This window comes from Ochotona princeps, chromosome 1 (assembly GCF_030435755.1).
Source record: "Ochotona princeps isolate mOchPri1 chromosome 1, mOchPri1.hap1, whole genome shotgun sequence".
Taxonomy (NCBI): Eukaryota; Metazoa; Chordata; class Mammalia; order Lagomorpha; family Ochotonidae; genus Ochotona; species Ochotona princeps.
Window position 1 is genome coordinate 70488544 of NC_080832.1, and position 72089 is coordinate 70560632.

The window sequence follows — 72089 nt, forward strand, 5'->3', positions numbered from 1 at the left end:
TATTCAGTTTTTGTAGCAACTAACAAAATTTCATGATTGCTATTAATATGAGTTGTTTATCATTCAAGAAAATTAGCTCCCTTTGTTATAAAGTAATTTAGTTTAGGAAAAGTTGAAGTATGGCGGAGACACTGGATTCTGTATTTTTACAATTTTCAGGCACATGTGTGGCCAGTTTTTGAAAATCGAGAATGTCACTTCTTTTATTTCATAAAAACAAATACTTTACTCACTGTGTAATGCATATCAAATGGCAGCAACTGATGCTGTCATTGGTTTTCTTGTCTAAAATTAGTTTATAATCTTACCCCGGTGTTGTTGCTGCCCAGCGGTCAATTTTTTTCTCTGGGAACACTCGACTACACAGAGGTCTCCAGCCATGAGGACATGTAATACAGATCTCTCATGTTGCTTTGAAAGCTATGTCCAGGTTTGACCATAACATTCAATGGCTGGCTTTGACACAAGACAGGCAACTGTGGAGCAGTGTACACCCTGGAGTCAACATCAACTACAATCACATTTCAAGTGGGAACCAAAGTTATACTGTTAAATGAGACAGACTTCATGCCCCAAAACTTAATTTTAGTGTTCTAGAAAAACTACTGTGAGAAACAAAGAGTTCCACGAATATGAAGCAGACAAGAAAAGAGATGGAGAGTAAGGAAACAGTAAGTACTGTGCGACTGTGCGATTTTAATTTGGCTGTGGTCTGGTCTAAGATTTGCTTTAAGATTCAAGTCACCAACAAATATTAATAAAACACTCAAAAATAGCAAATGCATGGTGACATAGCATCCTGACCTTCCACCTGCAGTGCTGGCATCCCATATGGGTTCTGATTCAAGTCCCAGCTGCTCCATTTCCAATCCAGTTGCCTGCTAAAGACCTGGAAAAGCAGCAGAAGATGGCCTCAGGCTTGAGTTCCTTTACCCATGTGGGAGACCCAGAAGCAGCTCCTGGCCCAGCTCTGGCTATTGCAGCCATTTGGGGAGTAAATCAACAGATGGAAGATTTCTCTCTCTCCCTTTCTGCAACTCTTTCAAGCAAAATAAATAAATACCTTTTAAAAGCAAGCTAATCATGGGTCTTGAGCAGTAACCTAGTGACGAAATCCTTGCCTTGTAGGCACTGGGATCCCATATGGGTGCCAGTTCATGTCCCGGCTGCTCCACTTCCCTTTTAGTTCCCTGTTTGTAGCCATGGAGGGTGGTAGAGGAAGGCCCAAGGCCGTAGGCCCCTGTACCCGCATAGGAGACCCAAGGGAAGCTCCTGGCTCTTGCTTTTGAATGACTCAGCTCTGGCCATTGTGGCCACCTGAAGAGTGAAGCAGTCGATGGGGGATCTTTCTGTCTGTCTCTCCTTCTCTCCGTAAATCTTTCTAGTGAAGAAATGAACAAATTTAAAAAAGAGAAGAAGAAGAAAAAGAAAAGCAAGCTAAGCAAATAAATATAAAGGCCAAGGTTGCTAACTCATTACCAGCCATTTGTCTATTTTAAGCTAATCCCTACAAACATGTTATGAAAGGTCTTACTAACCTGAGCTTTCACATTACACAACAGAATTGTTCATAGCAGCTTTGAATCCAAGAAAATTTGATCTTCATATACCTGGGACTGTGGAAAAAAAAATAATTCCACATACTTGAAACTTGATTCCAGTTCCAAACTCCAGAATTCATTCTGTGAAATGTTTCTTATGTTTCTTTTGGACTTCTGCATCACAATATTTTTATTAGCTTCACTGTCTATTTTACTCAGTGCAGAAATTCAATATGTGCTTATTTCTTAACTTTGATTATCTTGGTACACAAAAGAGCAATTATTACTAAAGCTTCAGCAGGATTGAGACCAGTGTACGCAAGTAAATTGCTTTGCTTTTGGAAAACCAGCTTAACCAATGCTTGATAATGACAGAACAGCAAGTCTGTTGGCGATGAAAAGCTGTAAATGCTGGCAGAACCATCTGGAGAGGCCATCTCATGTAAAGCAGCCACTGCTCTGAGGTGACAATACCACAGTGCAGACTCCACCTGGGCCTCAGCTATGCCCAGAAACCGCCTGACATTCCTTTGCTGCATTTCCAAGGTTTTTTTTTTTTCTTCTTTCCTCCTAGAATTGACAAAGTACAGAGTTGATCAAAAGATAAAGCCAGCTATTCTGCTGGTTAGATGGAACTAAGCTTCAATACCCATCGACAAGTACGAGAGCCAAATGGGATGTGGGACAGACTGGACTAGTCTGCTACACATACTGGCAAACCAGGGCAGGGGGCGGGCCTGGTGGGGGTTATTGTGGGTCGCTCTGACTAGGCTGCAGCTCCCACTGGTTTGCGTGAGAACCGAGTGTGTGCTGTGCAGAACCAGGCTGGACTGCAATACCCATTGGTTCCAGTGGAAGACAGCGCTGGAAACAGAACCAACCCAGCAGTTGCAACCACCAGCTGATCAGGGGGATGGACTGTGCCGGGCCCTGTACTTGCTAGTACATACAAGAATCTGGTCTGGGAACACTTCAGACAAAGTCTCTTTGGGGATCCCCCCAATCGAACTGCTGGACTCAGAACCCTAACCATGAAAAGACAGAGGACAGAACAAGTCAATCAACCATCTCAGCTACATATTGGCAGTGAAATACTGGGCAAATGTAGACTCTGTGATGGACTGAGTCAATCAGTGGATTCTTCAGTGACCTCATCATGCTTGGAGTGGCGAGATTGGCAGTGAATCATAACTGTTGAACTATCAAAACCACTTGAGCAAGTATCTCAGAGCATACCCCACATCCAGGACCTGGGGTGGGTGGGAAACTGGGTGGGACTTCTCTCTTAATATCCCCCTTTACCTCAGATACATGAAGGAAACAATATGGAAATAATAGTCTTACCCACTTTCCTATAGCCCTTGAACCTTTTTACCCCAATTAACTATGTAAAGATTGTCAAAAATATAATAAAAAATTTTAAAAAGATAAAGCTATTTTGAGAAAATTTAGAAAATTAAGTAGTAACAGGAAAAATTGTGGAATTATTCCAAACAAAAGTGCAACCGCAGACAGGGTGAAATAAAAATACAGGAATTCAGTCTTTGAATTACCAAATGCAAAGTGGTAACATCTCATAGTGCACAGCTTTCCTCTAATTCAAGCCAAATCATATGTTTTCAGGCTGCTGTTACAAACCACTATGTCATGCTATGCTTTGAGACTAAGTGATTGACTTCTCCTTTTGCTTTAATTCTTTTTTTTTTTTTTTATTGGCGCCCAAATGGGATCCTGGCACATGCAAGGCGAGGACTTTAGCTGCTAGGCTACCATGTTGGGCCCTTTGCTTTAATTCGTATCTGGACTTCCTTTACAGGTAGCCAGAACAAGGCAACCCAGTATAAGGCAGGGTCATCTCTCCACCAGCAGTCCTTCTGAAGGACTGGGCAGCGACGCCATGGCAAGCTGTGTGCCTGGCTGACAGGTTTTGGTCTTTGTTGCAGCTACATCAGAGGCCTGCTGCTCCTCCTGCAGTTTCCGTGAAAACAGTTGTCCTCTGCAGCTTCAGTAAAAATCCCAGAGCATCCTCACTGAGCTCCCCTCACCTACCGACAGATCAGACTTCCTATTTCCCTTACGTCCAAGCCTTGGCCCAATATTTTGAGTTGACACCAGGAACAGGGATTGAGCTTTCAGTAACTGAAGTATGTAAAACACCTGTCCAGAAATTTTATAAAATATTGAAGTATAAATGTTCAAAAGTGCCTTGTGTGTTTTAGTATTTTAGAAATAAATTGCACTGAATTAGCAGAAGGAAGTGAACCTGTCTCAGTTGGGAAGGATGTGTTTGGTCGTTAAGATCCTTAGAATCACAAGTCTAACAAAGAGAATAAGATTTCACAGTTTAACACTAGAGAGGCTATAGGTATTTTGGCATCTAAGGGGAGGTTGAACTGGGCATGCTTCTGATTTGGGTCTGGTGGAATGTAATTACATTATTGCAGTCACTTTCGTGATGGCAATTTACCTGGCACCCTAACAGGAAAAGGTACAGGGCCAGAAGTTATATTGCATCCTTATCCCACAACAAATAGCACTAAGTATGTGGAAAAGGACTAAGTTCTAAATTGAGTAGAAGTAGATAAAAGTCAGCTTACTGTAAATTCTTCTAATCACCAGATATCAAATTGTCAAGAACAGAATCTGGGGCCAGTATTGCGGCACACTGGTTGAGTCGCTGTTTGCAATGCCAGCATCCCACAATGTGGGCCAGGTCAGCTTCTAGCAGCTCTACTTCCAGTCTATCTCCTTACTAATGTACCTAAAAAAACAGCAGAAATACTTGGGCTGCTGCTATGCACATGTTGGTACAGATGTGCTCTTGGCTCCTGGATTTGGTCTGTGATAGCCCCTGCTTCTGCAACCTTTGGGGAAGTGAAATAGCTAGCTGATGGAAGATCTGCCTGTCTCTCTGCATTTCAAACGCATTTCAAATATAGAAGTAAATCTTTGTTGTTGATTTTCTTTAAAAGCAAGGACATTTGTGTTTTAAAAAAAAAAGATTTATTTGTTTTTATTGGAAAGGCAGATTTACAGAGGGAAGCAGAAAAAGAGAGATCTTCCATCTACTGGTTTACTCCCCAGATAGCCGCAATGGCCAGAGCTGAGCCTATCCAAAGTCAGGAGCCAGGAGCTTCTTCTGGGGCTCCCATGTGGAGCTGCTTTTGGGTCTCCTATATGGGTACAGGGTCCCAAAGCTTACAGCCATCCTCCACTGCTTTCCTAGGCCATAAGCAGGGAGCTGGATTGGAAGTGGGGCTGCTAGGACACAAACCAGTACCCATATGGGATCCCAGCACATGCAAAGTGAGGATTTAGCCTTTAAAAAAGTAAGTTTATTTTCGCCTTCTTTGGTGAAAAAGAATACTCTATCCTGTCATGAATGTGCTCAGTAATGGAGTGTAGTCAACTGAGATTGTTTCACAGCTTTCGCACTTCTTTTAGTGTGAACTGTACAAAGAGAATTAATCCAAATTACTGGACGAATAGCAGTGTTACACAATGTGAAGTCATATGTTACTTTATGCCTTGCTATACAATGGACTGTGCCTGAGCCTGTGAGATCGATCTGGTCTTGATGAACGTGATAATATGCCATTCATAGAAAGAACACATCAATTTGTTAATAAAAGTAATCAAAAAGCCATTATATACCGCTTGGATAGGATATAGTGAACAAACTCACTAATAAACATGGCCAATTCTGATAGAACTGAACATTCATTACTGCTAATGAATTATGAAGTTAAAAGGAACTTTAGGAACTTTTCTAAATTACCAATAATATAAACATTTCAATCAACATGCTATATTAAATTATCTTTCTATGGTATCTATAAAAAACTGTACTATAAACTATTGTCATATGAAAAGATGATCAAAGATTATGCATCCCCACTCTTCCCTTCCCCACCCCCCCAAAAAAAACAACAGAGAGGGGTTAGCATTTGGTAAGTGGTTAAGATGTGACCTGGATAGTCCACATCCCATATCAGAGTATCCAGGTTCAAGTCCCACCCCTCCTCTGATCTAGCAGCCCGCTAATGGCTCAAGTACTTGGATCTCTGCCACCCCTGTGGGAGACACAGGTGGAATTCCAGTCTCCTGGCTTTAGTCCGACTCAACGCCTGGCTATTATGAGCATTTGAGGAGTGATCCACCAGCTGGAAGATCTCTCCCTTCTGTATCTCTCTCTCTCTCACTCTGCCACTCAAATGAATGTAATAAAGCTTAGAATAAATCAATTTGCTTGCACAAGAGTCCCCATCTCAGGCTCTGCTTCTAGGGAGCTCCACCCAAGATTTAATTTTAAATAATCGTAATGTTGTAGGAGCAGGCTTAGGTTGATATTTTGGCAATTGCTGTGACTACCCTATCTTTCTTTTGTCACCATCAAAGACAGACCAGGCTGAAGGGGTGAGCTAAGCAATGAATTAGCTAACATTAGACTTAACATAGTTTCCTCCCAAACCCTAAATATTACATAGCTTACAAGAGAGTTTTATTTGCCTTTCACATATATGAAAGATGCATGACTTTTGTCCAGGTACAACTTTATGGCTACCAGGGACCCATGGCCACAGTTCTACCCTGATTTCCTCCTTTGTCTCTATCTTCCTCAAGGTTTCCTCTTACATCCAAGATCACTGGGGGCACTCAGCTGTCACGTCCACATTCCAGGCAGTAAAACAAGGGGAAGAGAAGGGCAATAGCGTGCATTCCTCCTCTGACTAAAACCCTTTTATAGGGCCATTCCAGATATCTTTTACCATGTTTCCCTTTATGTGTCTTTGCTCAGGATATGGTATTATTATTTTTTAAAATATTGATTTATTTTTATTGGAGAGGAAGATTTACAGAGAGAAGGAGAGACAGAAAGATCTTCCCACTGATTCATTCCCCAAGTAGCCGTAATAGCTGGAGCTGAGCTGATCTGAAGTTAGGAGCCAGGAGCCTCTTCTGAGTCTCCCACATGGGTGCAGGGTCCCAAAACTTTGACCCGTCCTCTACTGCTTTCCTAGGCCACAAGCAGGGAGCTGGATAGGAAGTGGAGCATTCAGGATACAAACCAGCACCCATATGGGATCCCGACCTGTACAAGGGCTTTAGTCACTATGCTACTGCGCCCGGTCCCAGCAGCATGTTTTAAAATGTTGGGGCTGGTGCTATGGTACACTAGGGAAAGCCACTGCCTATGGTGCTAGTTTGAGTCCCAGTTCCTGTACTTCCCATCCAGCTCCCTGCAAATAACTTGGGAAAGCAGTAAAGATGGCCCAAAGCCTTGGGACCCTAAACCCTGCATGGAGAACCTGGAGGAATCTATGGCCATACCACCCTGAACGCACCTGATCTCATCTGATCTTGGAAGCTAAGCAGGGTCAGGCCTGGTTAGTACTTGGATGGGAGAGAACCTGGAAGTGGCTCCTAGATCCTGATTTTGAACACTCTGTTCTAGCAATTGCAGTCATTTGGGGAGTAAATCAGTGGATGGAAGATCTTTGTCTGTTTTTAAAGTAATAGTTACAATGAATGTCCAGTGTGAAATTATACCACAGGGAAGCTCAGATGGCCAGTGAGTAGAGTTCTGTTTTTTCTTAAAGTATTCCAGTCAGTAAAATTAAATAAGAATTATTGCATTAGAACAGTACAGTGTTTTAACCCCTGGTGGTAAATGGCAGCTGAATGGATGAGAGAAATCACCACATATTGTGTGCCCTCCTAAGAAAGTTCCCACCAGTGCCTGGCCTGGGAGATAGTTATTTTAAAAGCTTTCTGTCTAGCCTGCAGCTCCACTTTGGCTAGTAGAACTTCCTGTGATGATGGAAAACTTTGTTTCTGTACTGCTCAATAGTGTAGGCAGACATTCTACCCAGAAGGAAAGAAAACCAGTATTGGGGCCAACATGCATCCCACATGCTTTGACTGGTTATTGAAGAGTAATGAAAATAATCTTTTTCAAAAATCTGTTTGAGGAGAGAGACCTCACACACCTGTCTGCTGGTTCACTTCTCAAGTGCCTGGATTGAGGCCAGAGGCCAGGAACTGAATTCACATCTCCGACACTGGAGGCAGGAACTCAAACACTTGAGCCAGCACCACTGCCTCCCAGTGTTTACCTTAGAAGGAAGCTGGACCCAGCAGCCAGAGACAGATAGTAAACCCAGGTACTATAATGTGGTATGCAGGTCTTAGCTACTGGGGTAAACACCTGCCTTGGGAATGAAAATCTGAATCTATCCTTTCTCCCAGCCAGCTCCATTGGTGGGCTCTTTAGGTTGCCAGTATGGGATGGTTGCAGGTGTAACTGGAGAGTTCTCTGAAGTTTCTTGTGGGTCAGTAGAAGTGTGGTTTCTCAGCAGAATTTTTCTTCTTTTTAAGGTTTACTCATGTATTTGAAACGCAGAGTTACACACAGAAGGAGAAAGAGAGTGTGAGCCCTTCCATCTCCTGCTTACTACCCAAATGCCAGAATGGCCAGAATTGAGCTGATCCCAAGCCAGTAGCTTCTTCCAGGTCTCCCATGTGGGTGCAGGAGCTCAAAGACATGAGCCATCCTCTACTGCTTTCCTAGGCATAAGCATGGAGCTGGATCGGCAGTAGAGCAGCTGGGACTCCAACCGGCAGGATATGGGATGCCAGTCCCACAGCCTGAGAATTAATTAGTCTACTATACCCCAGAGCTGGGCCAACAGTTTTCTTTTAAATGAAAGTGAGCTAGTTCAAAGTAAGTGTGTTGTTATAAATAGGTACATGGTTATGCCCAAAATTTCATAAAGTGACTTAAGTCTAGACAACCTTTGGCTAGGTCCTTTGAGAATTAGGGAATTTAACTTCCATTTTCGAGCCCAGCAGTGTGGTTTGATGGGTGAAGTTAACACTTGCTGGGCCAGCATCCCACATGGGCATCAGTTCAAGTTGCAGCTGCCCCACTTCTGATCAAGCTTCCCGTTAATGTGTCTGGGAAAGCAAGAGAGGACAGCTCAAGTTCTTGGACTCTTGGTACTCACGTGGGAGACCAGGAAGAAGCTCCTGGCTCCTGGCTTCAGCCTGGCCCCACTTCACTTTGCAGCCATCTGGGGAGTGAACCACCAAATGGAAGATCTCAATCTCTCTCTGGAACTCTACCTTTCAAGTAAATAGGTAAATCCTTTCCAACAACTTATATTTTCATTCCCAGCTTCAGTACTATACATAACATATAGTAAACCAACATTAAACATTTGATAAATTAGCAATGATAAAACATGTTCCTCCAACATTTTTAAAATTCAACGTCATTTAAGCCTTCTCTAAACTAACTTTTCTGTAAGTATTGCTTTGACTTATTTCTTTCCTGTTACTTTATCAGACAAATGACCTTATATGTGATTTCAGAAGAAAAATTAAACACGTAAGAACAGATTCTCCAACTACATCTTATGAAATGGTGATTTATAAGCCAAAGTGCAGGAGGAACCAGTATAATGTCCATGTGCATTCTATAACATCCCCATATAACTCTTCATCTTTAATGTCCTGTTTTTTTTTTTTAAGATTTATTTACTTTTACTGGAAAGGCAGATTTATGGAGAGAAGGAGAGAAGGAGAGAAGGAGAGAGAGAGAGAGAGAGAGAGAGAGAGAGAGAAAGAAAGAAAGAGAAGGTCTTCCATGCACTGGTTTACTCCTCAAATGGCTACAAATGGCCAGAGCTCAGCCAACCCAAAGCCAAGCGCCAGGAGCCTCTTCTGGGTCTCCCACATGGGTACAGGGTCCTGAGAACACAAGCCATCCTCTTCTGCTTTCCCAGGCCATAAACAGAGCTGGATCAGCAGTGGAACCATTAGGATATGAACGGGAACCCAAAAGGAATCCCAGTGTATGCAAGCAGATAAAAATAAACATTTTTAAAAAACTTAATATACTAGTTTTTTATGAGTTGACTCCTTGATGACAGACTTGATATTTAGCACATTTTTATCCACTGACAAAATTGAAAGAAATCAGTTTTGCAGCACATCATGCTAAGCTGCTGTTTGTGATGCTAGCATCTGGTGTTGGACTGTCAGTTTGAGTCCTAGCTGCTTCACTTTTTTTAAAAGATTTATTTATTTTTATTGGAAAGTCAAATTTACAGAGTGAAAGAAGAGAGAGAAAGATCTTCTTCAACTGGTTCACTCCCCAAGTAGCTGCAAAAACTGGAGCTGAGCGAATCCGAAGCCAGGAGCCAGAAGCCTCGTTCAGGTTTCCATGCAGGTGCAGGGTCCCAAGGCTTTGGGCTGTACTCTACTGCCTTCCCATTCCACACACAGGGAGCTGGATGGAAGTGGAGCAGCAGGGACACAAACCAGTGCCCATAGGGGATCCTGGCAGTTGCAAGGCGAGGATTTAGCCAGTAGGCTACCACACAGGGCCCACTGCTCCACTTTCGATCCAGCTTTCTGCTGATGGGCCCGGGAATGCATTGCCTGATGGCCCAAATATTTGAGCCCTTAGTGCCCATTTGGCAGATCTGGATGGAGTTTGTGGATCCTGGCTTTGGTATGGCCCAGATCTGGCTATTGAAGCCATTTGGGGAGTTAACTAAAAAATGGATGGTATTTTTCTTTCTCTCTTTCTCCAGTTCAAATAAATCTTGAGAGAGAGAGAGAGAGAAGGAAAGAGAGGGAGAGAATGAGAGGAAAGAAAGAGGAACAGAGGAAGAAAGGAAGGAAGGAAAGTGGGAAGGCAGGCTGGCATTATTGCACAGTGAGAAAAGTAACTGTCTATGATGCCAGTATCCGATATGAGCACAACTTCATGTCCCAGATGCTCCACTTTCAATTCAACTCCCTACTAACAGCCTAGAAAAAGCAGCAGAAAATGGCTCAAGAACTTGGGTCACTGCTGCTCATGTGGGAGACAGGAAGGACCTCTAGGCCTCAGCCTGGCCCATGGATGGAAGATCAATCTTTCTCCCTCTCACTCTCACTCTGTGTGTGTATGTGTGTGTTTCCCCCTCTTTCTGTAACTCTTTCAAATAAACAAATGGCTTAAAATACTTATCTGCTAAGACAAGTTTTAAGAAGTTGGAAAAAGGATCCTGTATTTTTCTTCCCATACTCGGCTTTGGAAGTATGACTTCCATGAAGAGTTAAGATGTATTTACTTTTGAAGAATGATACAGGGTGATGGTAGTATCTAAATTGAGAAGTGATGCCAGGTTTCCGAAAATATTTCCAAATCAAAGTCGATCTCTCTTAGGAGAAAATCAAGAGGCATTAAGTAGTCTGTAATTTTTAAAATGTATTAAGTGGAAAGAATGTAATAATCATGGCAAAGAATAATACGATACCATCTGCTGTAAAGATGATTCAGAGTTATTAAACAATTGTCATGTTTGCCAGTGGTATGCTTCTTGGGATTCCTTTCAACAATTTAGGAAAAACATTAATTCTTCTAAGCCTGCAGGGCACCATTTGGTGCATTAGCACAATGTTCAATAAAGCAATACTTTTGCTAAGTGACGTCTAACTAACTGCTGGGACTCAGATAGATATGAATATGTTTATGAAACCAGGGATTGGCAGGGTGCTTAGCTTTGACTTCTCTTCTACAATGTGTACTTTTTGTCTACTGGAAAGGCAGAAAGTGATTCAGGAATACAGAAGAGACGGAGAGATAAGGCAGAGACAGAGGGAGAGGTAGTGACAGAAATTTCCATCTGCTGGTTCACAATACAAAGGTTCACATCAAGCAGGTCTAGGTCCGGTTGAAACCAACAGCCAGGCACTCCAACTGGGTCCCCCAGGAGGGTGGTGGGAGCCCAAGCATTTCAGCCAGCACTGGATGGATTCTGAGACAAAGTCATTCTAGATCAGGGCTGGGGTGTTGTAAATAAAGCTGCAGTCTATAGTGCCAGCATCCCCACTCCACGTTGGATCAGATCCCCAGTAATGCACCCGGGAGGAAGCAGTGGAAGAGGGTCCAAGTGCTTAGGCCCTGAACCCATGTGGGAGATTCCTGGATCTTGGCTTTGGAATGGCCCAGCTTTGGCTGATGTGGCCATTTGTTGAATGAAGCAACAAATGCAAGATCTCTCTCTCTCTCTCTCTCTCTCTCTCTCTCTCCCTCCCTCCCTCCCTGCCTCCCTGCCTCCTTCTCTATAACTCTACTTTTCAAGTAAATATTAAAAAAGAAAAAAATAATAACTACAGTTTAATCAGGGGGACCCTAAATCCAGTGACATATATCCTTATAATAGAGGGAGGCAAAGTCAGAGAGAAGGGAGAAGCAGAAATAGGAACCAAGCAGGCAGCAAGATGGACCAGAGGCCGTGGGATCTTGCAAGCAGCCAGGAGTGATCTTCCCTTCCGCCTTCAGCAACGGGAGCTTGGCCCTGTAGACACCCTAACTCCGGAGTTCTTTAGGAACGTCTGCTTTAAACCATCCCATGTGGTTCATTTGTTCAAGCATCCCTAGCAAACTAACATACACATAGCACTCTGAACTGTGTCAACATTCTTACGTATTTTTATTTCCTTGACAGAGATGTATGTAGGAGAGAGATGAGAGATCCTTCATTCGCTGAACTGAGTCAGGTCAAATCCAGGAGCCTGCCAAAGTAAGTGGTTCCCAGAGTGCACACCAGGAGGAATCTAGAAACAGCAGGATAACCAAGACTGAATCCTGGCACTCCAACAGAGGAGGTGGGCATCCCAAAAGACCCACTAACCACTGACCCAACAGCTGCCCCATTCTGAGCCTCTCCTCATAAACCTGTTCCCACCCTTCACCATACATCCCTGTCTCTAGCTTTAAGCTGTTTGCTACCTTTCATTTCCTGTATTGCCTCTAGATCTTCACACATGCTGGTCCAGGTCACCATTCTTCAGCCATGTCTTCAAGATGCTGCAAAAGCGACCCTCCAGCCCTGCTCACCAGCGCACAAGCAGCCCCTCTCGGCAGCATGTACTTCTATTATAGCCATGTGATCAGTAGCTCTTCTTGTCCAGGGTGCTGGGGCTACAGCAGTCCTGTTCCTATGAGTGACAAGCCCTTGTGAGCCTCTGCAGCTTCTCTTAGTTTCTGGGAGGGATGCACGCTACTTGGGGGGACAATATCATTTACACCACAAAGCAGATTACTTGTGAGAGTAAGACAGGATGCAAGAAAGAGCTCTGAGCATTCAGCACCCGGGGCCCGAGGAACAGGCTATGTTGACCTAAGAGCTAGTGTGAAGGCAACAGGATCACTAAATGGGTGGGCAGCAACACTTTGGAGAATAGAGAAAGGACCATACGAAACTCCCCAACTGCTTTCTCTGACAATACGTGTTTGTTTATTCACTTGTCATCTGCCCACCCCCTCCCACCATCCCATCCCCGTAATGGAGACTTGGAAGCCGGGGCCTTCCCCTGTCCACCGCTACATCCCAGACCTGCCACACTGCCTGACACAAGGCAGGTGCCCAATCAACACGTGAACGCACGGGGCTCCATGGCTGGAAAGCACACCCTAAGCGAATGACGGATGAAAAATCCGCAGGAAATCTAGACAACCACGACGGAACCTGCCTTCACAGTCAAGACCATAGGGCCAGCAGGTCCTAACCGCCGCCAAGGTGCGGGGCTGAGGAAGACGCTGCCGTGGAGGCCCGGGCGGCTTGCCCCTCGCCCACCGTGCGCCCAGGACTCCCTCTCCGCGCCCGCTAACCCCGGGCTCACCTGTCTCGCGCGGCCCCCGGCCCCCGGCACCTGGGGCCCGGGACCCCCGCCCCGCAGGCCGCGCGAACGCCTCGCGCCGCACAGCGCCCCCCCCGCGCCGGCCTCTGCGGCTGCGCGCTGGCCGGGCCGAGGCCGAGGGGAGGGGGTCGCGCCGGGGGCCGGCGGAGCTGCGGCGGCGGCGGCGGCGAGGGAGCGAGCGAGCCCAGTGCCGCGGGCAGAGCCGGAGGGCACGGACGACGCGGTCATGTCTCGCTACACGAGGCCCCCCAACACCTCCCTGTTCGTCAGGAACGTCGCCGACGCCACCAGGTGAGCGGCGGCGCCGGCGGCCCCGCAGGTGGGGCGCGGGAAGGGGCGGGTAACGGCCATGGCCGGGAGCAGGCCCGGCGGCTCGGGCCCCGGGCAACGCGCCCTCGCCGGGGAGGACTGACTGGCACCGGCGGGCTCCTCCGGGGCCTGGGCGGGACTCGCGCCTCCGCCCTCGCACCGCGCGTCCGGGCGCTGCGCCCGGGGGCGGGGGCCCCGCGGGGCTCCGAGGCCGAGCTCCCATGCCAGGCGGGCGCCCGTGGCCGCAGCCCCTTTGTGGCCGGGGCCGGACGAGGCTTGGCCGCGTGCGTGGCCGCTCCGAGACCGGGGAGAAGGCTCCCGAAGAGAATGCGCACCTTGGGCCTTCCCTCCGGTGCTGGCAGAATCGTAATTCTTGACACAATTTTATTGGGACTAACAACAACAACAACAAAAAAGAACCTTGAGCGAGAGGCTTACCGGTTTTGTTGCCAGCGTTAACACCGTGTTTGTAACGGTTTGGGTGGACCTGGCCTTGATCCCTTCGCGTACTCCCGTGGGGGTTTCTGTCCACTCCTGAATCTAAACAGGGATGCTCAGGAGAGGTTTTTTTCTACTGCACTTTGTCGTGATGAGGAGCTGCAGCTCGGTGGGGCATGAGCAGATTCCCTTGTCCAGGGCTAACGAACCCCGCAGCAGCCCCTGTGAGTGCCCTGTGCTTAGTGCACACAAGGCAGGAAACCAGAAACTCGAGTTTGCCTCCCGGGTGGAACCAGCAGCCCTGGCCGCATGGCCAGCTGTAGAGACCATAATTGACGCTTGGGAGTACAGGTTTTGTTGTGTTTTTTGTTTGTTTGTTTACAAATACACGTCACCACTGCAGACAGTTAACATATCCTACTTAACATGTGAAGATGACTTGTTGACATTTCTCTGAACTTGTTTAGCAACACTAGCAAAATCTGTGATTTAGGGGTTTTAAAAAAAATCCCACAGACTACTTGAAAACTGAGTAAGCATCAGGTCTCTCCAGTCTGTTTCCCGAGTCTCCCGCCCCAGTCATGATGCTAATACTAGCCAGCAAGGATAGTAGAGTGAAGCTGTGAGGGCGAGAGGCTCGCTGGGCCCATGCCCACTGCAACAGGTGCAGCAGCACACGCAGCTTCTGAACGCGGTACAGCTGCCCTAGTCATTAGGACTGCTTGGTGCCGCACCTGCTGGATTTTAAGAAGTCGGAAGTCCAGATTTTGTGTATATAAACTCATTTTCAAAATGTTAGTATTTGTCAAAACGTGAAGTCCCCATTTTTTGATAAATTTAAAGCTATAAAGTGTTGGCAATCTTGTAATTCCAAACGTTTTCTTAAAAATGTTTAAGTGTTAAAAAAAATGTTTAAGTGTTGTGCAGGCAAAGCATAACATTACCAGCAGGCACACCATAGAATTAATGAGACTGAATGTAATGTCTTCAGCACTTTTTTTGGTACTACCACTAGGGGGATCTCATAACCTAGGTGGTTAGTGATGTTTAAACTTTTAGTTATTATTGTTAGAAAAGCAGATTTACAGAGAGGAGAGACAGAGAGAAAGATCTTCCATCTGCTGGTTCACTCCTCAAGTGGCTGTAATGGCCAGAACTGAGCCAATCTGAAGTCTCCCCACCAGGTGCAGGGCTTTAATGTTTTGAGGCATCCTCTACCTCTTTCCCAGGCCCCAAGCAGGGAGCTGGATGGGAAGTGGGGCAGCCAGGACTAGAGCCGGCGCCCATATGGAATCCCAGTGCATTCGAGGCTAGGACCTTAACCGCTACACTATCACGCCGGGCCCCAGAAATTTTTAATAAGATTGTTAGTTTTCACATGCAGCCAGACTTTATTTAAAACGTTTCTTTGAGGTGACTATTTTATTATGTAGGATAAGTCGCAAGACATTAAAAAATATTGCACAAAATCTGGATGTGAATGAAATTGAGCAAAAGAATTAAGGAAAATTTTTACACAGTTTTTAAACTTTGTTTGTTTCCTCTGGTGAGAAAAAAAAATAGATCAGGAAAAATACCCGGACTGGTGGCTAAATCCTCACCTTGCAACCTCCAGGATCTCATTTGGGCAGTGGTTTGTGTCCCAGCTGCTCCGCTTTCCATCCAGCTCCCTGCTTGTGGCGTGGGAAAGCACTGGAAGATGGCCAAAGCCTTGGGACCCTACGCCCACGTGGGAGGTCCACAAGAAGCCGCTGGTTCCAGGCTTCAGATTGGTTTAGCTCTGGGCATTGCGGCCACTTTGGGAGTGAACCATTGGGCGGAAGCTCCTACTGTCTCTCTAAATCGTCTTGATAAAAATAGTTTTGTGTTCTTTTTGAACTTTTATTATCATTTTATGATACATTTCTGTAGGCCCTGGGATTTTCCTTATCCCTTCCCCCAACTGATTTCCCCTATATTATTACTATACAGTAGTTCTTCATACACAGTCACGCGTCCTTCATTGCAGGCATGAACAATGGCAGAGAGTCCAGCATCCTGTTGTAAAGATACAGTAAACAGTTTCATTGTTAAGTCCATCTCTGTTTGGAAGTAGAGATGCATACTGCATTGTATCCTCACATCTGGATATGACAGTCTCCATTACACAGTTACTATACATCCCCTTAAATGAGAAGTCACAATACAAAATCAACAATAGGAAGGAAAATATAAATTTACAATGCCATGAAATTAAATAGCATGCTACTGGATATGATAGTTTCCATTATACAGTTACTGTACAACCCCTTAAATGAAGAGCCATAAAAACAAAATGAACAACAGGAAGAAAACAAATTAAAAACCCAATGAAGTTAAATAACATGCTACTGAATCATTAGTGTGTCGCTGAAGAAATGAAAAAAAATCAAGAACCTTCTTGAAGAAAATGATGCTACTGTATGATCTACGAGTCATTGAATGATTTAATGTGAAAGTGTTTTGAAGAGATGAAACTAAATTTAAAAAATCAAAATCCATGAGATATAGTTTCCACTGATCTTTGTGAGATGTCTTCTGTAAGCAACAAATAGATGGGTTTAGTTTTTTTAATCCAATCTATCTATGATGTTTGACTGATGAGTTTAATCCATTTACATTCAGGGTTAATATGAATGAGTAGTAGTTTCGTCCTGTCATTTTAGCAATGGATTGTCCATTGGTTTAGTCTTCTGTTGTCATTTTACTGGGATGTTCTTCACATTTGCCTTTGGTTTTGTTGGGTGCTATTCCTCTTTGTCAAGAGAACATCTTGAAGTATCATTTGTAGGACAGGTTTGGAAGAGGCAAATTCTTTTAACTATTCTTTACTGTGGAAGAATTTTGTTTCATTGTCGAAGAAAGAAAAGCTTTGCTGGATATGTTATCCTAGGCCGACAATTTTTTTTTCTTTTAGAATCTGGAATATGTCACTCCATTCTCCTCTTGACTGTAGAGTTTCCTGTGAGAGGTCTCCTGTGAGTTTAATTGGCATTCCTTTATATGTCAGTTGATTTTTTTTCACGTGCACATTTCCCTTATGTTCGACAGAAGCGAGTTTGATTATCGTGTGTCATGGTGAAGATCGCTTTTGATCGACCTTTTTGGGTGTGCTATGTCCCTCCTGAATGTTGTTTCCCAATTTTTCTCTAGATTAAGGAAATTTTCCCTTATTATTTCATTGAATACACCTTTAATCCAAGCATCTCTTTCTACACCTTCTGTGACTCCTGTAACTCTTATGTTTGGCCTTTTAATAGTGTCTTTCAGTTCTTGAATACTTTATTTAGCTTGACCCAGCTCTGCTTCCAGCTTTTCGTTTGTTTCCTCTTGATGATAGGAAATACCTTCCAGTTCTGAGATTCTTTTTTCTGCTTGCTTCATTCTATTTTGGAGACTCTCCACTGTATTTTTAATTTGTTCCACTGTATTCTTCATTTTTGATATATCAGCTTTCATTTGATATATTTCCAGTGTGACATGTAACTTAAATTTCTTTTACTCCTGTGTTACGTGCTCCTTGTTGTTGATAAGAAGCGTTATAACAAGTGTTTTGAATTTTGTATACCTCATTTTCTCGATGTCTTCCTCAGTTAATTCCAAGGTTGGCAAAGGGTTTTGTTCTTTTGCAGGGAAGTCTTCAGTAATGTTCATTGTGCCTCTGTCTCCTCTTTTGCTCTTGGTCATTGTACTTCTGGTTAGCAGATTCTTCTCTTTGGGGCAGGTTTCTAATTTGTGTCACAACAGGTCTACAGTTCAATTTTACTTATTGTGGTTGGCACACGACTGTTTGTTTACAGTCACTTGTTCCACAACCTCCAGCAAGTTCCAGGTCTGGGTTCTTATGTAGATTTCCACCATGGCCTCCACAGCCCCAGCTCCTAGCTCACCACTCTCCACCTCCTGTCATACTGTGCTGAGACTGCACTGTTGCCTGTACAACCTTTCTCCCACTTCCGGTTGGAACAGGTCCCAGGATTAGGAAGACACCAGGTATCCTATATAGCAAGGTTGTTAGTGGTGCTGATCTTGCTGGAACCTGTTGGCTGTTAGGTCTGAGGTACAATGCCACAGTCAGTATTATTTTCCTATGGGACCAGTGTACTGAGCTCGTCATGTTCTGAGCTCAGTGCATGTGCAGCTCAGCTCTGTCCCACAGTCTCAAATCTCTTGCCACACTGTACAAAATGGCACTTGATGTGCCACTACTAGAGTTCTTGATCTGCTGGCCATCAGGTCTGAGGGCTACCTGGACCTATCTTGGGTGGAACCTGTAGGATGCTACGTTGTTGCGATTTACTGAGCCAGAAATGAGTTCACTGCCAGTTCAGTGCATGCGCAGTACTGTCCATAGCCTTTGTCTCCCTATACAAAATGGAGCCTGATTCAGCTCTAGGGACTGGCCTGAGCTGTGATATCTACCCTGTTCCCTCCAGGTTCCCTGAGACCTGCTGCTCTGTCTGCTTCTGGTCAAATCAAACAGACCGGGCTCGGCAACGTGGCCTAGTGGCTAAGGTCCTCGCCTTGATCCCATATGGCCGCTGGTTCTAATCCCGGCAGCTCCACTTCCTCTCTATCTCTCCTCCTCTCAGTATATCTGACTTTGTAATAAAAATAAAATAAATCTTTAAAAAAAAAAAAAGAAAGAGAAAAAATCAAACAGACCAGCAGGAGGGCAGTTCTTTGTCTGGGTTCACTAGTGAATGCCCTGAGCTCCCAGTGAACGCCTCTTCCTACATGTTGCTGGTGTTCAGATTGCTGCTTGCTGAATGCTGCTGGGGTATCAGTCACTGCTCCAGCAAGCAGAGCCAGTACCGTGGGCAGGAAGAGGGTCTGGGGATGAAGCCGGGACAGGAGACCAGTGATGGTCGAAGTCTCCTGGAAGCCTTCCTTTATTACACCTTTTATACTCTTTCCCCCAAGTCCTTTAGCCAAACAATAGGATGCCAATGAGTCCAATTAGTCTAGGTGCCTTTAGCCTGCAAGCCCATTTCCTGTAACTGCTTAGCTTAACGACCACTAATTAACTCTTTAGCCCACAACAAGTCACTGCAACACGACACCATTGTGTCCACTGCTTGTCTGTGTCTGTCAGTTTCCAGATGTACCTCTGCTGTGGTTCCCTCCTCTTCTGTTTCCTGGAATATGCCCTCTGCTTCACCCTGGCTAATGTTTCTCCATCTGTTTAAACGTGTTCTTACCCTATTCTGCCATCTTGATTCTCCCAAAGCTTAGGTTTTTATGATGTCAAGCAGAGTGTACTATTAATGAAAGTAATGTCCAAATTTCATCCTGCTGTGTTGGGGAACTACAGTCAGGCAGCTTTCTTGGACTACTAGAAGCATTCTTTAGCTGCAGTGTCTATGAAGCCGTATGTTTAGAGGCAGTGCAGTAAAAACACTGCACAAAATTCAAGAACATTTGTGATGAAATCGCTCACCCAACTAGAAATAAAGGGTAATTTCTTTAGTTGTTAGAGAACATCTTTGAAAAAACTAGATAGTGCCAATGAAAGGGAACATTTAGGATTGAAATGACAGAAGGAACATTTAGGATTGAAATGACAGAAGGATTTAATTTGCTTTTTTGCTTTCTGTATTTTGCTTGCGGAAAAGGACAGTGAAGGACAGTGATGTTTAGGGTTCCTTCCCTGTTTATGTTTAGGGTTCCCCCTCCCTGTTTATGTTTATGGTCCCCCTTCCCTGTTCATGGTTATGGTAGCCTTTAAAAAGGATGCTATACCATGACTTGAGGTCAACGCCTACCTCCTGCGTGAGGAACTGGCCCCGGCCCCAGCACGCTGGTAATTGAATAAAGCCTCTTGCTTTTGTATCAAGTCTCGTCTTCGGTGGTCATTGGGGAAACTCACTCTCTCGAGACAGATGGTGAGGTTTTTCCATGTTGGGGGGCCTTACACCTGGCATAATGGCTCAAGAGCTAATTTTCCCCTTGGCTGGCACCGGGATCCCATATAGCTTTCAGTTCATGTTCTGGATGCCCCACTTCCCACCCAGTTCCCTACAAACAATGCAGGATGGCCTAAAGCCTTGGGACCCTGTGCTCGCAAGGGAGACCCGGAAGGGGTTCCTGGCTCCTGGGTCAGGATCAGTGCAGCTCCAGCTGTTGCTGCCATTTGGGGAGTAAACCAAATGGGTGAAAGATCTTTCCCTCTTGTCTCTCCTTCTCTCTGTAAATCTGCCTTTTCAATAAAAATAAATAAATCTTTTAGAAAACAAAACAAAGCAAAAAACTAAAAAACCTGGATGCAGGTATATTGAATGCTTTCCCTGTAAGATTAAGGACCATGGGCAAGTTTTGACCTAACTTTTAAGCTGTCACATGGGATGCCAATGTCTCGTGTTGGACTGCGTGGGTTCCCTTTCCAGCTCTGCCTCCAGTTCCAGCCTCCTGTTAACATGCACCCCAGGAGACAGCAGGTGCTGACTCGAGTATTTGGGCTTCCTGCCATCTGTTGGGAGCCCCGGGTTGCATTCTGAGATCCTGGCTTCATCCTGGCTAGCCTAGCCATGTGTGCATTTGGGGAATGATTCAGTGGATGAGGGCTATCTTTATTGCTCTCTGTAAGTAAAGCAATTTTTAAAATAGATAATGAATATGTCTATTCTCTTTACCTCTTCTCAGTATTTTTCAGATACATTTCAATCTTTAATTTTTGCTAATTTTTGTTTTATTTGAAAGATAAAGATTTTTAAGAAAGAGATCTTCCATTTTCTGATCCATTCCTAAAATACCTGCAATAGCTGGGCCTGGACCAGCCCAAAACCTGAAGCCTGGAAGTCAGGCCAGGTGTACCATGTGGGCGGCAGGGACCGAGTACTTACTGCTTACTGCCTCCCAGGCTGCATGTGACTAGGAAGCTGGATCAGAAGCGTAGCTGGGACTCGATCAGGATCTCAACTGTCACGCCAAATACCTGCCCCCCCATTCAATCGTTTGTGCAATAGATCAAGAAAATAAAATGAAATTCAAAATAGTTGGGGGCCAGTGTTGTGGCATAGCAAATAAAATGGCCACCTGTAATGCCATCACCCCATGTGGCTGGCTCCACTTCCAGTCCAGCTCCGTGCTAATGGCCTGGGAAAGCAGTCTAAGATGGCTCATGTGCTTCGACCCTCGCACCCACGTGGGAGATCAAGAAGAGGCTTCTGGCTTCATTCTGGCTAATTGAGTGAATTAGCAGTTGGAAGATTTTTCTCTCTCTCCTGCTTGCCCTCTCTCACTGTAACTCTTTCAAATTAAATCTTTTTTTTAAAGCCATAAGAATTGGAAAAGTGGTGGTAAAAGCAATCTCCTTAGGTGACATTTGTTTATATAGAAAACACTAAAAATCAACAAAACTAATACAAAATGACATTTTTTGTTTAAATAGTGAACAGCTAAAAATAGTTAAAAGCTAGCTTAGGAATAAATTTAACAACAACAAAAAAAGTCAAAGTCCTTTGCACTGCAAACTACAATATATTGCCAAGAGAAATTTTAGAACACGTAAATGAATTGATATGTATAAGATGTTGATGAATTAAAAGGCAAATTATTACCACTTGTCTCCCACATTAATCTTTTATTTTAAAGATTTATTTATTTTATTACAAAATCAGATATACAGAGAGGAGAGACAGAGAGGAAGATCTTCCACCCGATGATTCACTCCCTAAGTGAACCACAACAGCCAGTGCTGTGCCGATCCGAAGCCGGGAACCAGGAACCTCTTCCGGGTCACCCACACGGGTGCAGGGTCCCAATGCATTGGGCCGTCCTCAACTGCTTTCCCAGGCCACAAGCAGGGAGCTGGATGGGAAGTGGAGCTGCCGGGATAAGAACCGGAGCCCATATGGGATCCCGGGGCGTTCAAGGCGAGGACTTTAACCACTAGGCCATGCCGCCGGGCCCCTCCCACATTAATCTATACATCCAGGAAGTCTTGAGCAAAGAGTTTTTTTTTAATATTTTTTATTTAAAAAACATTTTTAACTGTGTTTTATTTGAGAAAAAAAATCTCTCATCTGTTGGTTCACTCCCCAAGTGCCTGTAGCAGCCAGGTTGTGAACCAGGAGCAGAACAAGGGCTTGAACCAGGCATCTCAGTATGAGCTAAGGGCATTCCATCACGTCAAACATCTGTCCCAGGGCTCTTTTTAAAATCTGTATTGCATGGGCCCGGCGCCGTGGCCTAGAAGCTAAAGTCCTCGCCTTGAATGCACCCCGGGATCCCATATGGGTGTCGGTTCTAATCCCAGCAGCTCTACTTCCCATCCAGCTCCCTGCTTGTGGCCTGGGAAGGCAGTCGAGGACGGCCCAATGCCTTGGGACCCTGCACCTGTGTGTGAGACCTAGAGGAGGCTCCTGGCTTCGGATTGGTTCAGCTCCGGTCATTGCAGTAACTTGGGGAGTGAATCATCAGACAGAAGATCTTCCTTTCTGTCTTTCCTCCTCTCTGTATATCTGACTTTGCATCAATAATAAATCTTCAAAAAAAAAAAAAAAAAACCAGAAAGCCTGTAAGTTACCCACGCTTACAAACTTAATTGTTTTTGACAAAGGCAGCAAAGCAATCCTGTGGAGAAAGGAAAGTCTTCTCAACAAATAGTGCTGGAACAACTGGATACCCATCTAGGAAAAAATGACCTGCAGCCACAAACTACTTTATGTCATATTTTGAGCTGGATCATTCATCAACATATAAAAACTAGGACTATGAAATTGTTGGAAGAAACCTTGAAGAATGTTGTTATAACTTGGGGATAAGCACAGATTGCTTTCCTTTTTCTAAAGATTTACTTATCTGAATGATAAAGAAGGAAAGATACAATGGGGATGGGTAGATCTGCCACATGCTGGTTCTGTCCTCAAATGTCCGTAAGAGATAAGCCTGAGCCAGGAACTCCATCTGTGCTCCAAGGACTTGGACCTTCCTCTGCTGCCATCCCAGGCACGTTAGCAGGAAGGTGGTTTGGCAGCAGAGCAGATATCACTCAAACCAGAACGGAGATAAGAGTGTTGTATTGCGGCACAGTGACAGCCCTTTGGCAAACATTTCTTACAAAGAAAGAAATTAGCTTAAAAGAAGAAAAAAAAAACCCTTCAGTAAATTAGGTTTCACCAAAATTAGAATTTCAAGCCAGGACTAGGTGAACATATTGACAGAACATATGATTGGCAAGGAACTCATTTCCAGAATACTCAGCTTTCTGCTAGTTCACATGGCAAGGCAAAAGATGATGTCCCCATCACCCCCAGGGAAACCCAAAAGGAGTTCCTGGCTCCTTCCCTCAGACTTGCCCAGCTGTTGGTGGGGTATATGCATTTGGGAAGTAAATATTCAAATGGAAGATACCAATCTCTATCTCTAACCTTCTCCTCCTTTCTCTTCACTCATCATTCTGCCTTTCAAATACGAAGAAATCTTAGGGCCTGGCGTGATGGCTCAATTGGCTAAGCCACCACTCTGCAAGTACCAGGATCCCATATGACTGATGGTTCATGTCCCGGCTGCTCCAATTCCCATCAGCTCCCTGCTTATGGCCTGGGAGTGCAGCAAAATGATGGCCCAAAGCCTTTGGATCCTGAACCCACATGGGAAACTCAGACGAAGCTCCTGGCTCCTGTTGCAGATCTGCTCAGCTCTGGCCATTATGTCCATTTAGAGTGAACCAGCAGATGGAAGATCTTTTCTTTCTGTTTCTCCTTCCCTCTGTAAATCTGATCTGCCTTTCTAATAAATACAAATCTTAAAACAAATGAGTAAATCTTAGAAAAAGAAGTAAACATTTTATACCCTCCTGCTTTAGAAATAGCCTTACTGAACCTGGTGTGGTAGCCTAGTAGCTGGAATCCTCACCTTGTAGACGCCAGGATCCCATATGCACGCCAGTTCTAATCCCAGCAGGCCTGCTTCCCATCCAGCTCCCTGCCTGTGATCTGGGAAAGCAATGAGGACAACCCAAAACCTTGGGACCCTGCACCCATGTGGAAGACCCAGAAGAAGCCCCGGCTCCTGGCTTAGGATTGGCTCAGCTCTGGCCATTGTGGCCACTTGGGGAGTGAATCAGTGGACAGAAGATCTTGCTCTCTGTCTCTCCTCCTCTCTGTATATCTGCCATTCCAATAAAAATAAATAAATCCTTAAAAAAAAAAAAAAAAAGAAACAGCATTACTGCTGCTCGTTCCCTTGCATAATTTTATTTTTAACATGAATATATATGTGTGTGTTTTTACATAAATGTAGAATTTCTACATAATTTTACATAAATGACAATAAACATTTGTATTTCTGGTGCTTTGCCTTCCTTCCATCTCAAGATTTCTCCACATAGCCCTAAAAATTCATTTTACTCTTTTTTTAAAAAAAGATTTATTTATTTTTATTGGAAAGGCAAATTTACAGAGAGGAGAGACAGAGAGAAAGATCTTCCATCCACTCTCCAAATGACTGCATTGGCCAGAGCTGAGCCAGTCCGAAGTCAGGAGCTTCATGCCGGTCTCCCACATGGGTGCAGGGTTCCAAGGCTTTGGGCTGTCCTCAACTGCTTCCCCAGGCCTCAGGCAGGGAGCTAGATGGGAAGTGGAACATTTGGGACATGAAACAGTGGCCATATGGAATGCTGGCATGTTCAAGGCAAGGAATTAGCCACTGAGCCATTGCACCAGGCCCAATAATTTTTCTTCTAAATAATATAGTTCTGAATAAACACCAAGGTAGTAATTCATCTTTCTGTAAATGAACATTTAAGATATTCCCTTTTGAAAATGCTTTAAATTGCAAGCTGTGCTGCATTGTACTTTAAGGTAAATGTGTTTTCTGGAACTGTGCTCAGCTTCCTAGGCTGTATCAATGACAAAGAAATGTTGGACTGGAGTATAAAGCCATCTTCAGCTTCACAACATAATCTCCCTCATGGCCAAACCCACCAACACCGCCCACAAAACCTGCCCTACCTCCTCATTAAGATCTTCCAGCCCTTGGCATTTCAAAGAAAATAAAATGGAAATATCTTACTGTTTAATTTGTCTAATGAGCCAGTATAATACAATATCTTTATATGTTTGTAGGTCGTTTATTTTGGTTAAGTACCCAGAAGTAGAGTTGCTAGATCTAAGGGGATGTTGTGAGTATATAAATAACTTCTGTGAAACTGCCAAACAGTTCTGCAAAGTATCTGTACTATGTTACACTCCTGCCAGCAGAGTATAATATACTCCTACGTTGCCGACATTTATCAACGGTTGGTGTTTTCAGTCGTTAGTCTTTCAGTAGCTGTTGGGTAGTTTTGTGTATTTGTGTGCTTTTTAACTTTTCCTGGAAATGTCAGAGGTGGAGAGAAGTTTCCCTGTGCTAGTTCACTCCCGTAATGCTTTCAACAGTCGGTCCTGAGCCAGGTGAAGCCAGGAGCCCAGAACTCAGTTCAAGCTGGCTGCATTGATGTGGGCTGTTGGGATCCCAAGTGGTGGCTTACTCTTGTGACACTGAAATATTCTCCCCTGTATATGTTTTTTTCTTGGTAGTATATCTGAGCTTCAGAGTTTGTTTTTAATTATAATATTTGTATTTTTATCAATGAGTTGTAAATGTCTATATGTTCTGTTTATAGAGAGAAGGAGAGGGAGAAGTCTTCTCTCTGTTGATTTACTCCTCAGATGGCTGTAACGGCCTGAGCTGAAGTGCTCTGAGGCTGAGAGCAGGAGCTGCTTTCTCGTCTCTTTCTTGAGTGAAATGACCCAAGGTCTTGAGCCATCCTCCACTGCTTTCGCAGGCCCTATCCAAGGAGCTGGATGGGAAGTGAAGCAGCCAGGACTTGAACTGGTGCCTATATTGGATGCCAGCACCACAGGGTAGAGGGTTAGCTTACTGTGCCACTGCACCAGCCCCTAAAATGTTTAAGTTACAGCAAATACAGTATAATAAAATTGTTGTTGGGGACGTAAATTATTTGTTTCATTATTCTCCATGGTTTTTTTTTTTGCATTTTTTTTATTAATTATTATGCATTATGTGACAGTTTCATAGGCTCTGGGAATTCTCCATGCTTTTTAAACCTATAGATCACACTGAAAATGCTGGATGAAAACAAAATAACACCTAGCAGGTGGGGAGTTAGAGATAGTGGCCAGCTTTTAGGAAGAGATCTTTTCCTTTAGATTTCCATTGTCCTTGGCATTTCAGATTCCATACCTCTGTGACACATAGTGCTGTGGCATTTTTCTGCATATGACCTGGGATTCGTTTCCTGTTAGCCATTCCCATTTGGAGGACCTTCTGTTTAGCTTCTGGCTCTGCCACCTAGCTCTGTTATGGGCTGTGAATGCCTCTGGGGAAACTCAGTTTGCTTTTCCTTAGTCCATTTGGCCCTTAAGTGGTTACCCCTTATGATACTGTTGGGCCCAGCAGCCTGGGTATGCCACTTCCAGTCCTGCTCCCTGCTGATAAGCCTGGAAAAGCAGAAGATGGCCCAAGGGTTTGGGCTGCTGCCACCCTGCGGGAGACCCAGATGGAGTCCCAAGCTTGTGACTTAGGCCTGGCCCAGTGACAGCCATTGTGGCCATTTCAGGAGTGACCTTTGGGTAGGAGAGCTTGCTTGCTTGCTTTCTTCCTTGTTGTGTCACTATGCCTTTAAAATCAAACAAATAAATAAATATTTTAAAAATATAAATGCTCTCAAAAGTTAAACATAAGTAGATCTTATTAAAGGAAACACTAATTAGCTCCAAACTTACTGCATCAGACTGTGGCACCTGTTTCTTTTTCTTTTTTTTTTTTTTAATTTATTTTATTGTATTGTTGTTGACAATCTTTACATAGTTAATCACGGTTAAAAAAAAAAGTTCAGGGGGATAGGGAAGTGGGTAAGACTATTATGTCCATATTGTTTCCATCATGTATCTGAGGTAAAGGGGGATATTGAGGGAGAAGCCCCACCCGGTTTCCCGCCCACCCCTAGTCCCGGATATGGGGCATGCTCTGAGATATTTGCTCAAGTGGTTTTAATAGTTCTCCAGTTATGAATCGCTGCCAGTTTCGCTAGATGAGGTCGTCCACTGATTGATATGGTCCATCATAAGGTCTCCGTTTGCCCCGTATTTCGCTGCCAACATATAGCTGAGATGAATGTTTGACCTGTTCTGTCTTCTGTCTTTTCTTGGTTAGAGTTCTGAGTCCAGCAGTTTGATTGGGGAGATCTCTAAAGAAACTTTGAGGTATTCCCAGACCAGATTCTTGTATGTTCTAGCAAGCACAGGGCCCGGCACAGTCTATCACCCCGATCAGCTGGTGGTTGCAATTGCTGGGTTGGTTCTGTTTTCAGTCCCGTGTTGCACTGGAACCAATGGGTGTTGCAGTCCAGTCTGGTTCTGCCCAGCACATACTCGGCCCTCACATAAACCAGTGGGAGCTGCAGCCTAGTCGGGGCGACCCACAATAACCCCCCCAGGCTCGCCCCCTACCCTGATTTGCCAGTATGTGTAGCAGTAGACCAGTCTGTCCCCCAACCCATTTGGTTCTTGTACTTGTCACTGGGTATTAAAGCTTAGTTCCATCTAACCAACTCAACCATCCAGCCCTCACGGATGTTGTTGAGTGCCTCTCTGTCTAGCCACCCCAGCCCCTGTCCTAGTTTTCATGCCCTCCCGCGGGAGTAGTGACCCAAGAGGGGGAACCCACTATTTCCCTCCCAGATCTCTCTCAGTCCCGGTTTATGCACTCTTCGGGTGGTTCTGTGGTTTGACTTGACAGAATTAGTCCCATGTGCCAGCTTCTGCCAGGTGATGCTGTGGCTAAGCCCAAACATCCCTCACCCACTCTAATTTATGCTTGCACCAGCAGGAATAATCCGCCCAGCCTGGCTTTTCCCTGATCTAGGCCACATGCAGCGCACAGGTGTTGCAGCCTTGCTTAGTCAGGTCTGTCCCCATCCCAGCCCACGCTCTCCAGTGGGAGTAGCTGTCCAGCGAGGGGACCAGCCCCTTAATCCCCCTGCCAGCTCTGCCCCTCTCTTCCTGGATCTCATGTGTGCTGGTTGGGTGCTGCAGGCAAATCTAGTACAGGCAACCTCACCCTGGCATTCCGTAATGTGTACTGGTTTTGTCGCGACCAAATCCGGCTCAACCCTTACTCTGTTCTGGTGTTCGGATTTGCCAGTGGATGACATGAACTGATTCAGCCTGGTCTGCCCCTTGACCCATGCCGAATGTGTGCCAGTGGGAAACTTTCCATGGCCTATTCTTGGCTATTTCCTATCATGCTTCTTGTGCTTACCTGCTGGGTCTGTGTCCTGCCAGAGGAGTTGCCCAGGCTCCTCCACCAGAACCCCTCCCAATGCCAGATTTTGCGCATACCAGGGGGTCCTTGAGCCAACCCTACTCAGTTCACCTCCTGTCCTAGCAGGAACAGTGGCTTTTCCTGGCTGGCTTTCACCCCAGTCTGGTTCTTGTTGTTGGATGTTTCAGCCCAGCCATGGCTCGTCCATACCCACATACAGCCCACACATGACTCAGTAGGGGATTGAGACCCAGCCTAGTCAGTCCCACATATATCCTGGTTCTCCATGACACCAGATGGTGTTGGGGTCTGAACTTGGCCTGGTGTGGCACCTGTTTCTGTAACATCACCTTCACGGGAGATTACAGAATGAAGGGTGATTGATAAACTGAAAGCAGAAATTGAGTTTTTCTTATTCTCTCATCATTTTCTGTGGAGTCTGGAATGCAATAGATACTCAGCAAGTATTTGCTGAACAGATAAAAGACAGTGTTGCCATCTAAAATTTAATAATCTCAAGGAAGCCAGATAAGTGAAATGAAGTAGGTCATGATGTTGACTGCACTGCCTGGCATACACTGAATTCTGAGCCAGTGTTCATTTGAGTCTTTATGTAATGACTCCTAAGTCCCCATCTCTAGCCTTAAACACTGACTTTTACCTCTAGAGGGTAATTTGCAGAGTCATAACTTCCAGTTGTTTCTAGGACTTCTGCAGATATTCCAGCATCACCTCAAATTTTGGCATTTCTTGTGTTCATCTAAACTAGAAGGTTTGCAATCACGTGTAAATCCTCTCTGTGCTAGAAATGTGATGTACCCTTCCTTCTCCTGAGCCCCAGTTAGTGCTTAGCTGGGTGCCGAATCCCACCATCTAATTAGGGTACTATGGTGAGGGAGTGAAGAACACAGGCCTGTCTACTGCTGGAAATGCAATGTTGGCTCTCACTTGATGGCTTGTGTTGTTCATAGTTGGGGAATCAGTGTGGGCTGTGAGAATCAAGTGGTCTTAAGATGAACTTTGAGTAATAGATAAAAGCACTGTAACTGTCAACTGTTGCTGCTAAATATTTTATCTTTTCATTTAAATTGTAGCACCATCAAGACAATAATAATATTCAGTGTCTGTCACAGTAGAAAGTATAAAGGCGGTCCAAAACCCTGTCCAGTGTAAGAATACCTGGGATATTTCTTTAAAGCCTAAAAAGTAATCGTAGGGCTGCTTTAGAATTTAGTTCTTTCTATCTGAAAACAAAATTAATATAAATATGAGCTTACAATGAGGCAGATGTATGAGCTTTTAAGGAAAGTTAATTTTTAAGTCTTGTAATGAGAATAACTTTTAAAAGTATATGTACCAGGCCAGTGTTTCTTAAAATTTCTACGCCTTTTTGGGCTGGCGACATGACTCAACACTCCATTCCTCCACCTTCCAGTGCTGGCATGTGTCCTGGCTGCTCCACTTCCCATTCAGCTCTCTGCTATGGCCTGGGAAAGCAGAGGAAGGATGGCCCAAGTTCATGGATCCTTGTACCCACGTGGAAGACCTGAAAGAATCTCCAGGCTCCTGGTTTCAGATTAGTTCAGCTCTGGCTGTTACTGCCATTTGGGAAGTGAACCAGTGAATGGAAGATCTTTCTCTCCTACGCGCTCTGTAAAAATCTGCCTTTCCAATAAAAATAAATCTTTATAAAAATCTTCTACCCTTTTTTTGCTCATAAAAAGTACAGATATCTTTGGGGTGGGCTTTTGACACAACAGTTAAGTTACTGCTTCAGATACCTGTATCCGGTATTGGAGTGCTTGGTTAAGTAGTGGCTGCTCTGCTTCCAGTTCAGCATCCTGCTAATGCATACCTTGAGAGCCAGCAGATGATGGTTCAAATTCTTGGGCACCTGCCTGCCACATGGAGACCCAGATAGATCTGATTCCCTGGCTTTGACCTGACCCAGCCCAGCTGCTGCAAGCATTTGTACAATGAGCTAATAAAGGGAAGTTCTGTCTCCGTCTGTCTGCCTGCCTCCATCTCCCTGCTTTTCAAATAAAATGAATGTGAATAATTTTACTTGATTTTTCAAAGATTTGCTTAGTTATTTGAAAGACTGACAGAGAGGAGATAGAAATCTTCCATTTCACTGGTTCATTCTCCGAGTGACCACAGCAGCCAGGGCTGGGCCAGACTGAAGCCAAGAGCCTTGTACTCCATCTGGATCTCCCACATGGACAGTAGGACCCATGCACTCAGGCTGTCTTCCACTGTTTTCTTCTGTCACAGTAACAGGGAGCTGGATTGGGAATGGAGCAGCAGGACTCAAATTGGCACAAATATGGGATGCTGTCATTGCTGGCCCCTGCTTAACCTGCTGAGTCACAATACCAGACCTTATTTATACTTTTAAAAATTGCTTGTTTTACATGGCCAGCACTATGGCATAGACGTAAAGCCATGGCCTGCAGTAGCAGCTTGTCATATGCGTGCCAGTTCGTGTCCCAGCTGTTCTACTTCTGATCCAATTTGTTGCTGGTGGCCTGGGAAAAGCAGGCCCAAGTGCTTGGACCTCCTGTGCCTACTCTGGAGACTGCAGTGGAGCCCACCCTTCCCATTGAGACCACTTGGGAATGGACCTGAGAATGGAGGACCTTTTTCTGTGTTGCCTTCTCTCTTTCAAATGAATCTATCTTAAATGTTTTTTTCCTAAAACTGGCGTAGTACCACCTACGATGCTGGCATCCCATATGGGGTACAGGTTTTAAGTTCCAGCTGCTCTGCTTCCAATCCATCTCCTTACTAATGGTGGAAGATGACCCAACTGCTTGGGCCCCTGCTACCTTTGGGGGAGACTCAGATGGAGCTCCAGGCTCCTTTCAAAATCTCAGGTGATTCTTACAAGGCAGTTTTACATAATGCTGGTCTAGGTGTTAGTTTTGAGGGTTTCAACTGAATTTCTGCAGGCAAAATATTTTAATCCAGTTATTGATATTTCTTTGCCTTATTTCTAAAATGCTTCAGGCCTGAGGACTTGCGCCGTGAGTTTGGTCGGTATGGCCCTATAGTAGACGTTTACATTCCACTTGACTTCTACACTCGCCGCCCACGAGGATTTGCTTATGTTCAATATCCTTTATTTCATTGTGTGCATGTGGATATAATGCATACATGTGCCTGTATGTATTCAGGAGCATGTGTTACTAAATTGATATTGCCTAATTAAATGTGTTTATTTCTTTATCTCAGAAAATCTAAAGCACAGTAGCTGGCAAGCGCCCCCCAGTTTGAACCAACCTGTTAGCTAGAATCCAAGCATAAACCGAGCAGGCAAGACAGAAGGCACCTAAAGTTCAAGCCTCAAGGAGTAAAGAGGGAGGGTGGACGCAGATATGCAGACCTGAAGAGGGGAGTCTTTACCAAGCAAAAAACAAGGCTGAGACTTCGGCTTTCCTCCATTGACTCAGAGTTCCAGAGTCAAAGCCAAGTCTGATTTTGTTGTTTCTGCGTCTCTTATAAAGTCCATCTTGCAAGCCTTAAAGAGTAAAGGTCAAGGTTCAAGATCAAGTGAAATTGAGGTAATTGCCAAAGTCTCATTTTGCATTGCGTTTCTTGAGCTTTTTCTGTTTGCTATTTTTAAAAATAAACCAGTGAACAACTTCCTGAAATATAGCTATTCAGTTATTTTATATAGCTAGTATCCATTATAGTTAGGTTTAATATTATATAATTGTAAGGATAAGGGAGTTTAGCTTAGTAGGGGTATTACAAACTGGGCTGTGTAACTTCAAATGTTTGTAGATTGCTTCTCTTTTTTAATATTTAGATCTCGTATTGAAAACAAAGTAATGTTTATAGTGCTGTTCATCGGTGGATACCATTTTTTAAAGGACTAAATGAGTTTTTGTTTTAATTCATTTGCATGTGTGCAGTTCTGTTTATATGAAGTAATTTCTCCTAAATGTCATAATTTAAAAGCCTTTTAATGGAAGAGTACTTTTAATTTCAGAATAAAGGATCTGCACTCTGATATTTCAGTGAAAAGCCTGATGGATCCTTTATCTAAAAGAAGGGAGTGAGTCCTGAACAGTTTATTTTTATAATGCTTATTTTGGACTTAACTTTGTTGTTATAACATGTATTAAATTATACATATATACTGCAGCCAGACATAAACATTAAAAGCACAGTTGCCTATTTGTTTCTGTTTTAATTTTCAGATTCACTTTTCTAAGTCATAAATGGGGGATTTGTTTTTATCATAGAAAGTGACAGATTTTTTTTTATTATTCATATTATATGAGAGATGTGAGCTTAATAACTTAAACTTGTTTTTCCTATGTATTCCATTTCACATATCAAGAATATTTTTCAAATATTTTTACTTGAATCCTGATGTTGAAAGTGTCCTTAACGGCTAGCCATATTTGAAGACGTTCGAGATGCTGAAGATGCTCTTTATAACCTCAATAGAAAGTGGGTATGTGGCCGGCAAATTGAAATACAGTTTGCACAAGGTGATCGCAAAAGTAAGTGTGATTAAACATTAGATCTTGCTTATTCAGAAGAATGAATTTCTACAGTGACAGACCTTTTCATGTCAAACTCTGTGAGAAGTGATGCTGGCTGTGTGGCTGAGAGCCTTGTTGTCCCTGTTCCAGCTCCAGGTCAGATGAAATCAAAGGAGCGACACCCCTGTTCCCCCAGCGAGCACAGGAGGTCACATAGCCCCAGCCTCAGGAGAACGCGCAGCAGAAGCTCCTCCTGGGGGAGGGACCGCAGGCGGTCTGACAGCCTCAAAGAGTGAGTGTGGGGACCCCAGTACGGGCCAGGGAGGCACTGAGTCACCTTGCTAATAGAAGCTGTCAACTTTGGTAGAAAAACAAGCTCTTCTCCGCATAGCATGCTGGTTAATGTAGGTTTATGGAGTGCCTCCCAGTGCTTTTTATTTCATGACACATGTAACTTTTGAAAATGGAAAGATAATATCTATTGAAGAAAAATACAGACACTTTTAAAAACTGAAATGCTCCTGAATAAGCCCACCAATTCAAAATCTAGAGTTCTGAAAATGACTAAACTTAAAAGAAATAGTCACTTGAGAAAGAAAGTTAACATTACTATAAATCAGTTTAATTATAAATAGTGAGTTACTATCAAGAAAAAATTCAAGGTTTTGGAGGAACAAGGTGTAAATAATAGTAAATCTTGGTAGGAAAGAATATTTCCAACATTTCTATTTTGCTAGCCAAATTTTCTACTAAAACATATTAAAGCACAATGGAAATGAATTTAATAGTAAAGCTGTTGCAATTATAAGTGATATTGTATTGACAAACCTGAGTTCTTAAACATGTATAGTATTTATCTGGGATTGCAGTGCTGTGATGTTTTTCATAGGCATATAGACTTTTTAAAAAAGATTTGTTTTGGTGCCTGAGCTAAGCCGATCTGAAACCAGGAGCCAGGAACATCTTTAAGGTCTCCCACATAGATACTGGGTCCCAAGGACTTGAACCATCCTCTACTGCTTTTCCAGGTCATAAGCAGGGAGCTGGATTGGAAGTGGAATAGCCAGGTCATGAACCAGCGCCTATACAGGATACCCGTACCACAGGGGGAACCTTAGACTACTGCTCTGGCCCCAGCATGTAGGATATTTTTTTGTTTGAAGATTTATTTTTGTTGCAAAGTCAGATATACAGAGAGGAGGAGAGACAGAGAGGAAGATCTTCTGCCCGCTGATATACTCCCCAAGTCATTGCAATGGCTGGAGCTGAGCTGATCCAAAGCCAGGAGCCTCCTCTGGCTCTCCCACATAGGTGCAGATTCCCAAGGCTTTGTGCCATCCTCGACTGCTTCCCAAGGCCACAAGCAGAGAGCTGGATAGGAAGTGATGCTGACAGGATTAGAACTGGTTCCCATACGGGATCCTGACGCATACAAGGCAAGGACTTTAGCCACTAGGCTGGTGCACCAGACCCACTTGTAGAATTTTTAAGGTGAACTCTATCCTTACAGAATTATTGGCGGTTACAAGCATATCTTTTGGGAAAAAAATTATTTATTTGAAAGGCAGTTTGGCTCAACCCCTAGATGGTTGCAAAAGCTAGTGCTGGCACAGGCTAAACCCAGAACCAGTAACTCCATCTAGATTTCCTGTGTGGCTGGCAAGAACTCAATTGTTTGAGATAAATTGTCCACTGCTTTCCCAGGAACATTAGTAGGGAACTAGGTCAGAAGCCAGGTAGTGGGGACTTGAACTGGTGCTCCAACATGAGATGCAGGCATTCAACAGCAACTAAACTCACAGTATCCATCCCATAGCAATCTCCTTGGCCTCATGGAGCACACCTAGAGAGGCCACAGAGCTTCCGGTCAGGATGGTCACCAGGGCTGTTACCGCTTAGTCACTTTCAGTTCCCAGAGCTTAGTCAAGAAAAAAATGTGTGTAGCAAGAGCTAAAAAGAGAGTCATTGCTTGAAGTCTTTAGTTCTGAAAGATAAGACTATGAATTGGCATGGCTCCTATCCCTGCAACCAAGCGGAATGAAGGATGAGACAACTTCAACTTTGTTCTGTGATTTTAAGATTTATTTATTTTTATTGAAAAGGCAGATTTACACAGAGAAGGACAAAGATCTTCCATCTGCTGGTTCACTCCCCAAATGCCTGCAATGGCTGGAGCTAAGCCAATCTGAAGCCAGGAGCCAGGAGCCTTCTCCAGGTCTTGCATATGGGTACAGGGTCCCAAGGTTTCAGGCCATCTTCCACTGCTTTCCTAGGCCATAAGCAGGGAGCTGGATGGGGAGTGGAGCAGCCTGCACATGAACTGGTGTCCATATGGGAAGCTGATGCTTGCAGGTAGAGGATTAGCCAGTTGAACTGTTGCACTGACCTGTTCTGTGAATTTTTAATATGTAAAACTCATTGCCAGACAATATGGCCTTGTCAAAGCCCTGAAATCTTATATATCAGATGAGTTCCTTTGATGTGAATCAAATGCTTAAGTGTGGATTCAACCCATACTTAAGTAGGAATGAAGGTAACAAAGCTTTAAGCTCAAAAAAAAAAAAAACAAAAAAAAACAAAAAACAAAAAAACACCAAAGCTTTAAGCTCCTTTTCTAAGCCAAAAAACAAATAAAAAACCACAACCAGTCATAACACCATTACCAAGATTACTGAAGAACCGCTTTTTAAAAGTCCATAACATATCTTGAATTTGGATCCATTTATTGACCCATCTCTAGTGTAGTAACAGTATGAACATCCTTTGTATTTTATAGAGAATAATCTGAGTTTGTCCAATGGCTAAGAGACCACATTGGGCACTTGAGATTTAGACTGGGATGTATAGTTTCTGTACTCAAATACAAAACTATGTCTTTAGGACTTAAAGCATGGTGAGCAAGATAGGCATTTAGCCTAGCAGTGAAGACAGTATACCCCACCCTGGGGTACTGGGGTGTCATGCCCCAGCTCTGGCTCCTGAGTCCATCTGGCTCATATGCCTGCAAGACATCTGGGATACCTCGATTGAATCCCTGGCTTCCAGAGCAGGCCCAGCCCTAGTCATTAAGGGCATATGGGAACTCTTCCTGTTGCTCCCTTTTTCCCATTCTCTCTTTTCTCTACAAGAGAGAGAAGGCCCATAGTTAAATTCACTGTTGAGAGAGATACCCAAATGGCTGCAATGGAGTGAGCCATGCCAATATGATGTCAGTTGCCAGGAGCTTCTTCTGGGTCTCCCATGTGGGTGCAAGGTCCCATGGACTTGGGCCATCCTTCCACTGCTTTCCCAGGCACATCAACAGAAAACTGGATCAGAAGTAGAGCCTTAGCTCTTTTTTTTAAATAAGATTTTATTATTTATTTTTATTACAAAGTCAGATATACAGAGAGGAGGAGAGACAGAGAGGAAGATCTTTTGTCCGTTGATTCACTCTCCAAGTGGTGGTAATGGCCAGAACTGAGCCAATCTGATGCCAGGAGCCAGGAGCTCTCTCTGGTTCTCTGATGCTAGTGTAGGGTCCCAAGACTTTGGGCCATCCTCAACTGCTTTCCCAGGCCACAATCATGGAGCTGGATGGGAAACGGGGTTACTGGGATACAAACTGGTGCCATTTGGGATCCTGGGAGTGTAAGGCGAGGACTTTACCTACTAGGTTACTACACTGGGCCCCAGCCTTAGCTCTTTTTAAGATCACTTTTCGGGCCCTGCTTGTGGCCTGGGAAAGCAATAGAGGATGGCTCAAAGCCTTAGGACCCTGTACCCACATGAGAGACCTGGGTGAAGCTCCTGGATCCTGGCTTCAGATCAGCTCAGCTCTGATCATTGCAGCTACTTGGGGAGTGAACCAGCAGATGGAAGATCTTTGTCTCTCTTTCACTACGTATATCTGACTTTCCAATAAAAATAAATAACTCTTAAAAAAAGACAACTTTTCATGGTAACACAGCAAGACTAACATTTGCCTGGTGTCAGAAAATACAGCAGAATGACTTGATTTTAAAAAAATAATGATGTTGTTCCAAAGTGGGTTAAGATACAAATTGAGACATCTTATTCAAGTCCTGGCTACTCTCCTTCTATCTAGCTCCCTGCTAATGGAAGGCAATATCCTTTTTCCTTCTGGTATTAGAGACCTGGCTTGAGCTCCAGGATCCTGGCTTCCTTCCAGCTTGGCCTAAACCTGGCTGTTGCAGGCATGTTGGACTAGATGAAAGAGCTCTTCTCTGTCACTCTGCCCTTCAAAAACAAATGAATGGCAAAGAAAAAGGAAAAAAAAAAAACTGCTACCCCCAGAAGAATAACATTCCCAATGTATCACTGCCAGCACTCTTGTTCTTTAAGAAATACTAAAAATTCTGCAGGCTGAAGGATGTGATCCCAGATATAAACAAATAATTAGGACCCAGCGCGGTAGATAGCAGCTGAAGTCCTCGCCTTGCACACAGTAGAATCCCATATGGGCACCAGTTCATGTCCCAACTGCTCCACTTCCCATCCAGCTCCCTGCTTGTGGCCTGGGAAAGCAGTCGAGGATGGCCCAAAGCCTTGGGACCCTGCACCAGCATGTGGGAGACCCGGAAGAGGTTCCTGGCTCCTGGCTTCAGATTGGCTTAGCTCTAACCATTGCGGCCTCTTGGGGAGTGAATCAACGAACAGAAAATCTTCCTCTCTGCATATCTGACTTTCCCATAAAAATTTTAAAAAATGGAAACTAATTAGTAGAAGAAATTAGAACAAAAGAGAGTATAACTATATTGACATAGAACATGCTGCAGAGTAAGTGTAGAGCTTTGGGCCGTGCTCCTGTAGGTTGCTCTGCCTTCAGTTAGTGGGGAGCACATGAGCAGATAGGGGACGTCTCTGCCACTCTGTCTCTTGTCTCTTTGCCTTTCAAATGAAAAAAGAATGTTTAAACAACATAAAAGTCACTGAAAAATATTTTGGTCATATATTCTAGTATAACAAATATTGCAAACTTCTCATTTATGTTTGAAGTAAAAGTATGTATAAACATAACTACTATTACGTAAAGTGTCTAGGTTCCTGAGAGTATTTTTTAAACTGTTGTTTTATGTAAAAATAACATGCGCTAAAATTACGAATGTTTGCAGGTCGCGATACAGGCGATTTTCTTACAGCCAATCGAAATCTCGTTCCAAATCATTACCAAGGCGGTCTACCTCAGCACGACAGTCGAGAACTCCAAGAAGGAATTCTGGTTCTAGAGGACGATCAAGGTCTAAGTCCTTACAGAAAAGGTCCAAGTCAATAGGAAAATCACAATCAAGTTCGCCTCAAAAGCAGACTAGCTCAGGAACAAAATCCAGATCACGTGGAAGACATTCTGACTCCATAGCGAGATCCCCATGTCAGTCTCCCAAAGGGTACACCAATTCGGAAGGCACAGCACAGACAGCAAGGCATTCTCATTTCCGATCACATGCCCGAGCTCGGAGTTACCATCATAAAAACAGTTGGTGAATAGCAACAAGAGTACCTACATAGTCTTTAATATAAATTATTAAACCTCTTATTATGTTTAATAAAAATTCTTCAAGGCTTACAGAAAATGTGAGTTGATAGTAGTTACTTTGGGTATGTGGAAGGAATAAAATCTCTAGCGTTCGTCTCAATTTAAAGGCCCACACCACAAACTATGATGTGTCTGATGTTATGTTTTACATAGCATTTTGTTTACACTGCAGGAGAATACTTTTCAAAGGAAGAGGGTAAGATTGAACTAATTCAGAAACTCTTAGATATTTTAAAGCACTTTACATTTGTGTAAAAAGTAGTTAAGATGACATAATTGCATAGGATGGATTAGACTGTTTGATACATGTTTCTTTGTTGTGTCTTCTGTTTAAACCTGGACCAATTCCTGTGAAAATCAGTTCAAATTACAAAATCTGACATCCCCCCAAAGTAAAATTTATATAGAGAGTTCAAATATCCAAAACATAAATTTTCTTGTGAGCTCAAAGATACGTGTTGTTGGATAGGACAGAGTGTGTGTGTGTGTGTGTGATTGCATCCTGCACTGAATTCACTTCAGAAATATCAAAGCTTCCTGGAAATACTGAAATTTGATTACTATGTATAACAGTCATAATTTTAAAATATTTATAAAATATTTATATTAGGGATTATACATTTGAAGAGTGGTACATTTTGTATAGTCATTTTATACCATTATTTCTACATGCCTACTTATCATCTGCTTCTTAATTTTTTCTTTTTAGAGCTCTAGCTCAAGATGCTAAATTATATAAACTAAGACTTATTATTTTTGAAAGAGTATTTAGTACCTGTTATATGAAGTTCAGGACTGCAATGTCAAAAGCAACTTTACAGCATTTGAATTTTACATTACACTACCTTTTTTTTTTAAACCAAATAACTTTGTTGATATTTACTGTTTTGTAGTCGTTATACTAAGAGTTTCTTTTAAAATGTGTTTGTAGTTAACATTTTTTAAAGGATTTTGGTAGTCTTTGTGATAAAATGATTTTGCATATGATTATTATGGGGGATATATTTATAGAGCTCTACTTGTATACCTTCTTGAATTACACTAATGGAACTTAAAAGTTCTCGGTCCATATAGTTAATATTTGTTATCTAGAGTGCTGAAGAAAAAAATGTCGTGTTTTATATTTTAGTATATAGGAGCCAGAATTGCTTCTATTTGTTTTGAATACAAATAGCATTTTTCTTTGCATCTTAGATCATCTATGTAAGAAACAGCTTTACAGAATAATTTGTATGATGGAAATATTTGGACAAATACCCCAAATTCATGTATATTGTACTTTATGAAAAGATTTCCTCTATTTAATCATGCCAAATTTATTTAAAAATCACAACTCTTTGAAGTGTTCCAATGTAATAAAATTTAGTTATACAATTATCTGTCACTATTTAAAACGTAAAGAGGAGTCTGAAAAATCAGGTAGGAATCATAATTATTAATCTAAATGAGTTCTCATGCATGCAGGTCAATTTGTATAATTATTAGGAATTGATTTTAGTATCTTTACTGTGCATTCACAAGTTATTTATCTATCAGTAAAAAGTTAAGACAGTTTTCCTGAATAGATTTAACCCTTTTGTTTACCTGTAAGTTGGTTTGCCATTTAAACTGTAGGCTGTTTAGTTGGGTAGAGTACTTTGTGATTTGATGGAAAAGCTGAGGGCTGGCATGGTGTCATAATAGCAAAAGCCACCACCAGTATCTTGTATGGGCAACAGTTCGAGTCCTGGCTGCTCCATTTCTGAACCAGATCCCTGCTAATTGCCTGGGCAAGCAGAGAAAGATGGCCCAGGAGCTTGAGTACCTGCTGCCCACCTGAGACCCCAGGTGAAGCTCTGCTCCTACCTTCAGCCTGGCCCAGTACTGCCCCTAGTGGCCATTTGAGGAGTGAACCACTGAATGGAAGGTCTCTGTTAACTCTTGGCTTTCAAAATAAACATTTTGAAAAATTGGGATTATTGTAGCTCGAACTCTTGAAACTTTACAATATGATTAGCGCTGCTTTATAAGTTTAACCATCGCCAGCAGTCCTATAAATATTATGACAGTCAAGGAAGCAGGTGCAGAGTGGTTAGGTAACAAGGGCATATACCATTATTAGCTATGAGAGGCCTCTCCCTGTCTGTTATGTTACATTAAGAAAGGTCTTTAGCACAGCAGCTGCAGTGGCATAGCAAGCTAATTCTCTGCCTGTGGCCTTAGGTCCAGGCTGCTCCACTTCCATTCCAGTTCCCTGTTGATGACTAGGAAAGCAGTAGAGAATAGCAGGGGACCTTGGACCCCTGCACCTGCTTGGGAGGCATGGAAGTAGCTCCTGGTTCCCAGCTTTGGATCAGCTCAGTTCTGGCCATTGGAGAGTGAAACAGTAGATGGAACTCTTCTCTCAGTCCTTTGTAAATCTGCACTTGAAATAAAAATGATAAATCTTAAAAAGGCTTTGGCAAATGCCAAATTAGGATAATAATGATATGAGGACTAGAAATGTCTGCAGACTTAAGCTAAAAATGACTGTGGTTCTAAGTGAAAATTGGTTGACTGAGTATCCTGGAAATTTTGTCTTTTGGAGATCCCTTCATCTCAGCATTCACTTTTGTCATAGGATTGCTTTTTGAACTGTGTAAAAGAGAGACTTATGGTAACACTGTAACAAGTAAAGCAGATGTTTTCAATGTTAGAAATGTGTGACCCGTTCCTTGAAAAAGAATATATGTTGGGGTCAGCAAGATGGGATAGTGGATAAAACTATCAACCTTTAGCTTTGGCATCTCATAAAGGTACTGATTGGTGTCCTAGCTGTGCCACTTCCCATCCAGCTCCCTGGTTGTGGCCTGGGAAAGCAGTGGAGAATGGCCCAAAGCGTTGGGACCCTGCACCCACATGAGAGACTCAGATGAAGCTTCTGGCTCAGCCTTGCTCAGTTCTGGCCCTTGCAGCCAGCTGGGGAGTGATCCAGCAAATGGAGACATCTCTGTCTCTCCCTCTCTGTAACTATAACTTTAAAGAAAGAAATTTTATCTGGGTAATTCCTAAGTTTAGTGTAGGGTTACTACCTGCCACCCATTGTTCGGGTTCATGCACGATAAGTTACAGATGCCCACTGCAAGAGCTTGTTTTTCTCCCCAAAGCTAATGCCCAAATAATTTCTGCTCAATAACTAGTATTTTGCAGCTCTTTAGAGCTTAGGATTTAATTATTTTTCCACAGAGGTAATTTATTTTTAAACGTAAATTAAGCTCAGGACTTTTAATTTATCTCCTGCAGACAGAACTATTAAGATACACTCTTGTTTTAGAAATTAGAGTTACTGTTTTTAATTTTTAAAGATTATTTACTTACTTGAAAGAGTTAGAGATGGACAAAGCAAGCAAGCTTCCGTCTGACCGCTGACTCGTTAAATGGCTACAATGCCCAGGCCTGGCACAGACCTTTGCGAGGAGCCTGGAACTCAGTCCACATTTCTCACATGGGTGACAGAGGCCAAGTATGTGGGCTGTCTCGCGCTGCTTTTCCAAGCACATTCTCAATTGGATGGAAAATGGAGCAGCTGGGACTCAAACCAGTTCTTCTGTAGGATGCCAGTGTCCAAGATGACAGCTTTATCCACTGCACCATAATGCCACTGCAAGTTGCTGTTTCAACAGAAGCAAATTAGTCACAAGTATAGATAGAATAAATATGTAGCAAAATATTTATAATCCTCATACATTAAAATTTTAATTCCTGGGGCCCAGCATGGTAGTCTAGTGGCTAAAGTCCTCGCTTTGCACATACTGGAATCCCATATGGGTACCAGTTCTAATCCCAACAGCCCTGCTTCCCATCCAGCTCCCTGCTTGTGGCCTGGGAAGGTAATTGAGGACGACCCGAAGTCTTTGGTTCCTGCACCCTTGTGGGAGACCCAGAGGACTCCTGGCTTAGGATCGGCTCACCATCAGCTGTTGCTGCTGCTTGGGAGTGAATCAGTGGACAAAAGATCTTCCTCTCTGCCCTCCTCTTTGTAGATCTGTCTTTCAGTAAAAAAAAAAAAAAAAAAAAAAAAAATTAATTCCTTATTTGAAAATGTTTCCCCAATCCCAGAGCCTATGAAACTGTGTCATAAGAAAATAAAATTTTTTAATTAAAAAAAAAAATTTCCCCAAAGGATGGTGGAGATATGGCATACTTTGTACCAATAAGTTTATCTTACTTAATGAGACATAGTCTAGTGTGGGGTGTCCTAGGACATGGAGCTGCTGGTCCATGTGAAGTGAATTCCAACCTATGTGTAATTGTATGGGAAAATTAGCCTTAAAGTAGGATAAAATCAGCGTTTTAAAAAAAATTATTATGAGCTTAAGCATTTAAATGTATTCAATAAGTTTTAATTTGTTGCAGCAACATTTTTTTTTAAAGTATTTTTATTGGAAAGGCAGACTTACAGAGAAAGAGACAGAAAGATCTTCCATCCTCTGGATCACCCCAGATAGTCCCAGCTGCCAGAGCTGAGCTGAAGCCAGGAACCAGGAGTTTCCTCCAAGTCTCCCACATGGTAGCAGGGACCCAAGGCTTTAGGCCATCCTCTGTTGCTTTCTCAGACCACAAGCAGGGAGCAGGGATGGGAAGTGGAGCAGCCAGGACACAAACCAATACCCATATGGGATGCTGGTGCTTGCAGACAGAGGATTAGCTAGTTGAGCCATCGTGCCAGCCTTTAGTATAGCCACCTTTAAGAGTTTTATTTTTTTAAATAATTTTATTGTCCTTTTTTTCCCCAAAAGATAAGGAGAAGAGGTCTGTTCCCAAATACCTGCCACAAACAAGCCTCAACAAGTAGCCTGAAACTCCATCTGGGTCTCGAGTATCTGAGCTATCACCTGCTACTTCCTGTGGCACACATTAGCAAGAAGTTAAACAGGAAGCAGAGTAGCCTGGACTTGAAGCAGGCACTGTAGCATGCAGGTGTCCCAAGTGGTTAACCATTGCACCAATGCCACTGTGCAGTGGTTCTTTTGACACTCAGGTTGTCCCACTGCTAGCTGCTGTTGCCTTCAGAATCAGAAGCCTCCAGTGGCTCTGCTCTTGCTGGTCTGACAAGATCTCCTATCAGCCTCCTGTGCCTTTCCTGCCACAGACCTGCAGGCTGCCTCCCATCCAGAGCCATGGTTCTCTTTAAGGAGAAGTGACATTGAGAAGCTTGGTCCGGGTGAAAATACATTACATACGATAGCCTTTTAACCGATCTAGTAATGCCACCTCTAGTACTACCTGCAATTCTTCCTTCATGTTTCTGTCAGAATCATCCTTATAAAACAGATCCCCCCGGGACAGCATTGAAGCAGACTGGATTCAGCCACTACCTGAAACCCTGAACTCTCATTTGTTCAAGTCCTGCTTGCTCCCTTCCCAGCTGGCTCCCCGTTAATGCACCTGGGAAAGCAACAGAAAATGGCCCAAGTGCTTGTGCCTCTGTACTGCTGGGAGAAACCCAGAAGAAGCTCCTGGCTCCCTGCTTCAGACCAGTTCTGCTCTGGCCATAGCAACTGTTTAGGGAGCGAGTCAGCAGATGGAAGATCTCCCCCACCCCCACACTGACTCTTAATTTTCAAATCTAAATTTTAAAATTAATTCCTTTAAAAAATAGATCACATGCAAGAGCCTTTTAACAGATCTAATGCCATCTAATACTACCCCCCATTTCTTTCCTCACATTGCTGTCAGAATCATAAAATCATCCTTATAAAACAGATCTGCTTTTTTTTAATGTTTATTTTAATGTACATGAAGGCAGAATGACACTTCTGAATGCTGAAAACAGTCAGGGTTGGGAGAGGCCAAAGAAACAGGCAGGAGCTTCATCCAGGATTCCCACATGCATGGAAAGATTCAGCTACTTGAGGCCTGATCTGCTGCCCACCCTTTCATCCTCCCTGCCCCCCGCCACCAGGGCACTCAGGACACTTAGGAAGGAGCTCAATCAGAAGTCGAGTAGCCAGGACTCAAACCAGCACTCAGACACATGCCTGCCCCGGGATCAGAGCTTCCTAACTGTATGGCATTTTAACAGATTGTGTGTGTATAAAGCATTTATCATTTTTATTTGAAAGGTTTCACAGAGAGACCTTCTGTCTGCTGGTTCACTCCCCAGTTGGCTGTATAACAGCTGAGCTGATCTGAAGCCAGGAACCAGGAGCTACTTCTGAGTCTCCCATATGTGTTCAGAGTTCCAAGGACTTGGGCCATCCTCCACTGCTTTTCCAGGCCATAAGCAGTGAGCTGGATCTGAAGTGGAATCGGCACATATGGGATGCTGCTGCCACAGGCCAGGAACTTAGCCTCCTGCAACACTATACCAGCCCCATTTTGATGGTTATCTTACTCCTAAATAAATAAAGACTCTTCTTGGCATGACCTAGGAATAGTACTTCAAAAAGTTTGGGAAAAAATGGAATTAAAAAGCAAGTTTTGTGGTGTTGAGTGTAAAACAACTGCCTGAAGTGCCAGCATCCCATATGGATGCCAGCGTCCCAGCTGCTCCATTTCTGATTTAGCACCTGCTAAAGTAGCATAACATGGCACGAGTGTTTGGGATCTGACATCCATATGGATGCCAGCGTCCCAGCTGCTCCATTTCTGATTTAGCACCTGCTAAAGTAGCATAACATGGCACGAGTGTTTGGGATCTGACATCCATATGGGAGACCCAGAAGAAGCGATGACAAACGTGCATGTGCTGTTCATTTATTAAGCAGGTTGCTTCTATCAGTCCTCCCGTTTTGTCCCTTTTTGTCATTCCTTAAGTAGGCAACTGTAATGAAAACTGTGTAACCAGGCCCAGCATGCTGACTCAGTGGCTAAATCCTTGCATTGCACTTGCCAGGATGCCATATGGGTGCTGGTTCAAGTCCCAGCTGCTCTACTTCCCATCCAGCTCCCTGCTTGTGGCCTGGAAAAGCAGTGGAGGATGGCCCAAAGCCTTGGGACCCTGCATTGGAAACCTCAAAGAAGCTTCTGGCTCCTGGCTTCAGACCTGCTCAGTTCTGGCCATTGTGGCCACTTAGGTAGGAAAGCAGCAGATGGGAGATCTGTCTCTCCTTGTGTCTGTAAATCTTTCAAGTATAAGTAAATGAATTGAAAAGAAAAAAAAAGCCATTTCACCCAAAGTAATTTACTCTTTTGACAAAGGAAACTTCACGTTTGTGCGCCAAGTCCTATTCTAAGGACACATTAACTACAGATAATGCCATCTGTAATTTCAGAATGAATCCTAGGAGCTGGCTTTATGGCATGGCAGGTTGAGCTACTCCCTGGGACACTGGCTTCTCTTACAAGTGCTGGTACAAGATCCAGAGACTCCACTTCTGATCCAGTTCCCTGCATGAATGTCCCTAACTTTACCTTAAAAAACAAAAAACAAAAAAAAAAAAAACCTTAGTAAAGGCAAATCCTTTCATAAATGTATGTTTTTTTTTTTTAAGATTTATTTTATTACAAAGTCAGATATACAGAGAGGAGGAGAGACAGAGAGGAAGATCTTCCACCCAATGATTCACTCCCCAAGTGAGCCGCATCGGGCCGGTACGCGCCGATCCAATGCCGGGACCAGGAACCTCTTCCGGGTCTCCCACGCGGGTACAGGGTCCCAAAGCTTTGGGCCGTCCTCAACTGCTTTCCCAGGCCACAAGCAGGGAGCTGGATGGGAAGTGGAGCTGCTGGGATTAGAACTGGCGCCCATATGGGATCCTGGGGCATTCAAGGCGAGGACTTTAGCCGCTAGGCCACGCCGCCAGGCCCCTTTCATAAATCTTACATTGTAATTAAATTTAGAGCATTTGTAATTTGAAATTTGACAAATATACTCCTGGTTGTTAGTTAAATACACTATAGTATATGTAATCGAGAATTACAAAGGATATGAAAATGACTGGAAGCTTATCACCACAAGCTCAAACCTACATTCGGAGGATCCTATCTAACTTCCAGGAAATGTTTTGAAGATTAAATTGATATGTGTTTATAAATAGCAATATAGAATAGTCAATTTAGATTGTCATATTTGAAAGATATTTTTGGAATGACACAATTTGTGCTTACATGATTGTCTCACTTCTGAATATATACTCTGCTTATATGAACTATTATGAGACACTTTTTTGAGTTCTCAGATTTATGGATTCAAAAGAGAAAGGAATTCAGTGCAATAATCAACAAAGAGGAGGAGTTGGCACAGTGGCACAGCACATTAGGCCACCGCTTGGAATGTGCACATTCCATGTCAGAGTGCCTGGCTTGAGTGTCAGCTGTTCCATGCTTCCTCTGAATATGTCTGGGAGAGAACAAATGGCTCAGTACTGGCATTGCTACTACCCATGTGGAGAACCAGATGGAGCTCCCACTCCCATTTGGGCCTGGCCTCACGCTGGCTACTGTGGGCATTTGAGGAGTGAATCAGCAGATGGAGACTGTCTTTCAAACAAATCTTAAAATATTTTAACAACATCTCTCAAAAACTTGAACGTAAGTGGGTGCTGGGACCTAAGTACATGTAAATATGCATACTTCCTTCAACCTAAAGTCTACCAGTTGCCTTCCATATAAATGATCATAAAAGATCATTTCTTTGGCAGTATGATAGTTAGGGACATTGGGAGATAGGAAGGGTACAAGAAGGATTATAAAAGGACAGTTTCACCCAACTTCAAATGTCAGACTAAGAAAATGAAAACTTTCTCCCTCTCTGCACCTACTGGGCCCTGCTATCAGAGTTCAGAGTTTAGGTTTATGTGGGTAAGTAACCAGCCAATATTTCACCAAGAAGTGCTTTCTAATTTGATTTAGTATCAAAGATGACATTTCAGGTCAATGATGATGAGGTCAAGAGTACTGGTAAAGGAACTAAGCTGTAGGATAGAAGGGGGAAAGGATACAGGAAAATAGGTCAGTTTTCATGTTGCTCCTATGCATTATCTATTAGTTGTATCTTCAGGTCTGACCACCATCTGTCTACTTGCTGTACCGTTCTAGGTATGTGTCCTACAGGCATCTCAAAGTTTAGCATGCCAGATCCATCAGCAGCCTCTATAATCCCCTCCCCTCTGCACAGTTCCTGAAACACGTTTTACTTCCTAGTCAATTTGAAAACCTTTCCCCATCTTCACTCACAAGCTCAGTTCTCGATTCCACTTCCACAAACATCATTCTCAGAGTAAATGTGTGCCTTGGACTTCCCTCCAATATCTCCAATAGATCCTTTCTGCCCTCAAGCTACTAAAATACTCACAAGGTCTTGCTGTTTCAAGTGTTTTCCTTCCAAGCTAATATTCCAACCTCAGAGGACTCTGCTCTGGTTAGAATACAGTTGAAGCCCTGCAGACTAATATCACCTGTATTTGCTGACCCTGGCATGCCTTTCAAGCACAGTGAGCCCTCCACCCTTGCACTTTTCTTGAGCCTCTGGACAGTCTACATCAATTGAACTTCCAAGATCACTACCAATAGAGAACTTTTACTTCTGTGAAATACTGACTTTTCAAGATTTACTTCAGTACTGTTTCAGGTGTCGCACTCCTACTCAGTCACTGCTCCCTGGAAGAGACAAGTTTACCTTCATGTTTACTTCTCCAGGCATTTGCTGGGCATGCAGGGAACACAGCTTGTGTTTTGGTCACATTTGTCATATTTTCCCCCACTTTGTCTACAGTTAACTTTCAGCTCTACCATTCATGCCTGTGTTTCCTGAACATGACTTACAACTAAGTCCCAACACATTAAATCACAGACATGCTGCTCAAAAATGACGTGTAAAAGCTACGAAATATTAAGCAGAGAGAAAGGGAACTGAAGTAGTTAACCTAAAATAGAAACTCTAATTTCATCACGAGAACTTCTTACATGCGCAAGTGTGCTTATTAAACCTGTGAATACCTCCTTTTAGAATCACAGACTGTTAGATTTGGGAAGTGTCAAAACTCACCTATCCTAAACCCAATATTGCGAATATTTACAAAACATTAGACAAAGCTAATACTCAATTTTCAAACTGTGGACTTCTAAAATAGGCTTCCTGTGGCTGATGTTATAGCACAAGGGATTAAGCTGCTGGTTTGAATCCCAGCTGCTACATTTCAATCCCACTTCCTGCTGCTGAGGTGCCTTTGAAAATAGATGGCACAGGTGCTTGAGAGTGCCAGGCTCCTGGCTGCAGACTGGCCCAGCCCAGGCCTGTGACGGTTTGGGCAGTGAAGCAAGGGAAGACCAGTCTCTCTTAAGCTGTTTTAAACAGAGCCCCACACATTTATTTATTTTGAAATCAGCTGAAGCCTTTTAACTGGGCTTCTCTTGACAGCACTGCTTTTGGAAGTTAAGACTTTGTTGGGACAGCCCCAAAGTTACAATGACTAATGAGAATTCACAGTGGTAGGCAGACAGGGCTGACTAGGCTTAGCCCCCATAGCCACGATACTTCAGTCCTAATTAAGTTGTCACTAGGTCAGTAGCAAATGAACCTTCCTTCTAGGTTAATTCTGGGCAGAAACACTGTGGTTGAGTTGCTGTCTTGTTCCTTCTGATTAAGTTCAACAATGAAGTTGGAGACTAAAAAAGCAGTCATCCCCTAAAATACAGCGGCCAGCACAATAGCTCAATTGGCTAATCCTCAGGCTGCAAGCATTGGCTTTCCTTGAGTGCTGGCTCCTGTCCTGGGTGCGCCACTTCCCATCCAGCTTCCTGCTTGTGGCCTGGGGAACATGTATCCACATGAGAGACCCTGAGTGGGCTGCTGGTTCTGACCATTGCAGTCATTTAGGGAGTTAACTGTGGATGAAGAGTGAAGAGTCAAGATCTGTCTCTCCTTATCTGCAAATCTGCCTTTCCAATAAAAATAAATCTAAAAAAAAAAAAAATTTAAATAAATAAAAGGTTTTCCCCAAGCATAACATGAGGGACCCTTATTCAACTCCCCAATTAATGTACCACATTACTACCTAACCATGAAAATTCAGGGAAGGAAATGAGTTATTTGGGACCACAATACTATGCCCCCAAACTGAATGTTGGTCCTAAAAAAATGTACACTTGCCTAATACATTTAAGTTAAAAACCCAAAGCCATTATAAATTTAAAACTATCCTTATTAAAGACTGAGTAAGGGGCCAGTGCCGTGACAGTCATCGTCCACCTATGGGGCTGGTATACCATATAGGCACCAGTTTCAGTTCTGGCTGCTCCACTTCCCATCCAGCTCCTTGCTTATGGTCTGGGAAAGCAGTGGAGAATGGCCCAAGTCCCCGGACATTGCACCCACAATGGGAGACCTGGAAGAAGCTCCTGGTTCCTGGCTTTGGTTCAGCTCAGCTCCAGCCATTGCAGCCATTTGGGGAGTTAAACAGCAAATGAAAGTTGTTGTCTCTCCTTTCTCTCTGTACATCTGCTTTTCAAATAAAAATAAATCTTTGAAGAAAAAAACCCCAAAAAACAAAAAGACTGAATAAAAGGGCTCCTGTCAACCTTGTAATACTGTAACTTGATCTTTTATTGCCTTCCCTTTGTCATTCTACAGACACTAGCAAAAACTTAACACCAAGATTAATACAAATAAAAGCATCTATCACCTACTCATGTAAACTGTTACCAGATTGTACACTTATCGTAAACTTAGGCATAAAATACTGACTATATTATCTGTTGCCTAACCAAGTGCCACTGTCAGTTTTTTCCACTCACGTATACACTTAGAAACCTTTTACTCCTTTTAAATTAAAAGCCCTCTTTCCTAGGCCACTAATTTAAATTTGTGTCTGAAGCTGGGAACAAAAGCAAATTTAATCACATCAGCTTTGGAGGGAACGTTCCAAAGAATCCCAACAGGAGAAAAACAAAGGTGGCTTAAGAATGGACCATTGGACAGTTTTTACTAAAACACTACAAACTATTTAACTCTTAAATTCACTACTTCCTCACTGAATATAGTATATCTGGTATAATTCAACTACATTGCACTCCTAACTATAAGACTTATAACATGGTAACCATTTGAAACCATTCTCTTTATCAAGTGTGATACTCCAAAGCTGAAGGTTTACATGTACTTGCACATTAGTTCTAGCACCAATTCTTCAAAACCATTTTTAATATTAAGCTAATATTAAAGCAGTTGAATTTCTCTAACACGCATGGAAAAAAGAATGGTTGACTGGCTGGCTTGAGCTATCAATACACGAGACAGCATGTCTGGCTTTCACCTAGATTCTGCAGCACATCTACCTAACACAAACCATCCCACCCTGCTAGCACTACTTACCAGCTTAAAATGCTAAGCGTATGTGCACACTACTAAGCATCCAACAGGAAGCTGAATGTCTTCCTCTCCCCTTAATGCAAAGCTGTTAGACCTAAGACAATTTCAGGTAGCACCTTTCTCATGAATTCCACCTGAAGAATCACATGCAACCCTGTAAACCTTTAACACCACTTCTGCCTTTCATGTCTAATATTGCCAAACTCAGAAAAATTCTGTTGGCTAGTAAACCCCAAACCATGTGGTAACGACCTTTTAGAATTTGAGTTGGAAATGCACTGAGAAAAAAGTTTCAACTGCCATATTTATCTTCAAGCAAGCCTCGGCATCCAATCTCCATCTACTGTCAGCATCAATTATGTTTGCTTTTTAGCACAAACACCACCATTTAAACCCAATGTAATAAATAAAGTAAGTGTCAGTCTTCTCCTGAAAAACGTATTATATATTAAATCACTTTATAAAAAAGTTCACATTTAAATATACACTAAGTCATAAATCAACCAGTTTTACTTTGTCAACCACCATTTCCATTTGTGATGGGCAATTCCTTTTCTGAGGTAGAAATGTAAAAAAAAAAAAAAAATGTTCTAAATTTTGAAGAGGAAAGGCTAATCAGTAAAGCCAAAGCCAGTAAAACAGGAAGCTAAAAATCCAGTCACACGTCCTCATCATACACAGAACAGTCACACACAAAAAGTCAAGACTAGTTTAAAGGGGGGAGGCCAAATTATTATTACTTTAAAATTTGATTACAACCGATTTTGTTGGCAATTGACATTAGAGGCATTTTAAATTTGAATAATGGTTATACCAAAAACAAAAAATTAAATTTGGTAAAAATGGGAATAGGAGTTTTGCCAGTAATTATAGAAGGCAGAAATCAATTTAGAGAAACAGAAAAAACTCCATTGTTTACAATGATTGTGCCACAGATTTAAACTTCAGTAGTGCATTAGTAAACTGTTCACATTTAGAGCTTCACCTTGAGATTTGACAGCTGTTTCTAATACAATCTCAGTACCTTGTGCAAATAAATTGGTCTTCCATGTGCCTTAGCACACACTTAAAATTTCTTCATTATATATATACAAAACACCTGCCATAGGCAGGGCAAAATACATATTTTCATAACAAAACTATAATGTACCTCTCAAGTATGAACAATATACACATAATACATGGTATACAGTATTTACAAAATATAAAATATAATACAGCTGCTGCATGTAATTTCTTAAAACTCATCTTTTGATGCTTACAATGCAACAAGGTCAATTTCCACATTTGTACCAATTTTAGAGTCCAGGAATTTTGGGAAAAAATATGTTTTACATACACACTGAAACCTGAAACCTTAGGTTTGAACCTTCAGGAGTGTTTTCAAGTGCACCGCCATCAGCTCCCGGTTCTGCTGGGAGCTTTCCACAGTGCTTCCCACCCAGTGACTAGGTGGCTTGGGAAGGACGCTGGGAGATGGCGGATCGCTAAATTTTGCTCCAGCATAATTTTCCTTTTGGTTCATTTCACTTAGAAACGCTGATTTCTTCAAATGTATATTTTTAAGGTTCTCAGTATTTTTGAAAGGCTTTTTTTCCTGCTTCTGAATTCTATCAGATGAAACGGAGTCCTGCCAAAAGTGACTTTCATTTCTCTTTGAAGAGGTGATCTTGGTTAATGGCAAGTTGTATTTGCTTTTCTGTCTGTTTGTCTTTGGTTGTTCACTCAAGTGTATACCATTTACAAACTGGCCGTGGCCAAGGGCAACTTGCTCCGATTTTCCCATCTTTGATTTTAAAACCTACAAAGACAAGGCACATAAATATGAACACAGTATCAAGAGAACAACCCAAAATACAAACCTCATATATTTTGCTTTCCTAACCAGTTCCCTTAGACTTTGGTCCACTGCACCGAACACCTGAGTGTTTCTGTTCCATCACCGGACGTCTATTTTGTTTTCCATTTTAAATGCAACGGTATTATCATTGTTAACCAGCGTACAACATGAGCAATTTTTAAATGCCAAAATAAAAAAAAACCAACTCCACCTTCTTAAAAAGTAAAAAAGGCATTTCAAATGTCTTGAGTCCAAAAAAATGTTCTGTCTGACCTCTCCTTTCTCTTTCAACCGCTTAACACTTGACTTCACTAATTCCAGTCACTTTCTTAACCTTTGTGGACCTCATGGGAAGTTAAAGGTGACCCATTAGATCACCCTTCTAGTAGCTAAGCAGGACACTTAAAGCCCGGATATATGTAATCAAAGTTATGAATTAAATCCATATATTCTCATAATACACGTTTTCCAAGTAGTATGTAAATTTTTCTTTTGGTATACCAATAAGCTTCTGCTTCTAATTCCATCAACTTTTAGAAACGGCCCCCTCCCTGGCTGGAGCTCAAGGGCTACTGCTGCCAACGGAACGTTCTGGCTTTCCTGTATTAACAGCCGTTCTAGAAAAGAATCCCACTGGCCAGGAAGTAAGAAAAGCTCTTTTAGAATATCTCCATTATTTCAACAGGGACAAGAAATCTTAAAACTCAGAAGGAATCTGAGATAAATTCAGGGAAACATGACAGGCAAATTTGGTAATTTCATCCCAGGACAAACTGCCGATGTTTTAACTCAATCCAGCAAATCTCTCAAACGGCCAGCAGCTTACTTTCACTATGAAATCAGTAAAACACTTCACTTGGATAAATTATTACCAAATCATTTAAGCCTGATTCCCGTTTGAGTTTTAAAGCCATTTTCACCAAGTGCAAATCGGTCAGCACAACGTCAACTCAGCTGCTAAGTTCTCGGGGAAACTTCTGGCCAAGCATCCCGGCCAGCGGCAGCGTAGCAGGGCGCCGTGACAACTGTAACACTCAGCCCCAAGCCTGCGCGCACCAACGCACAAAACGTATCGCGTCCTCCAAAACTGCTGCTGGCCCCCGAGGGCCAGGAAGGCCAAGGCCGGGCCACCGACTGGCACGCCTGCAGGCACACGAGCGGGTCGGGCCGAGCCCTAGGCCACCTCACGGGGCGGGCGAGGGAGTCGGGGTGCCGCCCGCAGGGCGCTGCACACCCGGCCGGGAGCGCCCCGAGCGCCCCGAGCCCCCGGCCCCGGCCTCCTTCATGACAGCCCGGGCGCGCCGCACGTAGCGCGCGCTGACGTCAGCCCTTCCGCACGCCCCGAACGCCGAAACCCCCTGGAACGCCGCCAGCCTTCTAAATCGGGGCTGTTGCTGGGGCGCAGCCGCTGCCCTCATTGGCTGCTGCCCGGCAGCCAATCGGCGGCGCCAGCGCAGGCGGCCCCTGCCCTCCCCCTGCCCCCCAGCCCGGGCCGGGCGGGCGTCACGGAAACTTCCCTGGCGAGTAAACAGCCGCCCCCGCCCCGCCCCCACCCCGACCCCTCGGTGCCCGGCCCCCCGGCTCGAACCGGCCATGGCCGGCTGGGAGCCGCAGCATCCCCCGCCGCAACAGTCCCCGAGACCCCCGGGCCGACACTCGCCTCCTTCCTGAGGCGCGGCGGGGTCGGGAGCCGCGGGCCGCAACGCTCCGGGCGGCGGGCTCGCTCCCTCAGTCCGGCCGTCCGTCGCGGGAGCCGGGCCCGAGGCGGCGGCCTGGCCCGGGACCTCCGGCGCTCCGTGCTGGCCCGCCCGCGGGCTCCGGCCGCCCTCCAGGCTGGGCCGGTGCTGCTGGTACTGGTGGAAGCGGCTGGGCAGCTGGCCCGCCACGCCGGGCCGCACCTTCTTCTTTCTCCGCTTCTTGGGCGCCGCCCGAGGGGTGCCTGCCGCCGTCGCGAGGCTGCAGTTGGGCAGAGCTGCCGGAGCGCGAGGCTGCGGGGTCACACAGGGGCCGTCTCCCCCTAGGAAGTGAGGGAAGAACAGGGTCGGGGGCAGTGCCCGGGGGTCCGGGATCCGGGGTAAAGGCTGCGGAGCCGTGGTCACCATCGGGAGGGCCCCGAAGTAACCGCGGGAGGAAAAGCCAAGCGGCGCAAGGCGGCCGCCCAGGACGAGCGGCTCCCGCTGCGGGACAGAGACAACGGTCATAGCGCTGGGGAGCAAGTGGCTCGGCGGGAGCGGGACGAGGAAGCGAAGCCAGGGAGCGCTGGGCGGCGGTGGCAGTGGCTGCTGCTAGGAGGACCACAGAGGACCGCGGACCATGGCTCGGGCGGTGGCGGCGGCGCAGCAACAAACAGCCGCGGCTCCAGCTCCCAGTGTTGTTGTCGGAGGCTCCGCCCTGTGCCCGCCTGCCTCCCTCCACGTAACCAACCCAGCTGCGAGAGGCTAAGCCGCGCCTCTCTGGCTCCGCCCGCCCGGCCTGGGTGAGACAGACACAAACAACCCGCTAGCTGCGGCCTGGCACAAAGAGCGCGCACCGCGCAGGCGCCAGAGTCGGTGCCGCGAACAATGAAGTTAGGCTTCAGCCCCACCTCCCCCCGCCTGGCAGCCAGGTTCCCGCTGCCAGGTCCCCGCTGCCAGGTCCCCGCACCCACCCCCCGTTTTTCCGCTCACCTGGACCAGCGGGCAAACGGAAAGAATTGGGCTGTGTCTGGGGGTGGCAGAGAGCGGAGGAGGAATCCAGGCACATCAAGGCCAGTGAAGCCTGCTCGGCAGCTGACCTTGGGGAAGTATCTTCCAGCCTGCATAGCATTATCATGGTGCAAAAGATGAGAAAGTACTTTATAAGGATTTCTTCCGTGGTAGCCATCAGGATCAGCCTACTTCTGTGCAAGTGGTGACTGTGGCTCACATTGTTTTCAATCTACTCATTTCAGCAGTGCTACAAGATTAACCCAGGAGCTGGGAGAAACAAGGTGTAACTTAGTGATGGAATTAGCTACTTTATATATGTTTACATGTGAAGTTCTCCATTGACCCCTAAGTGACTCTTTGGATTTTTGCTGCCTTCGTGTTCAAACAGAAGGACAGGGGGACTGGAATTGCGACAATGTTTGATACCCAGCGAGGCAATGAACGAGCTGGTGTGTGTCTCAGAGTGTGAAACAACTCCGCGACAGTGTATTTCCTTACTGACTAAACACTGAGGAAATGCTTTCTCAGCTCTTTGCTCACACATAGTAACTCCCTGCTACTCCTGTGGGCCGCCAGGACAGCACTCCAGACCCGGGGCAAGCTGATGGGGATTGAGCCAGGAATGAAAGATCTCTGTCATTCCTGCTCCTTCTGTCTGAAACTTCGCATTTTGAATAAATACATTTTCAAATTTAGAAGCAACAACTGCCTAGGAACACACCGGTAAAATGTAGCCACACTAAATTGCAGGTTTAGAAAGTCACAATTATCTCACACATCTTTTTTTTTAATTTTCTTATTATTATCATTTTGTGATACAGTTCCATAGGCTCCTGGTATTTCCCTTATCCCCTCCCCAATTCCTCCACCCCCTCACCTAGTTCCTCTATATCATTACTAAAGTATAGTTCTTCATGCACAGTCATATGTCCGTCATTGCGGGCATGGACAGTGGCAGAGAGTCCAGAATCCTATTGTCAAGATATAGTAAACAGTTTCGTTATAATTCCATCTTTGGAAGTAGTAATGCATATTGTATTGTATCCTCACATCTGGATGTTAGACTCGGTTTCAAAGCTACTGTACATCCCCTCAAATGAAAAGTCATAATACAAAATCAACAATAGAAAGAAAAATAGAAACTTACAATGGCATGAAGTTAAATCACATGTTACTAGGTATGACAGTCTCCATTACACAGCTACTATACATCCCCTTAAATGAAGAGCCACAAAACAAAATCAACATCAGGAAGGAAAAAGAAATTAACAACACCATGAAGTTAAATAACATGCTACTTAATGACTAATGTGTAGCTGAAGAAATGAAAATCAAGAACCTTCTTGAAGAAAATGATGCTACTCTATGATCTATGAGTCATTGAATGATGTAATCAGAAAAAAGTGTTTTGAAGAGATGAAACTAACCGAAAACATCAAATCCCATTCGATATAGTTTCCGCTGATTTTTGTTGGTGAAGTGTGTCTCTTCTAGACAACAAATAGGTGAGTTTTGTTTTTTAATCCAGTCTACCAATCTATGACATTTGATTGAGCTTAAGCCATTTACATTCAGGGTTAATATATATGGGTGGTACTTTGGTCCTGTCATTTTAGGAATGGGTTGTTCATTGGTTTAGTCTTGTGCTGTCATTTTACTGGGATATTCTTCACATTTGCCTTTGGTCTTGTTTGGTACTATTCCTCTTTTCTGTCAAGAGAACATCTTGAAGTATCATTTGTAGGGCAGGTTTGGAAGAGGCAGCAGATGGTGACACTGAACGCCTGTTTAAGTATTCCTAAAAGTACAGACAGGATATCACTGGACCCCAGCCTCCCACCCTGGCCCTTAAGCTGGCTGAAGGAATTCAGTGAATTGTGGGCGTGCTACAGCTGAGCCTGGGAGATTCTCCTCACAGGGCTCCAGGAGTCTGTTGCTTCCGCAACTGGTGACAAACCTCGTTGGCCACTAGTGTCCAGATGGGTTTCTTTAGGGGAATACCAGGCCCCAGCAGGGAAATTCTAGGTCTAGGGCAGAATGTAACCACTACCTCCATGTAACACTCCAGACTTGCTGGAGCTCACTTTACTGACATAGAAATTCCATAAAGAGCACGCTTGCCTGAACAAAAGGAAGGCCATGGGCACTGCTGACAAGCCAGGACTGTGGGCGTGAGCTGAACATGCACCTCTCAAGATATAAGAAATTCTACTACTCTATATCAATCAGTGGATTCTTCAATGACCTCATTGTGCTTAGAGTGGCGAGATTGGCAGCAATTCATAACTGTTGAACTATCAAAACCACTTGAGCAAGACCCTCGGAGCATGCCCCACATCAGGGACTTGGCGTGGGTGGGAAACTGGGTGGGGCTTCTCCCTTAATATCCCCCTTTACCCCAGAAGGAAACAATGTGGAAATAATAGTCTTATACACACACACACAGACACACGCACACACACACACACACACACACACACACACACAAAGGAAGAAGGAGGAGGAGGAGGAGAAGAAGAGGAAGAAGAAGAGGAGGAAGAAGAAGAAGAAGAAGAAGAAGAAGAAGAAGAAGAAGAAGAAGAAGAAGTAGTTGTTTCACTCCTAACACCTCTGGGAGCCCAGGAACTATGCAACAGTTATGGGTCTCCTTGCTTTGAGCTTAGGATAAATCTTTCTTTCATCTCAGTGTCAATGATTGGCTTTCTGCATGTTGAGCAGGCAGATCCAGGCTTAGGATTTCTATAACAACACCTCCAACTAGTATGGAGGCTTCTTCAATAATTGGAAGCCGGGAGGGGCTGACACCACGGCATAGCATGCCAGACCTCCTCCTGCAGTGCCGGCATCGCAGTATGGGTGCTAAATTAGAGTCCTGGCTGCTCATCTTCTGACCCAACCTCCTGCTAATGGCCTGGGAAATCAGCAGAGAGGTGGTCTAAGTCCTTGAGCCCCTGCACCCTTGGTGGAGATCCAGAAGAAGCTCCTGGATTCTGGCTTCAGATCTTCTCAGCAATGGCTGTTACAGCCACTTGGGGAGGGAACCAGTGGATGGAAAATCTCTCCCTGTGTCTCTCCTGCTCTCTGCAATGTTTTTCCAATAAATAAATAGATCTCTTAAAAAATGATGATTGGGAGCCTGGAATGGGCCACCAGAAGAGAGCAATGCAGATTTTCTAAACCAGATGATTAGATTTCATATTCCTAAATGTCTCTAGTCCTCACAAAGCCTTGCTGTTTAGGGAAGCCTAGTGGCCCACATGAAAAACACCAACAACACTTGCTAGCGAGGTTGTGGGGGGGGGGGAAGGAACCCTACTCCACTGCTGGTGGGGCTGCAGATTGGTACAGATTGGTACAGATTGGTACAGCCTCTATGGCAATCAGTATGGAGAATATTCAAACAACTCAAAATCGACATACCGTATGACCCAGCTACAGCACTCCTAGGAATATATCCAGAACACTTGTTTTATGAGAAACCAACATGCACTCCTATGTTCATAGCAGCACAATCAGTAATTGCAAAAACATGGAAACAACCAAAATGCCCATCAGCAGAGGATTGGATAAGAAAGCTATGGTTCAACTACTCCATGGAATACTACTCAGCTATTAAAAAAAAAAAACAAAATGCAGTTCTTTGTGGCCAAATGGGCCCAACTGGAAACCATAATGCTAAGGGAAATGAACCAATCCCAAAAGGTTAGATACCACATGTTTGCCTTAATTTAATATGATGTGATGTTAAGCATATCATGTTATGTTATGGATATTATGTCATTTGTAGTATATTAACTAAAATTGAACTGTGAATGGGGAGTCACAGAAAGTGGTTAAGAAATCGCATTTATTTTTAACATGTTGACTGCTCAATACCATGTCAATTAATTCCATAGTGATGTTAATTGTTGCAGATGGTATATTAGTGCTTTTATTTGACCGGGAAGATACTCTGCTGACTCTGCCCTCAGACCAGAGAGGGTCTTCCTAATAAGTAGTTGGACTTGTCTGGACTATGGGATGTTGGACTCTATGCTTGGCAAATACTTGCAGGGAGGGAATTTCAACTAAACTTGAACTATGGTTATGCAGCGGGGTGGAGGAACCCACCATGGGGGGAGGGTGGGGGGAAGAATCCCAGATTCTATGTAATTACAACACAATGTAATTAATGAATAAATTTAATTAAAAAAATAAAAAATAAAAACACACTGCCACTGGTTTACCCTTTCTCCAATGAAGGGCATCCAAAAAAAAAAAAAAAAAAAAAAAAAGAAAGGAAGACATGTCTTTGCCTTTTGTTTTTTATTTTTAAGATTTACTTATTTTAATTGGAAAATCAGATATAGAGAGGAGAGACAGGGAAAGATCTTCCATCACTGGTTTACTCCCCAGATAGCTGCCACAACTAGAGCTGAGCCAGTCCAAAGCCAGGAGCCAGGGGCTCTTCTGGGTCTCCCACATGGGTTCAGGATCCCAAGGCTTTGGGCTGTCCTCGGCTGCTTTCCCAGGGCTCAGGCAGGGAGCTGGATAAGAAGCAGGGCCTCCGGGATTAGAACCGGTGACCATAGGATTCTGGTGCGTTGAAGGCGAGGACTTTAACTGCTACACTATTGCAGTGGGCCCTTAAAAAAACTCTTTATGCGTAGCCAGACAGTCCTATCACCTAGGACATTGTAAGAGTTTTATATTGCTGGGTGACAGGAATGGAAGACAGAAACAAAATATATTGTAACATGTCACCTGTGCAGACTGAAATTAGGGTTATGTCACAGCTAGGCTGTTTTAAATAAAAGAAATTCACGAGTTTAGATTGGTTATTTAAATTCCAATTTATTCTAACATGAAATCATTTAAAATATCCCATTTTAAATGGAATTCTCTTTTCAAAATAATCTTCAATTTCTACCTCTTGTGCTGCTATTTATTGTACCCTCAGACATAACTCCTCACTTAGCTATGAATTAGCATTCATGGACCAGATTAAGGCGACACTCCTTCCACTTTCTCCTATCTGTCTGCTTTCCTATCTCCGTGTTGCCTCTTTGCTAACATCACTATCAGTCTTCTTTCATGTGTGGGACTGAAATGTAATTCCAGCTCCACAGTGCTCTGTGTCAAAACATCCAGGCCAATTCCTACTTGTAACTGCACTAGATCAAGCCACAAGAAACCATGTTTTTGTGTGTACGAGGCAGAATGCATTCTAGAATATTGACACAACTTTTCTTATGTATTTTTGCTTAAGTTACAAATGTTCTTTGCTTTTAAAAATGTGTTTGAAATGTAGGGGAGCAGAGAGGAAGACACACCTCTGCACACACACCAGGTCTTCCATCCACTGGTTCATTTCACCAATAGCTGCGATAGCCAGATCTGGGCCAGCCCAAACAGAGTCAGGAACTCCATTCTGGTCACTAAAGGGACCTAACTATGTGCGCCAACTTCCACTGCTTCCCAGATACGTTAGCAGAGAGCTGAATCTGAAATGGAACCATGGCAGTTAAACTGAGGCATCACAATACTGGCCACACAGATATTCTTAAGTATTGCAAAAACAATTCTCTCTATTAAGTCAAATAGAGATGGACAGAGACCAAAAGAGAGGCAATTAGGGCAAGCATTTTTTAAGTTATCATGATTTAAGTGTATTTCTTTTTAAAAAGATTACTATGTACATGTTTGAGTCCTAGTTGCTCCATTTCAAATCCAGCTCCGTATTTATGCAACTGGGAAAGCAGCAGACAGTGACCTAAATGCCTGGACCCGTTTGGGAGAGCTGGAAAAGCTCCTGGTGGCTTCAGATCAACCCAGCTCCAGCCATATGAAAGCTGTCTCTCCCTTTCTCTCTAACTTTGCCTTTCAAATAAATAGAAACAACTTTTTTTTTTTTATGGTGAGCCCAGATGATAATGATGCAGCTCTCTATAACGAACCATTTGGGACCACTTCAAAGGCTGTGGACATGACCAGCATTGGGAGCACTAGACAGCTGAATTGCTATGATCTTAATGTTTGTGTCTCCCTCCCTGACTCACACGTTAAATACTAACCTCTCAAGGTGACTGCACATGTATTAGTAGGTGAGGGGCTTTGTGTGGTTAGGTCATGAAGAGGTCCTTGTACATGGGTTAATGACCTTGTCAAAGAGACCAAAGAGATATATATATAAAGAGTCCTCCCCATTGGCCACATGAGGACCTAAGCGAGAAGTAAGCGATCTTCAACCCAGATGACAGCTGTAGAGGAACATTAACCTGGTCTGACATGAGACTTAGTACAACTCCAGAGTTCTCTGCCTTTCCTTGGAAAACTGACTTTGCAACCATGGTGTTCCATCATCCTCGATGAAGCAACGACGGGCTGGGGGTAAGGCCTGTGCCCATCCAGCTCATGTCACTTTTTTACTCATCTGACCCTAGGCAAAGAAACTTGAAATTCCAAGAACATACAGCATAATCAAGGAGACAGAGGATAGCAGAGCAGCTCTGAGGCAGCTGAGAACTCAAGCTGACAAAGTGGAGAAGAAATGGAAAGATGCACATGGGAATAGAAGCAGAACGCTGGCTATGGATGACACAGGGTTGAAATGGGAGGTCAGACAGGTGAGTCTGGGTAAGAAGAAAGGAGAGTGGAAGAGAAGGCTCCTAGATTTCCCAAGCTGGCTGACTTGGAGAGTCATGACAGGTCTGCTGGGAATGTGAAAATCCAGGTGGGACGATCTATGGATAATATTGCCTTGGTTGACTCAAGTCCTTTTTCTCTTGTTTTCCATCTTAAAGCCAAATAGATTGAAGATGCTTTGCTTTATCACTCAGAAATAAAGAAATCCTCAAATAATTAAGTTGCTTTTAATTGGCCTAGGAACTCCTGATGGAAGAGATGTTCCAGTTCTTGTTCAGTGGAAAACATAGTAGTGCACGTGCTTAATCAAACTGGCTACCTTGGCTAATTTTACTTGACATCTCCAGCAAATAGAAGTAAAGCCACTTCCAAGAAGCTTAAAATAAAGTAAGGAAAATGAACTGAAATGTACCCTGCCAAATCTCATTTATTTTTGGGGTCCCAGGACAGGCAATTAAATCCTGTCCTAGTCAGCTAAAATTCCATAAGGAAAAGGGCATATTTCATTGTTACAAACTACCACAGTGCCCCAGTTCTTACAGTGTCTGAATTTAGAGTGATCTGAGAGTAGCGTTCCAGGTTCCAGGTTTCTTTCAACAATATGTTAGTAAAAGGTTTTAAATTGAAGGCTGTTTTTGGAGAAGTGTGTATGATTTCAAAGCCTAAGCAAAACTGTGTAGAGTTCCGTTCTTTTGATTGTCAATCCAGAAAATAAGAAAAATGAGATTTACCACCAATTTTTCTTTTGGTGACTCTTCCTAAGAAAACACGATTTTTCATATGCAAATACTGTCCAGAAAACTTTAGGGGGGAAAGCAATCAAAGTGATGTTCCATGAGTTCTTTTTAAAATATTTTTATTTCATCCTTGAAAATGCAAGGCTTGTACAAGAAGACAAAAACTTGGACCCAGCCCAATAGTGTAGTAGTTAAAGTCCTCGCCTTGCACGCTCGGGATCCCATATGGGCGCCAGTTCTGATCCCAGTGGCCCTTCTTCCCATCCAGCTCCCTCCTTGTGGCCTGGGAAATCAGTCGAGGACAGCCCAAAGCTTTGGGACCCTGTACCTACCTGGGAGACCTGGAAGAGGATCTGAGCTCCTGGCTTCGGATTGGCTCAGCACCAGCCATTGCACTCACTTGGGGAGTGAATCATTGGATGGAAGATTTTTCCCTGTCTCTCCTCTCTGTATATCTGATTTTCCAATAAAAATAAATAAATCTTAAAAAAGAAGAAGAACACAAAAACTGTGAGTTGTGTCTTGTAAAAAAAAAAAAAAAAAAAAAAAAGTCCTGAGCATGCAGAGAAAGACTAAAAGAGCAGGTGGATGGTGGAGCTGAAGAGCATGACGGCTGCCTGCCATGGGAAGTGCCAAGCTTCCTGTGATGTTGGTAGTGTGCCAAGTTGTGTCTTAGAAATGATTGTGACTTGCAGCCGACTCTGACTCATTGCTACAAATGATGTCATTAGCTTTCAGGCAGGAGAAGGGAGTGATATTTTACCTGAACTAGCAAGTTAGTGTATTCCAATTCTTAAAAATATACAAAGGAATATAATATGAACACTTTAAATGTTGGCATCCATATTGATTCTGTCTTCTTTTTCTTAAGCTATTTATTTGAAAAGCAGAGTGACAACAAGACATAGAGAAGGCAAATATTACGTTTTCATGGTCCCTTCTGAAGTGGCTGCATTTGCCAGGGTTAGGCCAGTGCAAAGTCAGGAACCAGGAACTGCAGTTCCCTTCATCTGGTGGCAGGAACCCAACGTACCTGAGCTGTCCTGTGTTGCCTGAGAGGATGGACTGGCAGGAAGCTAGAGGAGAAGCAGAATAGCCAGACTCAAATCAACACTGCAACATGGGCTGTGGGTATCTCAAGCAGGATTCACTACATTGAACTTCTTAAGTTCTTACATTTCAGTATACTGTAAAAAAAGATTTACTTATCTTTATTGGAAAATCAGCTATACAGAGAGTAGGAGTGATAGAGAGGAAGATCTTCAGTTTGCTGGTTCATGCCCCAAGAGGCTGCAATGGCCAGAGCTGAGTCAAACCAAAACCAGGATCCAGGAACTTCTTCCAGGTCTCCCATACAGGTACAGGGTCCCAAGACTTTGGACCATCCTTGTCCTTGACTGCTTTCTCAGGCCACAAGCAGGGAACTGGAAGGGAAGTGGGGCATATGGGACACAAACTAGCACTTGTTTGGGATCCCAGCACATGCAAGGTAAGGATTTTAGCCAGTGGGCTACTGCCCCGGGCCGCATTTTAATATGCTTTAAGATACACACATCAGATTATTCCATAGTGACACTCAGTATCTGGTAATACATGCCCTGTAAACAGAACCAACAATCACCTTCTTATGGCCAAATCCTAAACATAAGTAATCAGACAAAGGTCACCAGATTCTCAAAGATCAAATTAAACAAAGCATTAAAGGACAGTAGAAACTTGTGGGGCACATAAATATTACTAATACAAGGAAAATTTTTGAACATTTATAATTTGTTTGAAATCTGCTGTTTCACTGCCTAGGTGACCACCACAGCCAGCACTGGTACAGCAAATCAAGACACTACCTGCGCTGTTGGCTGCTGGTGGGTGCCAGGCTGGGACCGTCTCCATGCTCAGAGCCTCAATTCCACCCACTGTGCACACGCGGCGTCCTGTCCGTGGGCCTGTTCTGGGGTTTTGGGGCTTTGAATTGCCGCTTAAGTGGCTTCATGTTAATTTTAAGCCCACTGTACTTCTGGAATGTCAATCAATCCTAAAGAATACGAACAACAGAGTACCTTTTCCTTTGAAGGTTAGCGAGGGTAATGAGACCTAGTAGGTTGGAGGAGAGGGACCAGATGATCTTTATGGATAAGACTGATATACCAAATTCCTATAAATACTGTGTAGTACTCATAATCACTGAACAACGCTCACCACCGAACACCAGTCCATGCAAAACCTAAGGCTCGGGGCTTGTCTAGCAGGATCATATCCTGTTACCTGACATGATGATGGATCAGAAGACGGATTACATTAGGCAGGGTCATGACATTACCTAGCACTCGAGAGAACCATATCCGGGGGTAGATTCTGTGGGGGATGTGAGGGCCAAACTCCATGAAAATTCTAGCCCAATTGGTTAGCTCAAGAGTTGAGGTGGTGATGGACTAAGCTAAGGAGCCTGGCATCATTCACAGGTAAAGGAACCCACAACAGTCTGGACTGGTCAAGGCAGCAGCACACGAATGTGCATCCTGAATAGGGTGTGGGGTGGGCCAGGCTGCAACGTTCACCAGCTTATACAAGGCCAAATGGAAGGTCAGACTATGCCAGACACTGGCCTAAAACCCAATGGCATGTATGAGAACTGGGTCTGGGAGTGGATTAAGTGGAGGAACTTGGGAAACTCCCTTGGAGAGTCATAGCTTCTGCTGATGAACATGTGGTCCAGACCTGGGAGTCAGACAAGCTGCGCAAAGTAGCTCCAATGGCTGGCTAAAGTGTGAATTGGTAATGGAATGGAGTATACCAGGCAGGACTGAGCAAACCTTTGCCCACAAGCAAAACTAGAAACAAGGATGGAGCACAGGTCATGCCAACCTAGACTCTTGCACCTACTGGTCTGTGTGAGCCAAGGAAGCTAAGCCACAGTGTCTAAGTCAAGGGTCGGGACAGGGGAGGGGCTAAGCCAAGATGAATTTTGGCAACCACTGGCATGCACGTGATATATGGCTGGGAACATACCCGGTTGGGGAGGTAAGGGGACACCGTAACTGGGTTGAGGTTCCTACCAAAGGACACATGGGTTGGAATGGGGGCTGCGTCCTGATCAGGATACGGGTGTAGTCTCCCTGGGCACAAGTGTGGACTGGGACTGGACGCACCAAGCCAGACCAGACTCCAACACCATCTGGTGCTCTGGAGGACCAGGATATATGTGGGATGGACTAGGCAAGGTCTCAGCTCCTACTGAACCATGTGTGAGCCATATGTGGGTATGGATGAGCCATGGCTAGGTTGAAACATCCAACAGCAAGAACCAGATTGGGTTGAAGGCCAGTCAGGAAAAGCCACTGTTCCTGCTAGAACAGGAGGTAATCTGAGTATGGCTGGCTCATGGATCCCCTGGTATGCGCAAAATCTGGCATTGGGAGAGGTTCTGATGGAGGAGCCTGGGCAACTCCTCTGGCAGGACACAGACCCAGCAGGTAAGCACAAGAAGCATGATAGGAAACAGCCAAGAATAGGCCATGGAAAATTTCCCACTGGCATACATTTGGCATGGGTCGGGAGCAGACCAGGCTGAATCAGTTCATGTCATCCACTGGCAAATCCGAACACCAGAACAGAGTGTGGGTTGAGCCGGATTTGGTCGCAACAAAAACCAGTGCACAATATGGAATGCCAAGGTGAGGTTACCTGTACCGGATGTGACTGCAGTGCCCAACCAGCACACATGAGAACCAGGAAGGGAGGGGGCAGAGCCAGCAGGGGGAATATTGGGGTGCTCCCCTGCTGGATGGCTATTCCCACTAGAGAGCATGAACTGGGATGGTGGCAGACCAGACTAGGCAGGGCTACAATACTGTGGGCCTCATGTGAGCTACATCAAGGAAAAGCCAGGTTGGGCGAATTATTCCTACTGGTGCAAGCATAAATCTGAGTGGGTGAGGGTTGTTTCAGCTTAGCCGCAGTATCAACTGGCAGATTCTGGCACAGGGGGCTAATTCTGTCAAGTCAAACCACAGAACCACCCGAAGAGTGCATAAACCGGGACTGAGAGAGATCTGGGAGGGAAATAGTGGACTCCTCCCTCTTGGGTTACCATTCCCACGGGAGGGCTTGAAAACTAGGACAGGGGCTGGGGTGGCTAGACAGAGAGGCACTCAATAACATCCGTGAGGGCTGGATAGCTTAGCTGGTTAGATGGAACTAAGCTTCAATGCCCATCGACAAGTACGAGAGCCGAATGGGATGTGGGACAGACTGGACTATTCTGCTACACGTACTGGCAAACCAGGGTAGGGGGCGGGCCTGGTGGGGGTTATTGTGGGTCACTCTGACTAGGCTGCAGCTCCCACTGGTTTATGTGAGGGCCGAGTATGTGCTGCGGAGAAACGGGCTGGACTGCAACACCCATCGTTTCCAGTGGAAGACAGTGCTGGAAACAGAACCAACCCAGCAGTTGCAACCACCAGCTGATTAGAGCGATGGACTGTGCCGGGCCCTGTACTTGCTAGTACATACAAGAATCTGGTCTAAGAACACCTCAGACAAAGTTTCTTTGGCGATCTCCCCAATCGAACTGCCAGACTCAGAACCCTAACCAAGAAAAGATAGAGGACAGAACAAGTCAATCAACCACCTCAGCCGTTATGTTGGCACCGAAATCCTGTTCAAATGGAGACTCTATGATGGACTATGTCAATCAGTGGATTCTTCAACGACTTCATCATGCTTAGAATGGCGAGATTGGCAGCGATTCATAACTGTTGAACTATCGAAACCACTTGAGCAAGACCCTCAGAGCATGCCCCACATCCGGGACCTGGGGTGGGTGGGTGATTGGATGGGGATTCTCCCTTAAAACCCCCTTTACCTCAGATACATGAAGGAAACAATGTGGAAATAGTAGTCTTATCCACTTTCCTGTAGCCCTTGAACCTTTTTACCCTAATTAACTATGTAAAGATTGCCAAAAATATAGTTTAAAAAATGGAAAAATGGAATAAAAAAAAGAGAAATTGATAGGATGGGAAGTGGGGCTAAATAACTTGCAACAAGAAGTATATTTTTGCGTGAGTTACCGACTTTTAAGTCACCAAAAGTTTAAAATCCTAAGGTAAACACTAGTTTGTAGGTTGACTAGTTTGTTTTCCCCCAAAATTAGGTTTTGAAGGCTTGTGGCAGTCACCTGATTGGCTCAAGGGTTGGGTTCCAACAATCAGATTTCTCTTTCCAGTACACTGACTTATTACTTTGAAGCAACAGCACATTCGATTCTCAAATTCTCCATTTGTCAGCATATACAGTTAATTATTTTTAAGGTTTATTTATTTTTCTTTGAAAGTCAGATTTATAAAGAATAGGAGAGACAGAAACATCTGTCTGCTGGTTCACTCCCCTTAAATTGCTGCAACAGCAAGAACTGAACTAATCCAAAACCAGGATCCTAGAGCTTTTTCCAGGTCTCCCACATGGGTGCAGGGTCCCAAGGCTTTGGGTCATCCTGGGCTGCTTTCCCAGACCATAAGCAGGGAGCTGGATGGGAAGTAGAGCAGCCAGGACATCAACTGATGTCCATATGGGATTGATCCCAGCACTTAGCGTTAGAGGATTTGGCCAATGAGCCATCACACTGGGCCCACTGGTTTCTTTTTTTGTTATTATTTTAAGATTTATTTATTTGAAATGCAAAGTTATAGACAGAAAGAGAGAGAGAGAAACATTTCCCATATGTTGGTTTACTTCCCAGATGGCCACAACGGCTACAGCTGGGACAGGCTAAAACCAGGCGCCTGGGGCTTCTTCTAGGTCTCCCACACGGATGCAAGATCCTAAACACTTGAGTCATCCTTTTCTGCCTTCCCAGGCCATATGTAGGGAGCTGGATCAGAAGTAGAGTAGTTGAGACATGAACTAGCACCCATATGGGATACTGAGATTTTGGCAGCCCAATCAGCTATGATATGACCCATGTCCATAATTCATTGTTTTTAAATGTTTGTTAATTCCCATTTATTTGAAAGGCATAGGGTGGGGAGGAAAGAGAGAAAGTGAGAGGGAGAAAACCATCTCTTGGCTCACTCTTCAAATATCCACAACAGCCAGGCCTGAGCCACACAGAAGCTGAGAGCCTGGAACTGTACCCAGGCCTCCCATGCGCATGGCAGAGCTCCAAGCACTTGGGTCATCCTTTGTTGCTTCTCAAGCACATTGGCAGAGAACTAGCTGTCTGATAACGGATCATGGCACTCCAAGCCTAATTCACTGCTGTAGCACCGTGCTTTCCCTAGTCGCAGGTTTTTGTTTTGTTTATAAAGATTTTAGTCATGTTTTAATGTGTAATTCACATTTGGTTACACAATAGATAGTCAAGCAAATCATTTAGCTGGGACTTTGAGTAGTAGGCGATATCATTAGACCTCAATGCTAATAAGTTCAAACAGTCCTACCCTATAGTAAAATGCTAAATACAACTTTCAATATTTTAAATAGAAGATACGTCTTTCAGAAGATATTGAGAAGCACTCTGATAAATAATAAGGTATTGGGTGCCCTGCAGAAAATCTTTTAGAAACCTCAACTGTACACTTGCTGCTTTGAACAGCTTGTACCTTCTTGAGGGAACAAGCTCAGTTTAATTAAATGAACAATTAAATGGGCTTAATGTATGAGAAACACATGCTTTTGGTGCATACTGAACGAGACCAGCAAAATTCATTCACTTAACTCTCATTCACTAAGCACTTTACATGTCTGCTATGTAGCAAACACTACTAGATCTGGTGATTGTTGTGTCAGGGCCACCTAAACAGCAATGTGGTGCAATAGTGCAAGCAATGTCATCATCCAGGATAGGGTAAAGTGCAAGAAGATAGTTAAATGTGTTCTTAGTATATAAGAAAAAGCCTTGGGAAGTTCCGAGGACAAAGGTTGGATTGTTACTTGTTTACAGAGGTTCCTCAGCTCCTCCCTCTCTGATAATGAGTTCCTGCAACACACACCCAGCAGGCTGAGCTCCACTTTATGATCTCCTTGGTTCAACCTCTGGCTAGGAGATGGATTTGCTCTTCAGTACACCTGATTTGCCTCCTTACTGAAAATGCCTGATGGGCTTTCTTCCCCTCACCCCTTTCCTAGGTGTCTAGCCCCTCCATTTTACCAGACTCCCCTAGCTACTTATACCTGCCTCCCTCCCCCCACCCCCCATTTTTCTCTTTAAGGCTACCAGAGTTATCCTATACATTTCTAAAGAACAGAACTACTGCAAACAAAGTGGTTAGTGATAGGCAGGGTAAGGATCTAAGGATCTCGAGCTCCGTGTGGTGAGCTGGGGGCTCAGCTGCCCCTCAGTGCTGTGACAGCTATTGCTGTAGAATAACAATATTCAGAGTGTGGTCACAGAAGTCCTGGGGTCCCCCAGATCCTTTCATTTCCAATAACAAATCTGCATCAGGCCAAATGACAACCCAAACATTCCAACGCAAGCATATCACAGCCAACTGAAGGTGTATGAAGATAATGAAAATGCAGCTGCCTTTAAAAAGCCAGACATAAGAGATTGCACATATATAAATGCTTCTTTTCAGTAATGATTGTTTTGGAAAACACGGCTGTATTTATTTTATTTTATTTTATTTTTAATATTGTTTACATTGTTGAGACGAATGCATACCCATGTGGGCCTCTGGGGTGGGGAGTTACAGGTATAGATAAAGGGGGTGGGACAAATCAGTTTTATTTTTCTTTCCTCCTGTGTCTGCAGGGGAGGAAGAGGAGAGGGCCACTTCTTGCTGTCAAACCACAACAGCACCTGGGATGGGGGACGGTCATTTGATGATCCCTTAGAGATCCTGCTATGGGGAAGAGTGTTCCAAGGGCGCTACTTGAGTAGTTTTGATAGGTCTGAGAAGTTGATGGTTTCATTGCTCCAGAGTTGAGAAAATCTTTTCAAGGTCTATTGGCTGACAGAGTCTACCTTAGTGCATCCACAGACCAAGGGATATGCTGAAAACTTGGCCAGAACTGTCCAACCTATTCTGCTTCCCATCGTCTGATGAAGCAGTTGATGCTTCCTGCTGGTCTATATGAGCTGGCCGTCATGTCCCCCATGTGCATCTGGACAGGTATCAGCAAGAGAGAAGACCCAGTCACATTAATACACACACTCCAAAGCAGGACTAAACGTACTGTGATTTGCCCTGTGGCCAGAGTCTGAGTCTAGTAGTCAATTCAGGGAGTGTCCCAAGAAACTTTGCCTGGGGTGACCTCAGTCTTGCACACCAGGCAATGCAGGGTCAGGTGCAGTCTATTACCTGCACCAGGAAAATATGGCTATGCTTTAAATAAAACTATCTTATTTATGCTAATATGCAATGTTTCCTGTTAAGTAATCAATTTTGCAAATTTTTCTCCTCAGTATCATAAATATTGATATAACTGTTACAAAGAAAATATCTGGGAACCTTCTGGAGTTTTTTCTTGAATTAGTGACAGAAAGAGAAGGAAAGACAGAGATCCGCCATCTTCTTATACACTACCCAAGTGGCTACAGTGCCAGACTGGGTCAGCCTGAAGCCAGGAGCTTGTAGCTCCATCCGGGTCTCCCACATGGTTAGCAGGGGTCCAAGCACTCGGCCTGTCATGTAATGCCTTCGCAGTTGCACGAGCAGGAAGTTGGATCAGAGATGGGGTAGCTGGGACTTGAACCTGCACACTGAGTCCTTCAGGAATTTTGAACAGTACAAGAGGATCCCGGGATTGAACAATTTGAGAATTAGAGCTGGTGCTGTGATTCAGTGGGCTGAGCCACTACTTAAGACAACTGCAGACCATAGCAGAGTGCTCTTCCAGAGATCATGCCAAGCACATTGCGTTGACTGCCACCTCCAAGCTGGCGATGGCTGTGGGCAGCACGTTGAGTTTTTGTGTACTGCTCTGCAAGGAACTGAGGCTCAGAGAAATAAGATTGTCATTGAGAGCTGAACTGGGTAAATCCATAAAGAGCAATTGTAATCAACCACTCACAAATACACTATATGGTGTCACATACTCTTCCAGCAACTGAGCATACTGCAGTAACCAGAATACCTCTGAACATTTTGCTCTAGTGTACTGAGAGAGTTTAACAGGGTAATGGAATAGAAAACCTTAGGTAGAAATAACATAAGGAATAATCTGTAAGAGTTTGACTTCATGAAATATTTAGGATAATGACTGCTTCTTAATTCTTTTTCCATAGGTTGCCAAAAACAGTATACAGACTGTTAGATGATGACCACCTACCACCCGCCCGCTGGTGGAATAATATCAGCAAGTTGTCCATAGTTGTAACGGAAACTTTATTGGAAAATCCGCTCTTGGGCCTCCTTCTTGGATGGAGTGTCCGTTTGACTTTGGCAGGGAACTGGGGACACTTCTTCTCAGCCCCAATATCCTGGCCTTTTGTTGTATGGAATTAGTGGGGAGGCTTAGGGAGGAACATGCATGAAAACTGGTTAAGATTATCTAGTGAGGTCTTGAAAAACAAGACAGGATATATAATCTGTCCTGCTTCTAATCCTGTACTCTTTTTCTCCCTCTGCTCATGGGGGCTCTGGTTGCTAGCACGAGCCAAGTAAGGGCCTATGGTAAGGC

The 72089-nt window shown here is 44.0% G+C and overlaps 2 protein-coding genes across 2 annotated transcripts; one reads left to right on the forward strand and one right to left on the reverse strand.

The window, feature by feature from the left end:
- The first annotated feature begins 13316 nt into the window (after window positions 1-13316).
- On the forward strand, window positions 13317-38257 carry SRSF12 (serine and arginine rich splicing factor 12). Its single transcript, XM_058660869.1, has 5 exons — window positions 13317-13532; window positions 31287-31391; window positions 32688-32791; window positions 32924-33065; window positions 37888-38257. Exons 1-5 carry the CDS (start codon window positions 13468-13470, stop codon window positions 38255-38257), a joined length of 786 nt encoding a protein of 261 aa, XP_058516852.1. The 5' UTR covers window positions 13317-13467.
- Window positions 38258-51290: 13033 nt separating this feature from the next.
- Window positions 51291-54788, reverse strand: PNRC1 (proline rich nuclear receptor coactivator 1). Its single transcript, XM_058660882.1, has 3 exons — window positions 54097-54788; window positions 53827-53841; window positions 51291-52381 (listed from the first exon to the last, which is right to left on the reverse strand). Exons 1-3 carry the CDS (start codon window positions 54619-54621, stop codon window positions 51938-51940), a joined length of 984 nt encoding a protein of 327 aa, XP_058516865.1. The 5' UTR covers window positions 54622-54788; the 3' UTR covers window positions 51291-51937.
- Between the last annotated feature and the right edge of the window lie 17301 nt (window positions 54789-72089).

Coding starts and splice junctions, on each gene's coding strand:
- SRSF12 (XM_058660869.1), top strand. CDS start 13,468: ATGTCTCGCTACACGAGGCCCCCCAACACCTCCCTGTTCGTCAGGAAC. Junction 13,533..31,286: donor AACGTCGCCGACGCCACCAG/GTGAGCGGCGGC, acceptor AAAATGCTTCAG/GCCTGAGGACTTGCGCCGTG. Junction 33,066..37,887: donor CGGTCTGACAGCCTCAAAGA/GTGAGTGTGGGG, acceptor GAATGTTTGCAG/GTCGCGATACAGGCGATTTT.
- PNRC1 (XM_058660882.1), bottom strand. CDS start 54,621: ATGACCGTTGTCTCTGTCCCGCAGCGGGAGCCGCTCGTCCTGGGCGGC.